Consider the following 72,089-nt stretch of genomic DNA (forward strand, 5'->3'; position numbering starts at 1 on the left):
CTACCTCAGAGAGCCGCGCTCTCTGCATCCTAATCTGAGACTCTGTTCAGATAGCACTTGCTCAGATTGGTCTATTGCCTCCCACACCCCTATGGCTTGTTTTTCACAGCCATAATACCACACATCATACATCATGCCTTGTGATACCATGTCGTACTATATGATCACATGCATACCATGCCATGGGATCCCTTAAATGGCCCTTAGCTTAGGCTTCCTGTGCACTCATAGACAGAAGCCAAGCCCAGATACATTTTCAGTGTTCTGTGTATTTTGATTGAAAGTCAATATGATAGGGTGTGTGGAATCTTCCAAACTTAGTATCACAATGACACTTCATTTTTCTTTTCTTCCTTTCTTTTTTTTTTTTTTTTTCTTTTAGATTTTGGAATATATTGGAATCTGAGGTTAGGAATTCTTGACCTATCTGGATTTGGTCAGTCTTTTTCTCCTAAGAGGAATGTAAGTCCCAGAAGGCAGGCATAGGACATACTTCCCCAGTTTGGTCAATGGTATGATCAGGGGTTCAGAGGGGACCAAATGTCAATGAAAAATATGGCTGGGCTGAGCTGAAGACTACTTGAGAGTGATTAGGAATGCAGTTTCCAGTGGAGTCCGGTACATCCCAGACAGAAGCTGCCTTGACCCTCAGTGCCTCTGGAGTCGGATGGGGACCCCTCTGAGTAACAAAGAGGTCCTGAGTTCAAATCCAGCTCTTCCAGAGCCTATTCATCAGGGAGACCCTCATATGGTCTTGCAGTCTTGCAATTGCCATACACCCGTGAAGGAAGACCTTCACCTTGTTAAAGAACAACACAAAGAGGAAACTTCACCACCCCGCCCTATGCTGTTGGTGTGTTGTGTATGCAGGGTCCACTTCCTGCCAGGCTCTGTGCTTGATACTATGTGAACTTTATAGCATTTGTGTTCAGATATAAGAACTCATTTCTGGGCACAGCACGGCGGCACGTGCCTTTTAATCCTAGCCCTCAGGAGGCTCAGGCAAGTAGATCTTCGTGTATTCTAGGCCATCCGGGGTTACATAAAAAGACCCCCATCTCAAAACAAACAAATGAACAAAAACATAATGAAAGCTCAAACCAAATGAGACAACCAAACAACCAATCCCCCACTCCCCCTCCCCCGTTCCTATTTTGTAGATGAGGAAATGGAAACTTATGGGAACTACAAAACTTGCTTCAATTTAGACATTTAGAAAATAGAGAAATTGAGATTAGAAACAACCTCTAATTAATTCTAGCTTCTAGTACTCTTCAGTGGAGATTGCTCCTGCATTAGCCCCCAGAATGGCCTCTGAGCTTCTTTCTGCTGTGTGAACAGGTAGAGCGCAGCTAGAGTTGTTGAGGCAGGATACTGAGCCTAGCACACCATGACTATTCTAAGGGCTCTCTGAAATCTGGGGTAGCTGGTACCCAGGAGAAGGCATGAGACATGACGTCCCCTTGATCCTGGGAGGATGCTCAGCTGTGACTCAACTTTCAGCCTATAAGCCCAGCCTGAGCTAGACTCATGAGACTCACCCACAGAAAAGGTGGCCTTTGGCTGGATTAATGAAGTGAAACTCTTTCAAGTTTCTGTTTCTATGAACAGAAAGCCTTTACTTCACAACAATTCTCAGGAAACCTCTAATTATGAAGGCCCAATCACTAGTACATATCCTCCAGTGGGGCTCTTCTGGGCAGAAGAAACATCATGACCCAGGTCCCGAGCAAGTCCTTGCCCTGAGGCTGGCAGAGGAAATAACAAATGTCTGTGCCACACATCTAAGAAGGGGGTGAGTTCCCAGTGAACGGCAAGCTGCTGTCCCCCCTGTAGTTCTCAGTTCTGGATGGCATTCTTTACCAAAGATGGGGTGAGTAAAAGCCCTTATTATGTGTATTGGCTACTCTCACAGGGCTGCAACAAGAGCCACCATATAGAAACAACTTAGGTTCCTGGCTGAGTCCACCATGGTGGAAGAGGCATGGAATTCAAGGTAGTGAGTGGGACAGTGAGCCGGAAGTTCCCCACATCACTGCAGACAAGAAAGCAGAAATGGAGGCTGAGCTACCACCTCCAGAAGCCCATTCCCAGCGAGCCAGTTCTACCAGTGAGACCCCTCTCCCCGGATTCTGCAGACTCCCCAAGTGCACCACCACTGAATATAGTCTTTAGAACAGAAGCTATGGCGGACATTTAGGATTCCAACCACAGCACCTACAAAGACAGCACACCTCAAACAAACATCGGTTCCCATGATCCCTCACACTCTCTGACTACACTCTACCCAGGCCTTACCAGTAACCAAAGTCATCCTTCTCTCCAGAGTATCCTGAGAGAAAAAAGCTACTTTGCTGAAGATTGTTTCTTTGACATTCACACTCCAACAAGGATCGTCTCTTCTGGGCCTAATTTGACTTTTTTGTATGTGCCAAGAGGAAACTCTCTGTGTGAAGGGCAGGCACACAGATATCTGAAGAGGCCTTTGCGAGGCACTTTATAATTTCCTAGAATGTTTGCAGAATAATGTGTATTGATTAGCTGTCTCTTTCAAACTGCTTAAAGTTCTTCGAGCCTTTGATATATTTTTTTTTGAAAAGGGAATTAACAGTGAAGAAGAAAAAGATACATCAACTCAACCATGTTTTCTAACTTAAAGTGGAGAGGCCGAAGGGCCCTGGAAGTGGGAGTGGATCCACCTAAGGGCATGGATCATCAAATACATATTCCTGATGGCTCTGGAATTAGGACCACAAGATGAGAGGGGCACAGAGTCCTCTGGGAAATGTGTTACAATTTGACTATGATGCTAGTATGACTAGGCAGTAAGTGGCTTTGGGTGTTTACAGTTGCGACCAAGGAGTCATAACTTTCTGCTGCCCAGCACATAGGGAAATGGAGATCCGGGCAAACCACAGATTTAGTCTATGTCATTTAATATGCAAAGCATGTGGTACAGCTAGGCTCCTGGTCTACTAAAGCTACATTTATGTCCAACCAATGATGTGCCACCAATACAATACAAAAAAAAAAGAGATATACGTGACTGTGATCTCAATGTGACAGCAAGACAACTTCCTCTGAGCTGTTTCAATTTTCTTTTGTGTGAGAGCCCTGGCATGCAGAGCTCTCAACCACTCGCAGTCCCAGGCCTCATATGGTTACTCAAGGGATCAGTACTTGACACTAGACCTGCTGCTGGCACATCAGTAGAGCATGGCACACAGGTGTGAAGTGTTGCTGCGGAAAGGACATTGAATTTAGAAGGCAGAACATCTTGCCTGAATTAAAAAAACAATTGATCTTATTTTTAATTATTGTATGCATATGTATCTGTGAGTAGGTATGTGAGTGTGGTGGCCATGGACGCCAGAAGAGGGCATTGGATCCGCTAGAGGTATAGGTGGTTGTGAGGTATCCAAGATGGGTGCTTAGAACCAAACTTGGGTCTTCTTCAATAAAGGGCAGTGTGTGCTCTTAACTGCTGAGCCATTTCTCTAGGCCCTGAGTTGCATTCTTGATTGTTGTTACCAGCCATGTGACTTCACATAGACCTCATTTTAAAAATACTTTTCACAACTATGAGCATTTGCCTAGTGTGTGTGTGTGTGTGTGTGTGTGTGTGTGTGTGTGTGTGTGTGTGTACCACAGGCATATTTGGTGTCCATGGTAGCCAGAAGAGGGAACTGGAACTGGTGTTATAGATTGTTATGATCTATCACATGACTCTTGGGAACAGAGTCCACGTCTCCAGCAAGTGTTCTTAACCATTGGGCCATTTCATTCATCCCCGAATTTTCAGAGTTCGATTAGTACTGTATTCATTGCATTTCTTGCTGCTGTGATAAAATACCCCACAGAACTAACCCAAGAAGGCTCACAGTTTCAGAAGGATTGATGTTTATGGGGTAGGAAGTCATGGCAGAGTTCATGGTGATGGGAGTGTGGGGCTGGTCCCACTGCAAGGATAGAGTGGTCCAGAAGCAATGATGGGCTGTAATCCTTAGAGGTCCTCCTCCAAGTGATATACCGCTTCCATCCAGGACCAGCTACTAAAGGCTTCCCCAGCTCCGGCACCACTAGCTGGAGGACAAGGTGTGGTACCCATGGAGGCCACCTCAGATTCAAACCATCACAATGGATAAGATTTAAAAAAAAAAACTCTGGAAAAGTCAGAAGACTCGTAAGGTAGGCATTAGGACCACCACAGAGCACAACGAAAGCTGATCATGGAATTACCAGGGAAAAGAAGCAAGACCACAAAAGGATTTTGGATGATGCTATGCTGTGTCTCTCACACCACGGTTTCCTGAGATGGCTAACTCAGAAATGAAATTATTTCCAGGCCATATAGAGTAAGAGCAGCAGAGTGAATGTAAAGTAATATTTGTCCATCCCATCAGCCCAACCTTCTCATGTGCATAGCCTTTGGATACACCCTCACAGTGTCTAAGGGACCACTGCAAGCCTTGCAAGTAGAACCTAATTCCTAGCATCCATCCAAGTACTAGAGGATGCTAGCACCTAGGCCTTTACGACAAATACATACCTTTCCTGGTCAGAGCACGGTGGGTTGACAAATTCATTAGCTAATGCACAGAATACTAAACTTTCACATTAACTTCCTCCATCCAGCCCAGTTTTGAATGCAAGGAGGCAAAACAAAACAAAAACAGCTCCTGAAACCAATGTCTATTTTTTTTTCAAGGTGCCCTCTGAGGAAGTTAATGCTAAAGCAAAGGAAGTTAAACTGGTTCAGCCTTGTAGGCTTCTCCCTCCTTCCCTGAAACCCAGGGGCGGTCCATTCTCATCAGTAATCCCAGACCTTGGCCTCTGCCAGCTCTCCTCTGTAGCCACACCTCCTCCAGGAAGGCATGCCAGTGTCAGAAAGCCAAGCCACACTTCCTGTCTTGGGCATCTGGAGCCTACCATCTTTCTGCTGCCCATCATGGTCTTGAGCTTGCTCAAGTGTCATTAGTGGCTCCCGTGCCTGGTTTCTCAGGAGGCTGCCTCCTCAAGGACAGTGGCTGTGGCAGGTTCACACTGAGCCCACAGAACCTAGGTCGCTGCTCAGCACATAGTGTCGATGCTAGGTAAATTCCAGACAAGGTGAATCATGGCCAGTTCCTTAGTTTCTCCTTTCCTCACTACGAGGTCTGAATCACTAGCCTAAGGAGCCAGTCATAAAACACTCAGGGTAGGGTGATGTGGAACCCAAGGGCACATGTCTTCATGCTTGCAGTGAGCTGCCCTGAGGACCAAACGTGAAACAACACCACACCCACAGACAGGAGACTACGGCAGGGAATACTGCTTCAAACCTCAGTTAGCATCACAAGCATACATATTGCTGTGTGCCCACAAGCCCTTGGGAAGTCACGTCTGAGAAAGGCTGACTGGCAACCAGGAGCAGGCCTAGCTGAGACGTGAATGTGCTAAGAACTTCAATTCTCTCACTTTCTCTTACCCCCTATTCCTTGCCTCAGTTGCCTCCCCGATGAGAACTGGTTCTGTTCCTCACTTTCCTCACACCATTGATACAAAGATCGTAGACTCTTCCCCTAAGCTATGCTCTAGGGCTTGTAAAGCCTCCTCTATACGTTTTCTGGAGCCAAGCACTGGCAGGGTGGCTTAAAATGTAGAAGCAGCTTATTTTCCACAGTTCTGGAGGGCAGAAAGGGGAAAGATCTCCCTCCCCAAAGGTGGTGAAGGAGATGCTTCCTTTCTCTCCCTACTTCTGGTGGTTGGTAGTAGTCTTTGGTAGCCTTGGCCAATGGACCCGTCTCTCTATCATCACATGGTCTTCTGTGTGGCTGTGATGTCATCCTCTTCTTAGATTAGGGTCCACCATTATTTGAGGAGATGTTATTAAGCCCCGGAGGCCAGTGGGTTAGGTCTGTTATAAGAACTAGATGACAGCAGCCGAGGGCCAAACCCAATGCTTCTATGGGGAGTGCGGGCTGAGTGTCACTGTTTCCGCAGATGCTGTGGCATTCTTTGGTTTTCCTTCTCCATGTCCTTCCTATTCTGCCCCTACCTCCAAATCTACAGACTTGAACTTAGCCTTCTGGACCTGTCTCTCTCCAGACAAGACATGAACAGGTGATAATGCATCTAAAATCCTCTTTTCTAGAAGAAAGGGCCACATTTTCCTCAGAGTAAGAAAGTACTTAGGAAAAAAATTACTCTCACTAACGTGATTGATAAAAGGAAAACTGAAGAAATATTATTTTATGAGTGGGTGTGAGGGTGCGCATGTGTGTATGTGTGTGTGTGTGTGTGTGTGTGTGTGTGTGTGTGTGTGTAAAGATGAGAAGTGCCTCTTGGATGTCACTCCTGATACAAGAGCTCTCGGCTTGGAGCTCATCACTTAGGCTAGACTGGCTGGTCAGTGAATCCCACTAATCAGCCTGTCTCTGCCTCCTCAGTGCCTGGATTACAAGTGTATGGTACCACAGCTAGCCTGATGCTTTTCATATGGGTTCTGGACATTAAACTCAGCTCAGGTCCTTCTGACAGCATTTCACTGAGGTCTCTCAGGCCTGAGAAAACATTATTTTAAAGGAGTAGGTGGCGTGTTAAAATATGTCTGGACCCTCAACAACTTCATGTGCAGTTTAATTCATGTTTTAGAAATACCTGAGATGGTGGCTGCTTGAATCTGCAGTCTGTGTGGTAAGCTCAGGAGATGGCTTCAATGGGGACCAGAGGAACTATTAAAAATATGGAATGTTAACTCAAGGAGACAGTGGAGCGAGGCCATGGGAGATGGATTTATGAAAATGCTACTAAAATACCCACATCCTAAGTTTGCCTTTGACTTCACCCCATCCGGTCTCAGTTTCCCCATATGTGAAATGAGAGCCTAGGACTTTGAGAACTCTTAGATCAGAGACCTGTGAGGGACTTAGCAAACTGGCAGGCTGAAGAAAAGTTGTCTGTCTTTAATGTAAACAAAAAAATTACAATTCTAGGGATTGGAGAGATGGTTCAGCAGTTAAAGGTATTTGCTGTTCTTGCAGAGGACCTAGATTTGGTTCCAAGTACCTACGTGGTATCTCACAACCATCTGAATCTCCAGTTCCCAGTTATCCAACATCCTCTTCCGGCCTCCATAGGCACCAGACATCCACACAGTGCACAGGTACATATAGATAAAACATGCATATACATAAAAAATAAAAATAAACATATAGTTTTAAAATTATAATTTTTTGTGTTTATTTGTGACAGGGTTTCTCTGTGGGATACTCCTGGCTGTCCTGGACTTGCTTTGTAGACCAGACTGGCCTCAAACTCAGAGATCCACTTGTCTCTGCTTCCCGAGTGCTGGAATTAAAGGCCTGTGCCATCACTGCCCAGCTTAAATTATACATTTTGTTTATGAGGAAATTCTGGAGATGAACAGTGTGAGGGGGCACAATAGCATGGATATACTTAATTACACTAAACCATACCTTAAAATAGTTAAAGTAATAAACTTTATTATGTAAAAAGTAAAAAACTTATGTATGTTTTGCCACAAAATATAACTAAGATCATAATTTTAGACATAATGCTTCACATATCATTTATTGTTTTGTTTTTTTTTTCTTGTTTTGTTTCCTGCTCTAGTCAGAGAAAGGAAAAGGGAATCTCTGCGTTACAGAAGTGGACAGACCTCAAAAGACCATGATCCCTCAGCGCATCCCACAGCTGAGCTAGGCCTACTCCTGGATGCTAGTTAGTCAGATCTAACTTTCTAAGGTCTTATGGGAGGTGAAAGCGAGTGCAGGAAATTCTGGGATCATTGGTAAGCTAGAAAAACAGTCTTACTCTAATAACAAAATAGGTCTACATTTGAAAAGGTGGTGAGCAGTCATCTTGTAATTGACCTTGAATGTCATTTCAATTAAAAGGAGACTTGAAAACCAAAAATCCAATTCCCTGGAAAGTTAGATGAAATTCAAAAGAGGGGCTGGAGAGATGGCTCAGCAGGTAAAAGTACCTGCTGCCCAAGCATGGAGACCTGAGTTCAGATCTCACCTCTGTAAAAACAGCTAGGTGTGGCCATATGTGCCCATAATCCCAAAACTGTGAGGAGATGGGCACAAACATCTTGCTGACTGCCAGCACCTCGTCCCAGGTTCAGTCAGAGGCCCTGTCTCAGATGAATAGCATGGACCGTGATGGGATGGGACCCTCTAAGAGCTCCTCCTCTGGCTTCCGTGCACACAGGTGTATGTGCTTGGCACACACATGTGTATCACAAACACATACACATTCACTCATTCAGAGTTTTTAAAAATTCAAATATGAATGATTTTTAAAGTGAAATCAAACAGTTGTTTTAGTTGTCATGAGCATGGGCCTATGCCTTGAGAGCCAGTCTGAAGAGTTCCAACTATTCTAGAAGTGGCTGGAGACCACTAGAAGCTTGTGGATCAGGGGTAATGGCCACTGTAGAAAGGCTAATTTGGAATTACGTGTAGACACTATGTGAACACTTAAGATGTCTGGAGCAAGATCCAAAGGAGAGAACCGAGGCCACGCTAGGGGGAAGGAGGGGCCAAATGGAGGGATGAAGAAAGACACACTTCAGAGGCACAAAGGTATATGGTCCCAGTTCACCGGAGTTGCCCACAATCAAGAAGGGAGAAAGCCTGAGTTTTAATAATAGAGGTGAAATGAAGACAAAGAGCAAAGGTCACCAGGAGGATGAGCTTTGGACACAAGTTTAAGATCATAAGATGTGCCTTAGCCACTCCTGTCTGCTCACTTCTGGCCTTCCGGTCAGATACTCACTGATATCTGGTTTTTCTGCACTTTATACTCAAATGCAAAACTAACCAGTATCAGTATTGCAGCTACCTACTTTCCATTCAGTAAGCATCTTCATAGAGGTATCGTTATCCTTAAATGCCCCACAGATCTGAAAACGGCCCCTTCTCCCTCTCAGAGCTCCTATATTCAGTGCTCCTCCAAAGCTGCCATCTCCCTCCAGACTAAGTTTCAGGCTCGCCTAGTTTAGGCTAGGCATCTTTGGTGATGCTCTGGGGAAACCATTCACCCAAAACAGCCCCTCCCTCCTTCCATCAATACAAACACTTCCCTGCTGTGCACTGTTCTGTGGAGATCCATGAATCCCTCCCCAGCAGTTCCAGATGTCCCATCTGTTTCCAAGACCTTCCCCCCAAATATGGCTCAGGTGTATCTGATGTTATCTGCCAGCTTTCCCGCTCCCCCCACGAGATTTGGAGTTCTACTCAAACCACCCTCTTCCACTGAATTCCCAGCTCTACAGTGTACCCAATTTCTTCTTTCTTCACAGGAAAACCTAGCTCTTCTCACCCCTGTGCCATACACTTTCAGCCATCTCTATCTTTTAAATACTTCAGCAAATTCACATGTCAAAGATTGTGTCAGGCAAGATGTAAGGCAAGGCAGAGACTGAGCAACCTTCCAGATGATGGACTACAAGGAATGTGAAAACAGAGCCCCGGTCAACGGACTCCTCAGCATCAACTATTTCCCACAGCTTTGAGCATGGTGGTCAATGTCAAACCTTCAGAGTCTTCCAATGGTAGAAAAAAGTAAGACAAAATGAAAGTGAAATTACTAAAAATTTGTCACAGTGTTCAACACTGTACAAAGAGAGTTCTTCATGCAGGTTTATGCTTGGCATTCTAGACACTAAGTCATGAAAGACATGTTCATATCCTCAAGAAACTCAGAATATACTAGAAGACAGCAGTGGCTGGTGGGCTATAGCATCACTATTCATTAATTACTTGACAAATAATTATCAAGAGCCCACTGTGCTCTCGGCACAGATTTACATTGAGAGAACCCACTGTAATGGGCTTTCATTGTCAATTTGACTAGATTTCAGAATCACCTGGGAGATACACCTCTCCCAGGGATTCCCAGAGAAGTTGAACTGAGGAAGGAATTCGTTCTAAATGTGGGATGGGTTTACAGACTAAATAAAATGAGAAAAAAGGCAAGAATTCCAGGCGAGCAGCGTTCATCTCTCTGCATTCTGACTTCAGATGCAATGTGGCCAGCCACTTCACAGTATCCCCCACAGTGGTGGACTGTACTCCCTCAGACTGTGAGTCCAAATTGACCATTTTCTTTAGAAGTTTCCTTTGTCATATATTTTGTTTCTGCAACAGAAAAATAATAAAGAGGTCCATATACAGTGATGCTAAACCCTGACCTCAGCCTGAGTTTGTACCCTATCTTTGCTGATGACTATGCCACTTTGGGCAGATAAGCTGGTCTCTGTATGGCTCAGTTTCTCCCTTTACAAAATGGAGAAAACAATAGCATCTCCTTCACAAGGTTTTGTGATTATTAAAAGAATTAGTGATATATGCAAAAGATTATTTTTTTGTGACATAAAAAGCCTAGTGTGTTTTTTTTCCTGAATGAATTTAAGCTTCAACGAGGGCAAAAGTTTGGGGGCTTATGGTGGCAAGAGCCCCTAAGCATCACCAAAGGCGTACTAAATGCATAAGAGCATTTTTATGGGAGAAAGCCAGAAATGTGGCAGACTGAGTTGGAATTAACTGATTTTTTCCTCACTGCTTCCAATGCACATGTTAGACCATATAGAAATAAACATTTTAAAAATATGCATCTGGGCTCCAAAGAGAGTTAAATCCAAAGGTATTATAAAAAAGAAAGAAAAATTTGCAGGCAAAGGTCTGAGTAGAATTAGATACATTAGAAGTATAGCAATTGCTAATTCTAGTAATGTTGGCAGTGATGATCATGGTGATACTGGGGGGTAAAATGATGATGGTGGTGGTGGTGATGATATTAGTGGTGGTGGTGGTGGTGGTGGTGATAGTGGTGGTGGTGGTGGTGGTGGTGGTGGTGGTGGTGATGGTGGTGGTGGTGGTGGTGGTGGTGGTGGTGGTGATGGTAGTAGTGGTTGTGGAGATGGTTTGACAAAGAGAAGCCTCAAGAAGAATTAAACAGTACTTAGAATGTGACCAATATCTCTAGAGTGACTGCTTGAAAGGTCATTCCACCCATTGGTTGTGCCACATATTTACCAATTAGACTGTGACCTCCCTGGAGACAGAGACACCTTGGTTAACCCTTCATCTAAACTATGCTGATTTATGACATGATCACAGCACTCAGAGAAACTGAACTAGACTTGGGAAGTGCTGAGACTCTTGTCCAGTTGTCTGTTTATTCACAAGGCCATACACTCACAAATTCCCATGTTTAAGGGAGACATAAGATGTCAACGGGCTTGTGCTTGCCTCAACACCTCTTTTTGTTACTCGTGTTAGCCAACTTTCTGTGTCTATCAAAGAACACTACAACTGAGTAATTCATAAAAAGCACAAGATTTTTTTGGTTATGGCTCTACAGGCTAAGTTGTCTAAGAACAGCATGCTGGCATTCACTCAATATCTGTTAGGGGCATAATTGGTGCATTAAAACATGGTAGAGGGCATCAGCTGGAAAAATAGTGTAAGTGTGCATCACAGACTGCCTTTTCTGTCTTTATAAAATCACAAATGACACTGTAAGGTCCTAACTCTCAATGGCTTCTTCTAATCCTAGTTACCACTTAATGGTATCAGTCACAAATACCATCATTCCATGAATTAGGGTGCTCAGTTCCCAACACATTTGTGTTTTGGGGGAATGACATGACACATGTAAACCATAGCATTACATCCATAAAAATTGCCCAGTTTACTAAGAAACATTTCTAAGGATAGGAACAAGATTTCACAGGTCTGTTAGAAGATGTTAACATTCAGGCTCATTGTAACTTGCTGTGACCTATTCTATCTTTAGCTGTTTGGTGTATCTGTCCATAAGGGATTAAAGGACAATAGTGGAATGAACAAGAATATGGCCCCAGCCAACTCAGGCTTCCACTCAACCCCTTTAAATATTTAGCAACATATAATTTGGACTCTTTGAAAACAACATAGGAAGTATGCTGGGGTATAAATTATAACAATATTCTTAGCTGGTATTAACCAACTCAAGGAGGTATTGTATAGTTTTGCTTACATGATTAAAGTCAATATAGTACAGCTAATGAATATACCAACTCCAGGACAGACAATATTCTGAAATGAAAAACTACATAGTATAGTCCTGTGCCCTGGAAGGGATTCACCTAATTATCTAACTTAAAAACTTTTCAACATACTGCCCCAAAGCTATCTAATTCTGAAAAAGAAATCTTAGAAAATGCCTAAGTTAAAGTGTTATGATGCATTGAGTAGACATAGCATATCTTTTATTTTTGACACAGAGAGACACAACACATACTCTCTCTTTTTTAAGCATTGGAAGATTAGTTTTATTTTATTTTTTATTTATTCCTTTTACATCCCAATCCCAGGCACCTCCCTCCTCTCCACCTGGTCTCACCTTTCCACTCTCTTCCCCCATCCCCCGCTCCCCTTCTCCTCAGAAAAGGGGAGTTTCCCCGATACAAACCCACCTGAGTTGCATCAGAACTAAGCATATCCTTTTCCATTGAGGCCAGACAAGGTAGCTTGGTTAGGAGAAAGGATCTAAAAGCAGGCAACAGAGTCCATGTCAGAGACAACCCCTGCTCCAATTGCTAGGGCACCCACATGAAGACCAAGCTGCCCATCAGTTACATTGGTTAGTGCTTCAGTCTTTGTAAGCCCTTCTGGGCCTAGGTTAGTCAACTCTGTTGGTCTTTTGAGGAGTTCTTGTCCCCTCTGGAACCTTCTATCATCCACCGCTGCAGATACTTACACAAGACTCCCTGACCTCCACTTTGTAGTTGGCTGTGGGTCTCAGCATCTGTTTTGATCTGCGGCTGGGTGGAGTTATGCTAGGTTCCTGTCTGCAAGCATAACAGGGTATCATTAATAGTGTCAAGGATTGACTCTATGCTATGGGTTGGGCTATCAAGTTGGACCAGTCATTGATTGGTTATTCCCTCAATCTCTCTCCGCTCCATCTTTATCCCTACACATCTTGTAGGCAGGATAAATTTTGAGTTGAAGATTTTGTGGATGGGTTGGTGTCCCCTCTCCCTACTGGAAGTCCTGCCCGGCTAGGAGGTAGCTTCTTCAGTCTCCATGTTCCCAGCACAGCTAGGAGTCTTAGGTAGAGTCACCCCATATCCTTCTAGAAGCCTACCCAGCCACAGATCTCTAGCTTGTGTAGCTGTCCCCACCTTGGTTTCCCTTCTCCCTCCCAGCCTTCTTCCCTCCCAACCCCACTCTGCCCACATCTGATCTCCACCCTCACTCCCCTCCCCACACCCTCTCCCTAAAGTTCCCTCTCTTCATCTGCTTCTGGTGTCTATTCTATTTCCCTATCTAAGTAAGATTCAAGTATCCTCCCTTGGGCCTTCCTTGTTACTTATCTTCTTTGGGTCTGTGGATTGTAGCATGGTTATCCTGTACTATATAGATAGTATACACTTATAAGTGAGCACATACCGGGCATGTCTTTTTGTGACTAGATTACCTCACTCAGGATGATCTTCTAGTTCCATCCATTTGCCTGAAAATTTCATGATTTCTTTGTTTTTAACAGCCAAGTAGCATTCCATTGTGTACATATACCACATTTTCTTTATCCATTCTTCAGTTGAGGGATATCTGGGTTGTCTCCAGTTTCTGGCTATTATGAATAAAGTTGAAACGATAACAGTTAAACAAGTGTCCTTGTTTTATAGTAGAGTATCTTTGAGTATCTGCCCAGAAGTGGTATACCTGGGTCTGGAGGTAGATCTATTCCCAATTTTCTGAGAAAGCACCAGACTGATTTTGAAAGTGGTTGTATAAGTTTGCATTCCCACCAGCAGTGGAGGAGTCTTCCTCTTGTTCCCCATCCTCATCAGCATGTGCTGTCACTTGAGTTTTTTTTTTTTATCTTAGTCATTCTGACAGGCATAAGATGGAATCTCAGAGTTGTTTTGATTTGCATTTCTCTGATGACTTAGGATGTTGAGCATTTCTTTAAGTGCTCCTTGGCCATTAGAGATTCCTTTGTTGAGAATTCTTGGTTTAGTTATGTAGCCCATTTTAAAATTGTATTATGTAGTTTGTTGGTGTTTAATTTTTTGAGTTCTTTATATATTTTGTATATACATCTATGGGATGTAGGATTGGTTAAGATCTTTTCCCAATTTGTAGGTTGCTGTTTTGTTCTCTTGACAGTGTCCTTTGCCTTGAAGAATCTTTTTAGTTTCATGAATCCCAGTTTATTAATTGTTGATTTTAGGAGACACAACATTTTCATTACTAGAAAAGCAGTTACCTCGGAATTCACTTAATATATAAGTATTTAGAGATTCTCCTTTGTAAAGTGTCTTTCATTTTTCTGTCTAGCTCCGTGCTGTCTACATAGAAATTGCCTCTAAGATGTAACATTCTGTCTTGAAATGCTCATTCAGATATAGAATGATCTAAAGGAATGTGAAACATTACATCCTTAAGGGAACCTCATTAAAATTCAGTAAGTAAGCAATTCTATATCTTCAGGAAGTACCTGAAACTGACTAGATTCACTAGGCCCCTCCTAGTGCAAAGGTGCTCTCAAATCAGTTGAGCTGCCTGGAAGAGACACTCTCTAATGTGCCTAGCTGTGTACAAGTTGTGCAGTGAGTGCCAGCTTCCAGCTTTCATGAGCTGTCCCCCATGTTGAAGTAGGCTTTTGGTAATGCCAGTATCTTTGAGTCACTTGTGCTCCTGCAAATAATCCCATTAAGATTCAACCACTAAGTTCAACTTTGGTAGCATCTTTATTTTTGTCATTGTAAACCCCTTATGTGGGGTAAATAAACAGTACTTCACATCTCCTCAGGAAGAGTGTCACACAACATCTGGGTCTGCCTTTCTATCCCCAGCTCTGGTTCCCTAAGCACCTTGTGTCATGCTCCTGAAAGGTAACTTCCATGTGGACAAATAGTATTCCTGGAGGGAAGGTGTCTATTGGGAGATTTGGGTTCTTTTCTCACAGTAGCCTGAGAAGGTTCCTGGAGCCAGGCTCCTAGGATTTGTTTCCCTACTCTGAAAACACCCACACAACCGTTCACCAACGGCAGTACCCCTGGGCAGTGACTCAGTTTGTCTGAGTCTGTTACCTGAAAGGCAAGGATGACAGCAATAGCGCCATATTCTAAAGAGAGCATAAAACATGGGCAGTATGTAGAGCTTCTTGGTGCATAGAGAGCACCAGGCATGTATGTTAGCTCTGGTTGTTCCAGCTGTTGTACCCTGTACCCTCAGATGAGGTTCTGGGTAGGTTTTGTCTTCTTGCCACCCCTGGCTCACTTTGGTGACACACAACATGCACATTTCTGATGTGATGTGGGGCTGAGACTATAAGGATTGTGTGGTAGGTACAGGGAAAGAGTTCAGGAAGAGATGCCATTCAAGCCGAACAGTAGAATTCCTAATTGAGAGCTTATGGAAGGCTGGCTGGGAGAACTGAAGGCTCCCTTCAGCTTCCCCTATGCGATTGGGCTGGTATATTTTGAGCTTTCCCCTTTTTTACATGTCACATCTTCCTAACTATGGCACTTTATAGAATTCGGAGGTTTTCCCTCACTTTTTCTTTTCTAAACTTTCTGAACCCAAAGGCATGCTGTGTGCCAGCTGCAGCAACACCAGGGCTTAGCAGAGCAGGGTAACACATCCAAATTCTCCTTGAGCTTGCTATTCCTAAAAATATAATTAACTTTAGAGAACCCACACATGAGACTTCAGCTAAGCAAAAATAAAAAACGAAATGGTTTGTGGGACCCACATTGCTTTATCTCTGTGCCATTCCTGTCAGCATCACACTTTAATTTTAATTATACTAAGGGAAGAATTATAGGTTAACCGTCAGGATCTGAGGAAAATTGGCAGGCCTGCTGCAGGCCATGAGTACTGTTCCTTTGACAAAGGAAGTCAGCTGAGTGGCGAGCAGGGCCTGAAACCCAACCCCCCCCCCAATTCACAAAGCATTTATTCTCCAGCTCTCACCCAGTGACTCCACAGGGAGCAGCAGTGGTCACTTACAGGGAGATTGAGTAAATCAGCGAATATAGAGAAGGTAATCAGGCCAGATTTTATAGTTCCAATTATGGAAATGTGTTGGGTTGGAACGGGGTGTGCTAGTATGAACTCAGATAGGCAGATATAGATTGAGTGGATGTGCGGATGTGTATGTGGATATATTTCCTAGCTCTTCTTGCCGAAGGGAGGTAGAGTCTCTGATACATGGGTGGAAATGTATCCAGTGGTTGGATCTTGGTTTCTAAAATACTATTCTCCACTAAAAGGAACTAGATCCCATTAGAAAAATGGAAGAGTGTAGGCCTCAGCAATGGAAGTCCAAGACAAGCCAGAGTGTCCTGTGAACAACAACAACAACAAGTGCTCAAACCTCTTTAGCATGTATTAGAGTACATAAGACGAACCTGAAGACCTTCCTGCTACCCTCCAGTAGTCTCCAACACCCCATGTTCAAACCTGGCCAATCAGGGCATCAAAAACAAATAGGTACAATTGTAGACTATAAGTCCTTGAATAGAATTTGAACCAGTGAAGGCATAGTGATGAAAAGTTGGCTCATAAAAATAGGATACCAACTAGTAAATAATAAATAGTGAACTTAGAAAAGTATTGTTTGGTAACTATCATAGTAGAAATCGAGTCAAGTAAAAAAAGTCAATTAATGGGTGAAGTTAATGAGAGAACGTTTGTTAGGAAACAGTATATGTGCATCATCTCAAAGCTTTCCCTATAAATATTTATTAATTGTAAATATTGTTATGCATCACTAATTACTAATTGTTAATAATTAACAGTATAGGTAAACTCTGCAGGCACCATTTGACCAGGTGACAGAACCTGACACCCCAGAGATGGATTAAATTAACATTTTCTGATTCCTGATCTGAGACACTGAGAACACATAACCATTTCTGTGCTTTTCTCAAAGAATACGCAGAAGCACTAACCTAAACTGGGAGCTTTCTATAAAGTCATGGGACTGCATTTCCCCCCAAATAGTACTATAATGAAAAAGAAGAAAGAGTATCTCCCAGGAGAGGCAAATTGAGCTGCACTGTGTGAGCTGTTAGAGGTACTTTTGGGCAGATTTCTAATGTAGAATTTGAATTTTTATAGATACACTATGGGCTTCTAGGAGGGCGTTTTTGTTTCTAGAAAACGTACTTTGAAGTATTCAGGAGTAAGGTGGCATCATGTCATATCTTACTCTCAAATCATTTAAAAATAATACACACAAATAGAAACACAGAAAATGTGATAAAACAGTAGCATCTGGGTAAATCTAAGTGAGAAGATGGGACTTCTTGTATTATTACTTTAAGGATTTATTTTATTTTTAATTCTTTGTGTATATGCCTGTCTGTGTGGTTTTGTGTAGCTATGTGCATGTAAGTGCAGGCACTCTCAAAGGCCAGAAGAGGGCATCAGAACCCCTGCAACCAGGATTACAGCAGCTGTAGGCTAACTGATGTAGGCGCTGGGAACTGGGAATACAGCAGCTGTAGGCTAACTGATGTAGGTGCTGGGAACTGGGGAATACAGCAGCTGTAGGCTAACTGATGTAGGCGCTGGGAACTGGGATACAGCAGCTGTAGGCTAACTGATGTAGGCGCTGGGAACTGGGATTACAGCAGCTGTAGGCTAACTGATGTAGGCGCTGGGAACTGGGATTACAGCAGCTGTAGGCTAACTGATGTAGGCGCTGGGAACTGGGAATACAGCAGCTGTAGGCTAACTGATGTAGGCGCTGGGAACTGGGGAATACAGCAGCTGTAGGCTAACTGATGTAGGCGCTGGGAACTGGGAATACAGCAGCTGTAGGCTAACTGATGTAGGCGCTGGGAACTGCGAATACAGCAGCTGTAGGCTAACTGATGTAGGCGCTGGGAACTGGGATTACAGCAGCTGTAGGCTAACTGATGTAGGCGCTGGGAACTGGGATTACAGCAGCTGTAGGCTAACTGATGTAGGCGCTGGGAACTGCGAATACAGCAGCTGTAGGCTAACTGATGTAGGCGCTGGGAACTGGGGAATACAGCAGCTGTAGGCTAACTGATGTAGGCGCTGGGAACTGGGGAATACAGCAGCTGTAGGCTAACTGATGTAGGCGCTGGGAACTGGGAATACAGCAGCTGTAGGCTGACTGATGTAGGCGCTGGGAACTGGGATTACAGCAGCTGTAGGCTAACTGATGTAGGCGCTGGGAACTGCGAATACAGCAGCTGTAGGCTAACTGATGTAGGCGCTGGGAACTGGGATTACAGCAGCTGTAGGCTAACTGATGTAGGCGCTGGGAACTGGGATTACAGCAGCTGTAGGCTAACTGATGTAGGCGCTGGGAACTGGGGATACAGCAGCTGTAGGCTAACTGATGTAGGCGCTGGGAACTGGGAATACAGCAGCTGTAGGCTAACTGATGTAGGCGCTGGGAACTGGGATTACAGCAGCTGTAGGCTAACTGATGTAGGCGCTGGGAACTGGGAATACAGCAGCTGTAGGCTGACTGATGTAGGCGCTGGGAACTGGGAATACAGCAGCTGTAGGCTAACTGATGTAGGCGCTGGGAACTGGGAATACAGCAGCTGTAGGCTGACTGATGTAGGCGCTGGGAACTGGGGATACAGCAGCTGTAGGCTAACTGATGTAGGCGCTGGGAACTGGGAATACAGCAGCTGTAGGCTAACTGATGTAGGCGCTGGGAACTGGGGATACAGCAGCTGTAGGCTAACTGATGTAGGCGCTGGGAACTGGGGATGCAGCAGCTGTAGGCTAACTGATGTAGGCGCTGGGAACTGAATCCAAGTCATCTTAGCTGTTGCAACTCCAGTTGCTCTATTGCTTAATTCTTTCACAAGTTTGAATTTAAATTGAAGTTTTAAGTTTTATTTACTAAAATATAAAAGCAGAGTAAAAATACTTTAGATATCAAAGATCCTAAGAGAATCACCAGCAAATCTGCACAGAAAGGAAGTTGCTCAAAATAATAATTTGATTAAATGTAATTGTTAAATAATTAGATATGATGATAATAATTATTATTATTTCTGCAGTCACTGAACCACAAAAACAAAGACCAATGAAAAGAATGCCTAAGAGTAAAAGCACATGCATTTCTGGTGTAGTGATGATCCTAGGCTTATGAATTCTAAAGATATGTAGATGAACACAACATACAGGAGTGGACAAATGAAAGGAGTCAACTGGAAGCCCCTAACCTTGTCACTGAAGCAAGGATAGTATTAAGTTTGTGTGTTCTAATCGTTAAGCTAGCCATCAAAGGCTAAGAGAAAAAATTAAGTAGTGAAGAAACCTGAATAATAATACTGCATCAATCCAAAAGAGTGGAAGCAAAAGGAAAAGAAACAGAACACACAAAGCAAATAGAAGACAAATTATCACACCAAGGTATAAATTCAAGAGTGTATGTCACTTATAAAATTATGAGTATTGAATACTACTAAATCTGAATTAAAATATAAAATCAACTCATGGCTGCTTTTGAAAGTCATATCCTTAAGACAGAGATGTAGAAATATGAATAGTAAAAGGTTATAAGAGACATGCAAACAATAATCAAAAGCTGATGGAGCTATACAAATATTAGTCTGGGTGAATTTTAAGATTGTTGTGTCAATAATAAAAAAATTATTTTTACCAACAAGATATGACAATTTCTAAATTTGTATGTATTCAGCAGGTTTTGAAATACATAACGCAAAAATTTATGAAAGTAAAAAGATAATCAACACCAATATGGAAAGCATTAACATAATTCACATAATAATTGGTTGTATATACAGGGAAAAATCACTAAGAATAAAAGATACCTAAACAATGTAATTAACACTTCCAGTCTGACATTTGAAGAATACCATTAGATGCAACATAGCTCTTTTCACAGGCAAAGAGAAGTAACTAAGATTAATGCACCCTATGCTGTAGGAAAATCTTAAAATATATAAAAAAAATTGACTTAAAGCAGCAGTTCTCAAACTGTGGGTTAAAACCCCTTAGAGAGATAAATGGCCATTTCACAAGGGTCACCTAAAACATTAGAAAACACAGATATTTAAATTATGATTCATAACAGTAGAAATATTAGTTATGAAGAAGCAACAAAAATAATTTTTATGGGGGCTGGAGAGATGGCTCAGAGGTTAAGGGCACTGGCTGTTCTTCCAGAGGTCCTGAGTTCAAGTCCCAGCAACCACATGGTGGCTCACAACCATCTATAATGTGATCTGATGCCTTCTGGCCTTCAGGTGTACATGCAGGCAAAAGACTATACATAATGAATAAATAAATAAACTTTTTAAAAAATTTATGGTTGGTGGAGTCACCACAACATGAGGAACTGTATTAAAGGGTTGCAGCATTAGGAAGATTGGGAATCACTTGACTTAAAGGAAATTTTTGCCTGCGGCCAAATGAACATATATAACTCTGTGATTTTTGCAGATTAAATAATATCCATCAATACCACATCTAGGTCAAAAAGTAGTAGTGACCACACATATTAAAATATATGCTGAATTGAATGGTAATAATTACATGTGGTTTATGAAAATTGGATAAAGTGCACTGAAAGGAAGATGGATCTGAAAGCTTATATTAGAGTAAAAGATAAACTAAAAATAAATGACCTCTATCTATACAAAATAAGATTTGAAGAGGAGAAATTAATGAAACAGAAAACAAACATACAATAGAGAATTAATCAGACCATAGGCTGATTCCTTGAAAAGATGAATAAGATCATAAGCACTATGCATGACTGAGGCAGAAGAAGAGAGATGAAAAAAGTGGAGCCCTCAGAACAAAGAAAATGGCACCACTATAGGTCCTACAGAAACCAGTTAGAAAAATGATGTCATGGAGAAAAACTGCACCAATTAACTGGCAATTTAGATAAAATAGATAAATCTTTAGATAACAACGTTCTAAAGCTGATACAAAAGAATTTAAAACATGAGCAGTTTTATATGTTTTAAGTAAATTAAATTTTATTTTTAGAAGAGCCCATAGATATTTGAGTATCTACGTTATTGTTATAACACTGTTCCCAACGGCCGTTATAGAACTGACCTAGGAATACAAAACCAGAGGAATAGATACAGAAAACGTACAATGTACACCCAATGAAGTTTCCTGCCCTAAAGAAAAATGAAGATATGTTGTCTGCAGGAAGAAGAAAAAAAAAAGGATGCAACTGAAGATAACATATTAAGAAAGTTAAGCCAATTTCAGAAAGACAAACATCATATCTTTTTCTCAGTTGTGCTTCCTGGATTATATATAGTTACACAAAGTCCTGTACGCATGCGTGGGTGAAAGGAGAAATGAAACTGGCTACAGGGAACAAAGGGACAAATGCGAGAAAGGAGGGCAAGCAGAGGGAAGCCAGGGCCTGGGGGTGTACAGCGGAGGCCTGAGAGACTTTTTTTTAAAATTCAAAAGTAAAAGTAAGAATCTTACTCTATGCCATATAGCTTCAGAGGGAAGTCATCCCAAATGTGTGAGCAGAGACTCTCGGTTCCTAGGATGGAAACGGAGCTAACACTTTATAATTCTCACTGAGTTGTAACCCTGATACCACACTGCCTATGAAATAACTTAGATGAGTTAATTACTTGCTGAGGATTCTTTACAACCAGGAACTATTCAATTTCACTTCAAGGATCCTCTACCATCTGCTGTATTATATCACAAACATTAGGATGTTTTTTATTAATAATCAAAATCTTCCTTCTGGTAGCTTCCATAATTCCCATTTCCTCTTCATCATATTTGTTCGAAGCTGTTTAAATTTGGTAGTCTTTTATATAGTTTGTTAAAAAGAAAAGTTTTCTAAAGCCTTTTTCAAGGCCAAGTAGATGAATAGCAGACATGTTTACTCTACCTTCAAACTTTATATCACCTCCATCTTCCACACCTACAACCTAGAAGAAAGAGGAGCCAGTGTGTTCATTTTGTACACTATCTGAGAAAGAGGAAGTAGGGCTGAGTGTGAGTTTCTCAAGTAATGGTAGCAGCGCTTGGCTAAGTAGTGCTCAATACAATGCTTTCTCGTGCTCTGTGCACTACTTACTGGGCTGTGATGAGGAAAGCAGGCTATTTACTCTTTCCATCTTATGTGGAAAAAAACTGAACTAAGATGGGTCACATTGCAGCTCAGACCCATACAGATAACGAGTGATCATGTCGTGAGTCTAGAGACTTCCTACTCTTAATTTTATGCATCTTATTCTATGCCATGCAACCTTTAAATGCTTACATAATGCAATGGGCACACATGGGACCACTTCATCCAGGGATGCTCAGCCTAGAAAGATAAAGGCTAAAGAAGAACAATAGTTGGGAGAATGTTAGGAAAAATCATCATCTCTCCTTAACAATATAGTTTGTAGCCACCTCAGTTTGAGAAGAACCAGTTACCAGATTCATCATAGAAGCAGGCATGAAGGACCCTCGCCTCCTAGGTACCATTCCCATCAGTGTGAAATTGGCTTGCTTAGGGCACTGTGCACCCTTTAGGAAATTTCCACAGTTCTGTCCTATGGGACCACAATCAACCCACAGAAAGTAAACAAACCACTTTTTCTCATCCCCCTACCCCTAACATTAAAGAAATTGTTGATTCTCCTTAGTTCATTCATTAACTCATTCATTCATTCATTCATTCATTCATTCATTCATTCAAGAAAAGTTAGCCATAGGCCAAGCTCACCTGGAAGGCCCCTTGACATATTGCTCCCCACGGTCATCTACGTTTCACCTGGCAATCTCCAAGTAGACTTAGAGAAACACCTGGCCTGACTCAAATCTTGAACATCGTTGTATTCTACGAGTTTAGCGTATCTTACAGCAAATAACAAGCCTTTGGTAAACAATTGAAAGAAAGGAGGAAGAGTTCCTGGGCCTTTTCTTTGCAGGACCTGCTCACTCCATCCAGGCCCTCTCTTCCCCGTGTCTACGTGGTCCCTGCTCTAGGAGGATGACTGCAAAACACTGCTCGCAAGGGTTTCCTGCCTCTACTGAAAACATCTAAATTTCTCTTGGTCCCAGCCCAGTCCTATCCACCTCGGGGCAGGGACTCTCTTTGGTCACCTCTAGAAGCAGGTCTGGGCTAGTCCCACTGCCTAGGCCTTTGTATGCTGGACCTCCAGCTGGAGCACCGAGTCTGGCTCTGCCTTCATATCCTGGCTTCCGGGAGCTGAGATCCTCCAAGGCCCAGCTGTAAAGCAGGTGGAAGCATATGATCAGGCATGCCTAGAATGAATTCATGTCAAAGAAACAGCCTACTGTTCACATGCTTGTGATGAGTGTCATTCAGTGGTTGGTAACACAGTAGAGATTTGGGAACCGCTCAATCACCAGCTATTTCATTTTTTAGCTGACTCTCCTTTTTGACACCAAGAACAGCAAGGAAGCTTTTGAACAATACTCATTTTAAGTTCAAAATGTGAATGAGTTTCTGCCTGGAAGAAACAATGAATTCTCTCCCCTCTCCTCCCCCAAAAAAAACCCAGCGCTAATTATTAGCAATTTCTGAAGGTGAACTAGCGAGGATCCATTCCCACTCTCCTTCCTCAGCTGTCGGATGGAGATGGAAGGTTTATATAGGCTTGGCTAGTCCCCATGGCAACAGCCTTTCTCTTGGGTTACCATAGGAATGGGGAAGGCCTTTATAAGCCTCCATTAGCAGAGACTGGGCAGGCAGCAGTCGGCAATGTCTGTTAGGGAAGACAGTAAAGTGTCAGTGCGGGAGAATTAATTTTATCCTGGAGTAGCAGCGCAGGTCTGCTTAGCACCCGCCTTGACAGCTTCCAACATGAGATAACGCTGGTATCAGTTAGGTGTCTTGACCACTTCACTTGAAGGGTTTTCCCAACTTGAGCTACATTCATATAGGAGCAGATTTTAAAAGATTCTGAGACGGAAGGACTCTCCTCTGACAAAACCTTACCCTGGAGACAGGTAAATCAAGTGTCTAGCCCCCAGGACAGTGCATAGAAACCGTATTAATAATTGATGTGGTGATGGTGGTGGGCCTGGTTGCCGCTCTGGCTAAATGCCTTTTTCCCAAATATCATAGGTGGAAACTTAGTTGCCAGTGTGATAGTATTAAGAGACCGGGAGTGGCCAGGTGCTGTGGCTCACACCTGTAATCCCAGCACTAGGGGAGGCAGAGGCAGGTGAATCTTTGTGAGTTTGAGACCAGCCTGGTCTACAAAGCGAGTTCCAGGACAGAGAGAAACCTTGTCTCGAAAAAACCAAAAACCAAAAACAAAACAAAACAAAAGACAGAAGTGAGTGGCAGGCCTGCCAAGTGGGCTGCCACTGCAAGGAAATGGGGTGACAGAAAGACCGGGGTGATGGAGGAGAGGAGCAGTGAACGTGCTGTGGGGAGAGACAGAATTGGTTACATGACAACAGTGACATGTGAGAGGGAGGGCTGAGGTCAAGGCTGGGTCACGACGTCATTGCCCAGTGGCATCAATGGGATGGTGTGCAGTAGCCCGGAGCTTGGGCAGACTTGGCTCTCAAACAAGCTGCCTGGGTGCAGGATCACCCAAGATGGAGGCCTGAGACGAGGGACAGTCCACTTTCTGGATTAGACCTCCTTGAAGAACTACCATGTCCCATGATACTGCCGAGGGCCGTGTGTAGGTCAGTGGCTGTGATGTGGCCGAGGTCTGGGTTGATGTTTGAGAGCTGTGTTGTCATCTGATGACACTGAGATGTTCGTGGCCTTTGCTGTGACCTGAGTCCACGTTCATATCCATGGCCCTTGCTGCCCCCGGGGACTATACTGACGTGAGTGGCCTATGCTGCCATCTGAGATCATAGTGGTGACCAGGTCTGGGCTGCAACCCAGGGCCATGTCTGGGTTCATGGCTTTAATGAGGCTGGGTCTGTGATGGTGACCATGACCTTAACTATCACTTGAAAGCCATATGGATGTCCACGGTCTGTGCTACAGCCTAAAGCAATGTTGATGTCCGAGGGTGGAGGAAGATGAGGGGGAGGGTGGGGGGAGTATGGTGGGCACGTCAATGTGAGTGACCTGCACTGCCAACTGAATCCATGGTGATGCCCAGCCTATGCTGCCACAGTGGGCCATGTTTGGCTCTGTGGTCTTACTGCTGCTGTATCCGTGTTGATGTCTGTGGTTCGAGCTACCACCAAAGGCCATATAGGTGTCGGTGGTCTGTGCTGGATCCTGGATCCTGGAGCAACGAGGCTCCAAGAGAAGTTACAAGTCACGGTTACATCCAACAACATGTGATGGTAAAAGACAGAGAGAGACTGGATGTGAGGTCCTCATAAGAAGAAGAAGAAGAAGAAAGCAAAGGCTCATTCCTGAAAGGAAGATCAGCACCTGGCGTTGTTTCTTCTAGCTGAGGATGAGATGGGCAAGCTCAATAAAGACTAACCTGGATGGACCGAACAGAGTTGTCACGGCAACAGGCTCCCTGGGGTTTCCTTAGGCTGTCTTCTGTAGCATTTGAGGAGCCTGGAAGCTCAGTAAGGTCATTGTTTTGAAAATTGTTAAAACACACCCACACACAGAAAAGAAAAAAAAAACCCTAAAACGTCATCTTGAGCATTTTAAAGCACACAATTTAGTAGCCTGTTGTTTGTTCGTGCTGTGAACCAGACCTCCCCAGAACCTCTTCATCTTGCAAAGCTGCAACTGCACATAGCTGACCATTCTCCAAGTACTTTAATTTTACTTTTTAAAATCAAAGTTTACCAAAGCAGCTGAACAGAAACACTAACAGCTCATGGGGAGAATGCCCTGTAACAGCAAAGCTGGAAATGAAAAGTAGATGCGATCTGCTATGTTTTTGTTACTCATTAACCAGCACCTCTTGTCCGTGTATGTCTCTGGAGAAAGGAGAGACGTCTTTGTGCCATTTGCACACTTGAGCGTGGACAGCTTCAGGGGCAGCACCCAGACTTGAGACCGTGTAGGAGGACCCCAGTCAGTGTCGCTCACAGCTGTACCTGGCACATGAATGAAACTCAGAGAATGTGCTTTCTCTGGTGGTATGTGCAATGGGCTTGCTTTGAAAATAACCAATGTGTACTGCTGTCTTGTTCTTCCAATACATGAAAACACAGAGGGCTTTTACCTCCCTTCTCCCTACCCCTTTTTTATTTCCATGCCGCTTGACCAAACACCCAAGGGGAGCCCCTATGTGATTGTTACCACACGTATTCTCCGTTTTACAGAGTGGGACTAGATTGTTTCTTCACCCTGATGAAAGAGGGCTCTCCAGTACCTGAACATTACCAACAAATTTGTAAGTTTATTTACTAAACAATATTCTCCACATGCAAGTCTCTCATAAGTTTTGTGGCAAACATGCACGTGTGTGTGTATGTGTGTGTGCAAATATTTCAGGATAAATATGTGCACAAGCCAGCCTGTTTGCATGGAAATATCTGTCCATCTCCTAATAATATAATATTATGTTTAAAAGAATTCGAAGGTCAGAGTTTAAGTGAATTATTCCTGTGCACAGAATGGTCCCTTGTGCAGAAAAAGAAAGAAAAAAAAAGTTAAACAACAAATATTTAAGCAGACTTCAAAAGCTTATATATGTGTGTGTGTGTGTGTGTGTGTGTGTGTGTGTATGTGTGTGTATATATATATACACACATATATATAATCAGTCCAACAGACTCTCAGACAGTATGAGACTTCTGAAGAGCTTACTATAGAGGCTGGCTGACAATTTATGCTCAGTAATAGTCATGCCATAATTACAATGACAATAAATTTTAAAACTTACCATAGAATGAACACATTTTGTTTAAAGTTTTGTTGAAGGGTACAGTTGGTGATTTTAAAGACACTCATACTGCTGTGCAACTGTCTTAGTCCATTCAAGTGTTATGACAAAATACTTCAATCTGAACATTTTATAAATTACAGAAATGTATTTCTCACAGCCCTCGAGGTTGAGAAGTTCAGGGTCAGAGCAGTTGTGAATTCTGTATCTTGTGAAGAATTGTCTATTTCCTAATGTTGCCTCTTGCTGCATACATAGTAGAAGAGCGCACAGCTCCCTCACATTTATTTTTGATGCACACTAATCCCATCTGCAATGGCTCTACCTTAGGCATTTAATCGCCTTCCTACCAAGCGCTGTCTCGCGTGCTCTCCCTCCCTCCCTCCCTCCCTGCCCCCCTCTCCCTCCTTTCTCAAACAATGTGATCCATTTATTATTCTGAATCAAATTTTTCCAACATAACATTTTTATTGATTCTTTGGAGATTTCACATCACACTCCACATCACATTTGCTTCCCAGTCCTCCCCTGTCCTCCGCCTCCCCTTGCTACCCATCCCCCAGCCAAAAATAGAAAGTCCAGTTTGCGTTATCCATATATTCACTAGGGTGTGGTCAAATTCTCAGTGGCTGTCCTCTAAAGGGATCTGAGCCCTTCCCCTCCTCATCCCTGCTGGAAGCCCTCTACCGTGGAGGGCGACACCCCAGCATCCTATCACGGTTTTTAAGAGTTCTCTCAATGGCTTCCTGTCTCGGTTGTTACTATGGGTAGGGCGGATGTTGGGGTAGAGGTAGGGGTTGCCACAGAAGTCTTCCATGTCCCTCTTCCTCAATCATTGCAAAAACCAGCCCATTTGCTCCTTAAGGACTGTGGGAGCGTGGACCATGCACAGGCTTCATCTTGTTTTCTGGCATCAGCACAGAACACAACAGGACTCCCGGTTGCAGTAGGGCCATGGACCTGGATAAGGCCCTCCAAAGCAGCTGGGCTCATGGACATCAACATGGATTCTGGCCGTAGAACGAACTGTTGGCGTCCACGAGGCCTTCAGTAGTACGACAGACATGGACATCAACACAGCAGAGAGCCAGAGGTGGCCGGCAGCTGCAACTTGACTTTGATCTGATACTTCTGATCGTCTGAGCTCCGATCTCTACATCCTACCCCACCGTGGGAGCTTCATGTCGGCCTGCATCAGAAATGGACCAGGTTAGCCAGACCGTGGTGGTACGAGGTTTGTAATCCCAGCACTTGGGAGGCAGAGGCAGGTGGATCTTTGAGTTTGAGGCCAGTTTGGTCTACAGAGTGAGTTCCAGGATAGCCAGGGCTGCATAGAGAAACCCTGTCTTGAAAAATGAGTATGGGGGCGGCAGGCAGAAGAGGAGAGGAGGGGGGAAGGGAAAGGAAGGGGAGTGGAGGGGAGGGAGAAGAGAGAGAGAGAGAGAGAGAGAGAGAGAGAGAGAGAGAGAGAGAGAGAGAGAGAGACACAAGAAGGAATGGGTTAGACAAACAAGGTGGCAAAGTATTATTGACACCCTGGACAAAAGGAAAAAGGTGTAAATCTTGTAAATCTTGGGACCAGAGATATGGCTCAGCAGTTAAGAGTGTGTACTGACTTTCCAGAGGATTTGCACTCAGTTCCCAGCACCCATGTCAGGCAGATCACGGCTGCCTGTAACTCCAGTTCTCAAGAATCCCAACATCCTCCAAAGGCACACACATACACCTCTCTCCTCTCTCTCCCTCCCTCCCTCCCTCCCTCTCTCTCTCTCTCTCTCTCTCTCACGCGCACACACACACACACACACACACACACACACACACACTATAATATAAATAAATCCTAAAAGATCATAGAATGGCAAGCTAAACTCTCAGTGAATGGTACCCTAAATTAGTCATTCCCATCTAAGATGTAAGAAGTTACATCTTGACAGAAGACTGTACTGTATGATGTAGACTTTGGGGTTTTTTTTAACTTATCTTTACAAACCCAGCATGTGATATAATAACATGACTAATGTGATTGTCTGGTTAGCCACAGCAGACAATCAGAAAACTTTCCTGTGCTAGATTAGATAGAAAATAGTTCAGACAGGCCATAAACCTGGGTTGCAAAATTCCACTCTCCTGATGTCTATCAGAGGCAACCAGAAGAAACATTAAAAAAAGAAAAGGAAAAAAAAATGACTAGCATGGCATGGCTGTGTGAAACATACACTGCACACCCTGGTGGCAGGCAGATTTCATCCTGGGGTAGTTTGCCAACTCCCAGTTCCATCAGCCTAAACAGAGCTGAGGCAAACGGCAGGGTTGCTCTCAGTGGACTAGGCAGTGTCTAGCCATAGTTGATGCCACGGTTCATTTCTGGGCACCTTAAGTGGCCAGAGGCCTTATTCATGTCTTTCATTGGTTAATTAATTTGTAAGTCTAGGGTAAAGTTGGTTGGGGTGCTCTTGTTGTGGGTTTGTTTGTTTAGTCAGCTAAGATTCTTTCTAGAAGTATTGGCCATATTAACTGTCTATTTCAATTCACTGCCTGGTCAGAGAAGGCCATCCTTGACTCTCTGTAAGCATTATGTCTAAATTTGCTCTAGGTTACCTACCTTTCCTCTGTTGGAAAATCAGACTTATTCATTGCTAGCTCATGGAAGTCATCCAGCACCTTAGCCATTTCTCCGTTCTTCTAAGATAAACAAAGTGATCCAGTAATCTCAGCTGCAAGAGCCTGCAGTTCTCTGCAGTGCTCCAGGCTTGGACACAGGACGCCTTTTGCATGCACGGTCGTTAACTGGAGTGTCCTTCCATGACTGTTTTTAACTTTCCTTTTCCTATGTTCTCCCCGGCTACACTTATGAGGTCGTCCTCCCTGGCAAAGCAAATGGGAGGCCAAGAAGTTTGAATGGCTTTGAAAGCATTTACTCGAAGCCCTTGCTTTTCCTATTCTCTAGTTACTCTTGAACTTGCTCCAAACAGAATTTTGCGTCTTTTGATTCTGTCCTAAGCATTCTCTTTGATTTTCTGATGTCATTGCACAAGTATTTATCATCCTTTATACGTCTTCTTTGTTTCTGGTCTTTTTTTTTTTTTAAAGATCTGAGCTTACGTAACAGTCCTTGTGAAGTGAAAAAGTGACAGGAGCCAGTCTATTGGGATAACACTTTCTCTTCTTTGTCGTCAGGCCCTGTGCTATTTCATCAACAAAACACCCAACCCAGTGACCCTCTGAACTCTCACAAGGCATCTGATGCTTTAGAATTTTAAATCAGTGGCATTTTCTCTCTCAGTTTCTTCTCCCAGTCTCCTGGTGATTGCAGGCTCTTTCTTCCAGGGTTTCTCTCCTCTTGGATCATAATTACATGCAGAAGACCTTTCTCGTGTCACATCACAAGACAAGTAAGACTTTTCAGAAGTTGGTTGGAATCAAAGGTTTGTTTAGTCTGATACCTGCTGTTTTTTAGCTTTAGGTTTTTGGGGTTTTTTTTTTTGTTGTTTGTTTTTTGTTTGTTTGTTTGTTTACTATATGTCAATGAGGAACCTCCTGAGAGAATAACTCAGATACATGTGGCATATTGAGTGATGGTCAAGGTAGGGGCGTCCTATTACAAGAGGACTTAGGACATCTTTTGGAGCCGATTGGCTTCTCAAGAGGAGGGACTTCATATGGTGTCTGAGACAGCAACAAGCCTGAAGGTCCTAAAGGGGCTCTGAGGACAGAGATCCTGATTCAGATGGGGTGGGGAGATGTCTGTTTGAAACTGCTCTGATCCCTTCATCCAGGCAGACATGTGTATCCTGGAGAGAAGGGAGTGATAGGTCACCTTAGAGAGCGTTCCCACCAAAATCATTTGTGAGGTCCCAAAAGAAGCTGGACCAAAAGGGAGAAGGGAAGACCTGGTAGTCCAGACAGCGGGCATCAGATGACATCCCAGCCAGCTGTGCATGATCATGCCCCAAAGGCCCGCACTTGCTTCCTTAGCAGACCTGTGGCTGGACACAGTGTAGGATGCTACTGTGAATTTCAACAGTACCTTTTTTTTTTTAATACCCTTTTTTTTTAAAGTCTTAATTCACAACTCAATGCATTGCGCTCAAAGGTGTGTCTTACGCTACCATAGCACCTCTACACCTCTTTGGTGTAGGTGTAACGATCCTACTGTCAAGTCTATACATTGCTAAGCTACAGCTCTCTTATTTTAAGACATTGTGGCCATTCTCCTTCACACACTAAGAAGGAGTTGTGGGAGCCAGGGGGAGCAAAGACACCAGGAGAGCATGACCCGCGGAGGCTCATGGGGGCTCACGGAGATGGAAACAGCAGTTGTAAAGCCTGCACAGATCTGCACTAGGGCCTCTGCATATGTTATGGTTGTTGGCTTGGGGCTTGGGGGGACCCTGACAGTGGGACTGGTGGTGTCTCTGACTCTTCTGCCTGTTCTTAGGACCCTTTTATACTTACTGAGTTGTCTCTTCCAGTCTCAATGTGAGGGTTTATGCCTGGTCTGGTTGTGCCTTGCTCTGTTGATGTCCCTGGGAGGCTTGTTCTTTCCTGGGGTGGGGGTGGGTCTGGGGCAGAGCGAAGGTGACAGGAGCTGAGAGGAGTGGAGAGTGGAGAGAGGGGAAGCTGCAGAGGGGATGTATGGTAAAAAGAGAATAAATTAAAATGAAAAAAGAAGCCCCTCTAACCCCTTGCTGTTAGTTAGCATTTATTTCTCTAGCTGCTTCTGCTCACTCTTATTCTTCTGGACAAGCAGTAACCAGCGTTACAATTTTACTCTAATAATTGCTTAGGACATCATGATCTTACCAGCACTTCTGTAAGTTAGTTATTAACAATAGTGATGCCATGAGCCAATTGCCAGATAACTGTCATATACTGCCTCTGTGTTGTCTCCTTATTTCCTCCCTCCTTACCTCTCTCCCTCCCTTCTTCCTTTTCTTCTCTTTTGTGTGTATAACCAGAGAGTAAACCAAGGACCTTGTATTTGCTAGGCAAATGCTATCTATACCTCTGAGCTACATTCCAAGGCTTTTTTTATTTTTATTTTGAGACAAGAGCTCACTCATGATTTAGCCCAGGGAGGCTAAAACTTGCAATTCTCCAGCCTCAGCCTCCTGAGGAGCTGGGATTACAGCACATGCCATTCCTGGCTCTCCCCACTCCTTTCCCTGCCCCCCCCCCCCCCCCCGCCAAGGGATAGCTCATCTCTACTTTACAGAAAAAATTACTGAGACTCAGTGGATTAAAAAACTTGCTAACATTTCCAAAGCCACCAAGTAAATGGGATGATCTAGTAGCCAAAGCTCAGATGACACCCTCAAAGGAAGTGTTGAAGGACTTTTAATGAACCTCAAGATGTGAGCAGAGTTATAAGGGTGATACAGTAACCTCTGGCCAGAGATAACAGAATGCTTTTTACCATTATCGGACACAAAGGAGGCAAGAGGGATGGCTAGTCACTGTCAGCTGGCAGGTAAGTTGTAAAAATAGAGTTGTTAGTCAGACACAACTTAGGATGCAGCAAGCTCACGGGGAGAGCACTCTGTAGTGAGGTGTGTTGGTGCACATCTGTAGTCCCAGAACGTGGGAGGCAGAGGCAGGAGTCCAAGGCCAGCCTGGATTACGCTGTAAGATCCGGTCTCAAAATTAAACAATAGAAATATCTATTAAATACGTGCTGCCCCAACCTCACTCCCCTTCTCTGGTTACTTGGCCAAACTTCTCACTGTTCAAATTCAACAAGAAACAAGAGAGCAACGCATTCCAGCTTTCAGCACACAAAACATGGTAGAAAAGGAAGGGAAGTGGGTCTGAAGGAAAGTAGCAAATGTCCCACAGGGTGTTTGAACCCCAACTTCAAAGCCTTCCCTCGTCCCAAAACTCCAAAATGCCATGACACACATCCTATACTAAGTACTCGCGTCTTCAGTGCCCAACATCTCGATCTTCAAATCCAATTTCCATTCTAGACATGTGTTCTGACACTGCTGCTCCATCGCAGACAACCATGCTTACTCCAAGCTGCTCTTCCAAGTGATTATGGTAAAGGAACAGAAAAAAAAAAGAGCCACCATTGTGTCCTGCTCAGCAGCGAAAAGTACCTGGAGACTTGGTGACAGCATCTGCCCACACACATGAGTCACTCAGGGTAGACTGTCCCTGCAGCTGTTGGCAGAGTCCAGACACATCTGGTTCAAGAAGTCAGTCCTCCCTGTGGCTAGGAAGTTGGTCCAGCCTGCAGTGCCTTCTGTTTCCTCTTTGGCCGCTATTAGTCTACCCTGTCTTCCTTTTGTTTTTAAAGCAGAGATACCAACAGTCATTTGTTAGCTCTTTTATATTCTCTTCAGTCATGGAAATCTGCCAAAGGTCCTGGTGGTGACTGGCCACAAACTTTACATGTAAACAGCATAGACCCCTCCACGAAGGGCGACTGTCACACTCCCAAAGACAAGGCACTAGCAGTTATTGTACTGGTCAATTCCCAAGGTAAAGCTTGCACCACCTTTGCAAACATACAATGTCAGTACTTTAAAATGCCACACGAATGGAAACAATTTTCTATGTAGCAAATCGTAAGGAATCTGAAGAGAGCACTTCTGGGTCCAATCAGTAAATCTGACAAAGTCACAGTCAGAAACTCACTACATGAAATCAGTTCTGTTTTCTATGCTGCTAATGGAGAAAGCAGAAAGTAAAATCAAGGGGGAAACACAAGCTACAATAACACTAAAATGTGAGGCAGTTGTAGATCAGCACAAGACTTGATCACAGAAGACTATAAGATGTTGCTGCCGTGAATTAAGAAACACCCAAACAGTGACATATACCACAAGCCCCAGTACTCGCAATATATCACTTTTCTCTAAGCTGATCTATAGACTCGGTGTTACCCTGTTCAACTCTTCAGCATTCATTTTTTAAACATCTACGAAGTGGCAGGTGATGATTATCCACAATAGTTTCAGAGAACAGCAGAGTCAGATGACTCACCTGATTTCAAGCCTCGCCTGAGAACTAGTAACGCAGGCTCTGGCTACGATGATGCACACCTGAAGTCCCAGTCCTTGGGAGGAAGAAGGGTCAGGGCTCAAGCCGGCCTGGATGACACAGGGAGCTACATGGCAGGCTAGGCTGTGTAATATGATCCTATCTGGACAAATAGATAACTGTGGTGACCTAAATAACAGCACTGATAAGGACAGACAAAGGTATTAATGTGACAAAAATAGATTTCATATTCAATCAACGTATTTCAACAATGGTACTGAGGAAATTCAGCAGAAGAAGGCTGACCTTCAGTAAACAGGAACAAGTAGGTACATGTGTAAGAAAAAACAACCCTTGGATTGTTTAGTTCACAGTGGAAAGAGTAAAATACAGAAGTGTTGAGACCTTGAAGTTGGCAAGACTCTTATCACCAGCTCTGGCTCTGGCTGTGTCACCCCGCTCACCTTTTCCTTCTGCTAACCTGTGGTATCATCTCAGCAAAAATCCTTGACTTCTGTGTAACTTGAGGAAAAAGTCTCAGCCTTGGACTGGCTTGGACCTCAACTTTATTTGACAACAGAGTGTGGATTTGCTTTCCCCGCCCCCACCCCGCCACTTTTCCTTTGCAAATGTGCATCTTCCTAAATACAAAGAGAAAACACCCAGACTGGCTGAGCCAGCACAGGGCTAATGTTTCTTCAGGTCCGGGGCCACAGACTGTTTAGAAGTTTGCCTGTGATTTGGTCACACGTTCTCTAGTTGTGTGTGTGTTTCTGACTCCTCCTAGAGAGGAAAGATCGTTACTCTCCACCTGCGAACGACCCACTAACTATAAAGAAACTAGAAGAAGTTCAAGTCTTTCTTAAGCTCAAATCTGTCTGCTACAGGATTGGGATGAAGGTGATATGGAAATGACAGCTGCATACACAGTAAAGTCTGTGCACTTGACACACGGGGACGTTACACAAGATACGTCTTCCACTACAGGCTGCATTTGTGGATCCTGAGTATGAAAACTAAGTACAAAAAAAATGATGAATTTACCAATCAGGAGAATCTCTGATTGAATTCTAGATTTATATTAAGAACATAATTACATAACCAGTGTGCTGTCTTAAAACCTTACTCTGTCATCAAAGGTGGTATGTTAACTATTGCTTTTGTGTGTGTGTTCTGTTTCTACTTAAACATAGTAAACCTTGCCCTAGTTTGTCTCCATTGCTATGATAGGCACCATGACCCAAAGCAACATGAGGGAGGAAAGGGTTTATTTCAGAGAATGTCTACAGTCCATAGTAAAGGGAAGTCAGGCCTAAGAGCAGTGCTGCTTACTGGCTTGTCTTCATGGCTTGTATGTAGTTTCTGCATACATGTCAACCTTGCACACTGTAGTTTAGTCTTATTTGAAAATAAAAACTGTATGTCCCTTTCACCTGAAAAGGCCTCTAGCGTTGTCCAATTCAATATTTGGCAATATTTAAAGGAAATCGATTATAGCTGAAGTCTGTCTAAGAAAGATAGGTCCTTAAGCCTGGATACAGCTAGCAAGGACTGTATTCCCCACAGCTAGCGTTCGAATGGTTATGAAGTGTGAAATAGCCACAGGGACAGGGTGTGACAGAAGGCGCCACTGCCTAAAACAGGGAAATGGCTAAAGCCAGTCCAGTCTTTCTCAGAGGCACCTCTGGGGACTTGGGTGTTACAGACCATTAAGTTCCACCTCAGTATCTGTTGGGACAACAGAAGGAGAATATAAAAGGGACAAACTGGTACAACACAGATAAGGTGGATGCAGCGGTGGGTGTCATCCTGGCTTTCCCAGGGGAGCCTTGGCTTCTGTGGCCAGGCAGGCTCTCTGATAAGAAGAATGAATGATCAGATTGTTCCACATAGCTGGTTGTGAGCAGATGAGCTCCCCGCTTCAGCCAGTTCTCGTGGAACACAGGCACTCCGTGGCTAGATGCGTTTCAGGGGACTGTGCCCTTCAAGCACCTCAGCAGGAGACAGTGCTGTTACCTCTGAGCAGCAGAGCAGTGGGTCAGGGTAGCACAGCATGGGGCTGGGAATTTTGAAGGCATCACTAGAGTTTGCTATGCTAACTGTGGAGTTTCTCTTGGTGAAATGCCTACATACTTAGTGATTATGGTTTTGTTTTGTTTTGTTTTGTTTTGAATCAGTCAAGAGCTTCTGAAACAGGAACGAACGATTCATCAAGTATATCAAAATACTAATCATGTCAAATACTAGTTATTATGTTCAAATGCTTGCCAGATCTCTCTCCCTCAGGGGCTCACCAGCTTCTGAAGAACGTGGGTTCAGCACTCAATAACCTTCCTGAAGCTGAGTCCCTATGTTTTTCACTTCTAAAATAAAGGCACACTTCTCCTATGTGAGACAAGTATTCTTTCCCCAAAAGTTTAATTACTATTTATTTATTTAGTTAGTTGTATCTAGGTATGCATTTGTATATGTATATGTGTGGGTGCACATACCATGGCACAGGTGTGAGGGGGGGTGTCAAAGGACCGTTTGTGGAACTTGGTTCTCTTCTTCCACTCTGTGGGTCCCAGGGAGATCAAATTCAGGTTGTCAGGCTTGGTGGCTAGCACCTTTACCTACTGAGCCAGCTTGCTGGCCCCCTGGGCGCCATCTTTAACAGCTTACTCTTGCAGTCCGGTCCCTCCTCATTTTAGCTAGTGCCACCCTCGCTCTGCCTTCATCAGGACTCACGGAACCACAACAGCAGCTTTCAAATCTGTTCTTATGCCTTCTGCTTTCTCTCTTCAGGCTCATCCATGTCCTCCATTGCTTCCAAACCAGTCCTCAAAAAGCACAGCTACAAGTACAGGGCTGGGGGAGATAACTCAGAGCTAAGAACACTGAATTCGTCAGCATAAGGACCTGAGTTCGAACCCCCAGCATCCACATAAAGAGCCTAGCATGACCACACGTGCCGATAGTCCTGGCATTGTAGAGGCGGAGATCAGGGGGTTGTTGAAGCTTGCTGGTGGCTAGGCAGCTGAGAGACGTTGCATCAGAGAAATAAGGCAGAGGGTAATACAGCAAATACGCTTGGTGTCTTTCTCTGGCCTCCTTACATGTGCAGGTGAGCATGTGCACATAACACACACCACACACACACACACACACACACACACACACACACTGCATGCACGCCTACTCACATGCACATCTCTATACCCATCATGATCCTATTTGAAAGTTTTCAGGAGCTTCCCATTGCCAAAGTAAAACCTATTTCTGTAGCCTGAAAGTCACCAACTGCATAGCTGGATCCCAGCGTGCTGCAAAAACCTTCTCCATGTCGTTGTACTCTCATTATTCAACACCTTTAATTCAAATAATATCCGTGATTCGTTGCATATAGGCCTGGTGCGCACACTCTGTTTCCTGGTCTGTCTCCCTCTGCCTCTTGCTGTGTTACATAATGCGAAATGCTGTTTGATTCTGTGGATATAAAACAACTCCACGAGGTTTGTCTTATGATTGATCCCAAGTGGCATATTAGGAAACCGAGGCTCAAAGATATGAAACAGCCTTTCAAAGGCCGTCCAATCTGTAGGCACCAGGTTCTCTCTCTCTCCTCTCTCTCTCTCTCTCTCTCTCTCTCTCTCTCTCTCTCTCTCTCTTTCCTGCTGGGTACCCTCTTACCCTCTACCATACAGAGGGCCAATGATGAAGCTCCTCTTGCCTTAACACTAATAGAACCTTAATGTTTTCTCATTATACAACCTGGAGTGAGGGGTCTTTGAGCTCCAATTTACTATGGAGATGTGAGTCAACAGAACAGACCACTTCCAGCAATTGCTTGGTGATAATATTTTTAATTCCTGTTCATCTAAATTAGCTGTCCTGATCAAATGGAACCTTTCTTCTGCCTATCCAGTGGAAAAAACAACTGGATAAGTGGTATTTACTCACTTAGGGCAAAGTAGTATCTCAACCACCTTCTCTGAGGCCTGATTTTTCACATGGAATTAAGAAATGTTGTGAGCTGTGCCAGTTGGAAGGGCTGAGCGAAAAAGGCATGCTGCAGATCCTTTAAGCCTCTCTAGAGAAGTGTCTTGCTTTTGTTGATACTAAGTTGGTGTTCTTTTCAAAGCTCTGAAGTAATTTTAGTCAAGGCGTAGTACCTGTAGGCGCCTTAGCTGGGTTTTAACAGAGCGAACCCTCATACTGTGTGCTGCTGACCACAACCCTCTCCTGACCTGCTAGTGCTGCCTACCAAAGTGTCTTACGCTGCGTAGTGTTAACCAACACGCTTACCTCTAACCGTTCAAAGGATGAAAAGTCAAAGGTCATCGGGATCCAGTGTATGCGGAGAGCCCATTTCTTCCAGGTGGGTGCCCTGTCCTAGCAGAAGGGCAGACGAATCACAAAGACAAGGCAGCTCCCTCATGACTTGATCACTCTGAAGCTCTCATCGTGTCCCACCATTGTGTTGATGACCCAGCTTCAACACAACGTGAGGGACACAAGCATGCCAATCACGGCACACGCCAACATAAACATTCTTAGGCAGATTTTTCCAGTGGCTGTGAAGTCACTGTTAAATTTTGCGTGGGGTCTGCAATATTGGGACGCACCTTTTTAATCCTGTGGATATCAGCCAATTCTAATGGTTTCGGAGAACTTTGCAGGCCATAAGGAACATAAACATATTTTCTCATTTAATTTAATTTCTCCTTTAGCTACATTTCCCCTTGCAATGCAGGCAGAATAACTGTTGATAAAGAAGTGATGACCCAGGCAGGAAAGGAGACTTCTATGCATCTCTGGAATAATGCCTGGAAGAGACAAGCTTGAATTCTGGTTTCTCACACCTCAATCCCACAGCCAGAGTAGACAGGGAAGGCTTTGGAGATGAATCTTAAAAAAGGATTTGGATCCAGTCATAGAAAGAAAAAGTAGAAAATGATGAAGAATTCCAGGGAAAGGAAAGACATGAGCAAGAGCCTAGATCTTCCCAGTGCTCATCAAAACTCAGGGAAAGCAACATGCATCTGTAACAGTGGGGAAACAGGCACGTGTGAAGAGTGGGGAACAGCCCTCACTGGACAGCCAATCTAGTCAAAACAGTGAGCTCCAGGGTGATGGCGAGACCCAGGCTCAAATACTAAGGTGGAAACAGGTGATCATGCACACATACATACACAAAAGGTAAAAGTTGTTTGGAGGAAGAAAAATGACAATTTTAGTTTCAGAGAAGATTTTGTGAAATATTTTTAGTGTTAACGTGTGTGTGTGTGTGTGTGTGTGTGTGTGTGTGTGTGTGTGTGTTTGTGTTAAAAGAGAACATATCATTGAGTAACTAGGTTCTCTGAGTGAGGCTGGGCAAAGAAAAGATAATAAATGGTCAACTACTAAAAGTTGTGAAAAATGGTTCTAGTACAACAGTTCTTAACTTGTAGGTTTCAAACATTTTGGGGGGATCAAGTGACCCTTTCCTATGGGGTCATATATCAGCTATCCTACATATCAATTATGTACATTATGATTCATAATAGTAGCACAATTACAGTTATAAGATATCAATGAAAATAATTTTATGGTTGGGGGGTCACTACAACATGAGGAACTGTTTAAAGGGTCTCAAGCATTAGGAAGGTTGAGAACCACTGTTCTAGAGTGTTCCAGTTTCTCTGTGGGATAAGACATGTGGCATTCTGTTAAGACGGTGAGATGTGGGGAGTTATAAACGGAGTCAGAAGAGTGGTAAAAGCTCAGAGAGTTGCACAGAAGGAAGGGTGATTCATCACAGAGCCGAAAGGGGAGGGGAAGAAACAAAGGTCAGAAGGCCCATTGGTTAGGAGGAAACGGGCACATTGGCTAGGAGGAAGCTGGAGGAGAGATAGAGAGCTCAGACAATGTCTCAGCCCTCACCCTGCTGCTCTAACAGGTGAATTCACCAATGATGGAAATGGATTGTCTTGAGGTTCGGGAAACTGAGAACTCCAAGACCATCATATGTGATGGGAGCTGCCTCGCTCCACCATCCTGTGGCAGAAATGCAAAAAAGAGGTAAAGAAAGAGAAGGGGGCTAAAAGTCACTTTTATAAGGCACAACCCCTGCACCCATGAATCTGCTCACACAATGACAACACTAATCTATTTAGGTGGGTAGGACTGTTGTGGCCTAATCAGGCCTAGGCTCTCAATATTGTTACATTGAGGATTGAGTTTCCAATGGAGGCATTTTTTTTGAGAGACACGAACTATTGCAGTGGTAAACTCTTTCAGGAGACACCTTTTGAGGGTGTGATTGCAATGGCAGCATGACCATCTTTAGAAATAAGGGGCTCTAGGACCACGAAGTCAGGATGCTGGGCGCTTTTATTCTTGTCACTGAAACTTCCTCCTACAGGATGATGGGAAGTCAGATGAAAGATCATGGACCACGGCCTGAATCTATAGTCAGTGAGCACTAAAGACTAAGCAAAGAAGGCAACAGTGAGAGTAGAAACTGTGGACTATATAAATGTAACGTAGTTTCACCAGGTGACAGTTGTAGTTCCTGGAGCATAGGGTACAGGGTAACATTCCTCTTTCTCAGCCCCACTGTGTGTGGAAAGTAGGAGAGCAACCAGTCTGCTGGCTCAGGCTTCCAGAGCTCAACAGCTGAGGACACAGAATTGCTGGTCAAGAAGCAAGAGCCCAGGTATATAGTGGGAAGAAATAGAAAGGTTCCCTTGTGGGGTGCTCAGAGGAGTCAACCTGATGGCAGAAAGGAGATCGCTTGAGACCTTTGGTTTGGGGAGAAGTGTGCAGATGAGAGGGGTGGTCAGAAGGCATCTGTCATATCAAACATTCTAACTGTGGTCCATGTGCTTGTGATGTCAGGGCGGAAAAGTGTCTCCATGTCTGAATGGCCCAGAAAGACCATGGAGTTTTCTGGAGGCTTGCAAAGAGATCTTCAGAGCCCCTCTCTAGCCTTCTGATATTATAAAAAAAAGTATTCTTGGCTTATGCCACATTAAATTTTTTAATCCAAAATAAATCTTCCAATTTAAAAAAAAATCAAGTCTCAACCCTTTTAAATATGTTAAATTAAAAATGTGCAAAACAACCACATTTTTTCCTTTAAAGAGAAACAGAGAAAATTTTACATCTGCTTTTTCATATTTCATGGGAGGAAAAATGGAGCAAATGATGTGCTTGAAGCCAAGGTTGTCTTTACAGTGTGAAAGCATCTTTCCTTTTCCTTCCTGGGAGCTAAAGCCAACACCAAGACACAGAGGACATTTTAATTATACGATGGTGCTCTGGCTAGTCTTATGTCAATTTGACACACAAACTAGAGTTATCTGCGTGGAAGGATCTCGATTAAGAAGATGCCTCCATAAGATCCAGCTGTAGGACATTTTCTCAATTAGTGATTATGGGGGAGGACACAGGTCATTTTGGGTTGTGCCATTCCTGGGAAAGCAAATTTGGGTTCTATAAGGAAGCAGGCGGAGCAAGCCAGGGGAAGCCAGCTAGTAAGCAGCACCCTTCCACAGCCTCTGTATCAGCTCCTGCCTCTAGGTTCCTGCCATGTTTGAGTTCCTGTCCTGACTTCCTTTGTTGATGAACAACAATATAGAAGTGTAAGGCAAATAAGCCCTCCCCAGCACCAACTTGCATTTTGGTCATGGTGTTTCATCTCAGCAAAAGAAGCCCTAACTGAGGCAAAAGAGTTAAGACCTTACCTTTGGGTATGGCATCATACATCTCCAATGGAAGGCAATAGAGGACTCAAATGCCACTCCCTTTCATATTTTAGATAATCCCCATGCAGCTCACAAGCTGTCCTCCAGGAGGACCATGGTGGTGCCAAGAGCATGTGACAATGGAGTTCAGAGTCTGCTGGATCTGTCCTTGACCTCTGCCACCTGCTTACTGTGTGACTTTCACTCCGCTCTTCTGCTCTCCATTAAAAAGACAAAACAAAAACAAACATCCAAAGGACCCAGGCTATGGGGTATTGTGAGGATCAAGTGAGAACCACTGGGTGCTATGAACTCTAGAGTCAGGTGGAGTTGGTGTTTGTGAGCCTGCCATCTCAGTCTAGACCAAGCGAGTCACTGGAAAGCATGGAAGCTGGGAAGCAGAGGAAGGAGACTCTGGGTGAGGGGCCTCCTGAACATTTTTCAAATCACACCTGTAAGGAGTGACTCCTCAGGATGGCCGAATAGGAGACATCAGCTCCCGCTCCTCCTCATGCACCAAACAGGCACTTATACCCTGCCCACTTCCCTCTGAGAGATGGCAAGGTGCCAAGCACATGAGGAGAAGCCATGGAAGAGTAGATAGAAAATGTATGGCAAACTCAATCACCCCAAGCTCTGAACCTTAAAATCAGAAAGGAATCTCCAGGCCCGTGATGTTCCTTGGGGAAGGGAAATGTGTGGGTCATATATACAGCATCTTCAGTTTTGTAGTTCTCCTCTGAGGGACTGTACCCTCAATCACATCCCTTAAGGAACTCACCAGGCTCTGTGTGCACAGGCCTCCGTAGATCTCGGACAACAAAGATGTGGTTTTGGATGAGTGTCTGAGCACTTGTAGTGTCTATAGTTTGTGGGCCCTAGGCTAGCAAGCCTCAGTCTGGGAGCTGATGACAACAAAACGAAAGAAAACAAAATAAAACACAAAAACAAACAAGCACAAACAACCACTCTCTGAGGGCCTTAACCTTCTTCTAGAGTTCACTCTAGAGACAACAATTCTGTAGATTTTTACATAGAACGGGTTTGTGCACGCATCAAGGCTAGCATTTCTCCTTTGAGGACTGGGCCTTAATCATTTAGTTCTAAGAAGGAATGGGATTTGTGTTTGTGAATTCCTTAGCCCACAAAGTAAGGAGGCGGGTTTTCAATAAGCATTCTCCGGTAGCTCTAGCCCCAGGTTCAGACTGAGTGATATGAATAAGAATGCAAATATTGCATGAAATTCTCAAAGAATAACTTTTAAAATAGAATGCAAATATTTGTCACAGATCCATCCTCCTCCCAGCTCAGTGCAGAGTGGAGGAGAGGAAATAAACTCAGAGAGCTTCTCTCTGAGGGAACAGAGAATTAGAGTGCACACTTAACACCTCAGCCCTTCCCGCTGCACCTCAAACAACTGGCAGCTAAACCCCCTGAACGTGGCACCCCACAGTACCCCCGAGGTCATTGAGGAAAAAGACAGTGGTTTGAAACCCTTGTGGGCAAATCACGTGTCCCTCCTTCTGAATGGCTGGTTTCTGGAGGCACCTTGGTCTTTTATTGCGTCTCCCTGTCTCCAGACTCTCTGTGACTGTGTTTCCGTGCACTGCGTGCCACAAGTGACTCTTCCAGCCCTGTGAAACTGCCTCTACCTCGAAGCTAGAGCTCCCCAGTCAGCCCAGCCAGAGACTCCAGGTGACTCTAAAATCTTTAAGTTTGTCCAAATCATTGTCTTTCCACTGTAAGTGAAAACAAGTCTAGGTAAGGAATCGAAATTCAAATCCAGGAAGACAACTAGACATCAAATAAAATAACTCCAAGGACACTCATCATAATCAAATGTGTTAAAAGTTAAAGACAAAATGGAAATTCGAAAGCGGCAAGACAAAAGCTACATAACATACAAAGGAATGCTTGTAAGTCTATCCAAAGATTTTTTTCCATCAGAGACCTTATAGACCAGAGGGGTGGATGGTGTATTCAATGTTCTGAAAGAAAATTAAATGGCCAACCAAAAAATCCTATATCTAGAAATGTCTGTGCTACAAAATGAGAGATAAACATCTCAGGCAAAGGAAAGCTTGGGGCTGTGTTGCCATGAGAACTGCCTTATAAATATACAATAGTTGAAATGAAATAATATTAAATAGCAATATAAGATGCAAGTAAATGTAAGACTTACTGGAAAAGATAAAAACATAAACACAAAAAGAGTATTTCAAGTATAAAATGCTACTCTATTACAATAATAAGCAAAATGATTACAATGCTACCTGCCATAAGATGTAAAAGACCAAAAGTACTAAAAGCAGCTAAGCTATCTTATCTTAATTAATACATACTAGAAATATTGTGAAACATGACATCAGAACCATACAATATGAGAAGAAGAAAAGTAAAAAACAAAAAATTCTTTAATTCAATGAAGATAAGTGTGGTGGCTTGTGTGAGAATGGCCATATATTTGAATTTTGGTCCCCAGTTAGCAGAACTGTTTGGAAGGGATTAGGAGGAGTAAACTTAAGGGAGGACTGCATCTCTGGGTGTGAACTTTGAGATTTCAAACACCCACAGGAGGCCCAGTGTTTCTTCTTCTGCCTGCTGCCTGCAGATTATGATACAAAGCTCTCAGCTACTGCTCCGGCAACAAACCTGTCTGCTTCCTGACATGGTAATCATGGGGTAACCTCTAAAACTGTAAGCAAGCCCCCACTTAAATGCTTTCTTTTATGGGTTGCTTTGGTCCTGGTGTCTCTTCACAGCAATAGCACAGAAGCTAAGACGATAATTTATTATCAGCTTAGTGTGGGCTTCTAATACTGTGAGTTTTTTTTAAATCTTAATGTAAATTCTATAGGGGTCACAAAGAAACTACTGTTCTGAGTTACACCAAAGAGCACAAGAAAGGGTGACTAACAAATGCCAGAAGACGAACAGAAAAACATTAACAAAATGACAACAGTAACTCTCTCTTCTTTAGTAATAGTCACTATAAATTTAAATGGGACAATTTCTCCAAAGATACATCATAGGGAGATAGATGCTTTTAAAGATCAAAATATATTCTGTTTAAAAACAAACACACTATAGGTTTAAGAACACACTTAGGGAAAGTGAAAAGATCCAACATTGGAATACATAGGTTTCCAAATAAATGTTAAAGGACCTTACAGGAGAAATCAGCAGCAATGCAATAACTTAGGTGGAAACTTCAAACCCTATTTCATATGACAGGAATAACAGTCCAGACAGCAAATCAATAAAGCAGCAGCAGCACAGCTGAACAAATCTGTAGACCAATCAGACTTAACAGAGGGCCATCCATGTGTCACGCCATAGAGGAAGAATACATATGGAACATTCTCCAGAATTGGTCACATGTAAGCTGGACACTCTGGAGGCCGAGGCTGGAGAAATGACGCACGTAGAAGTCCAGCTTGTGCAAAAGCATGAGACCTAAATTAACTCTTAACAAATTTAAGATCAAAACCATAGCAAGCCCGGACTGGGGAGACAACAGAGCTGGTAAAGTGCTGGCCATATACACATGAAGACTTCAGTTTAATTTCTAAGATTTGAGTAAAAACCAAGGCTCAGTGGTTCCCACCTGTTATCCAAGGCATGGCAGAAAGATGGGGACAGGCTCTCTAGTGTTTGATGGCTGGCCAGCCCAGCTGAATCAGGGAGTGCCAGCTTCCACGGCAGGCTCTGTTTCAAAAATAGCATCAAGGATGTCTGAGGAGGGAACCCAGGTTTGGCATCTAGCTTCTTCATGCCTGTGCACATACATGTGAATGCATGCACACAAACAGCCACCACCGCACCAAGTATTTTTTCCAACCACAATGGGATGAAATTAGAAATCAAAGCAATAGAGAACAAAAATGTGCTGAATAATTGATGTGATTCACCCCTTAAAAAACAACAACATGGGAAAATTCACAGATACATAGAAAATATGCAATAAATATTTAACCAACTAGTGGCCTAGATGGGATGGCAATAGGAACATTTTAAAATACCTTGAAATAAATGAAAATGATAACACAATTTACCAAAACAGCCAAAGAATGGAGGAAAAGCAACATCAGGAGTAAAGCCATAAACTCCTCCGGTTCAAAAGAAAGAAGCCAAGTGTGATTGCACAGTCCTGAGTCCCAGCTCGTGGGAGGCTGGGGCAGGAGGATTTCATGTCCAAGACAAAGAACAGAAAGGGGAGAAGTGGGCATGGATGTGGAGGAGGAAAGAGGAAAGGAAGGTGATATGGAAGGATGGAGACGTTCTTTGGCACCAAGTTGCTTCCTGGTATAATTCTACAAAACATCAAATATTAATTAATACCATGTCTCCATAAACTCTTCCAAAAAAAAAAACAGAAGTAGAAGGAATACTTCCAAAGTAATTTTATGAGAAAAATATTACTGTAGTGCCAAAGCCAAAGATACCACATGCAAAGAAAACTATAGGTCTGTATCTCTGATGACTTTATATTCAACATCATCAAAAAGCTAGCAAACTGAGGGCTGAAGAAGATGGCCAGTGGGTAAAGTGCTTTCCCCACAAGCCTGGCACCTGATTTTGGATCCTGGACCAAACATAAAAGCTGGTTTGCACAGTTCTGAATACATTCCTTTTCAAGAACAGTGGAGAGGTGAAGATCTGACCGCCACACACACAGCATGACATGTGCATGTTCATAAACACACACACACACACACACACACACACACACACACACACACACACACACACATGCACTACTATCAACTGAACCCAACAATGTAACAAAAGATTACTTGCCATACTGAATGATATTTATCCTTAGGATATTGTTGACTTAACATATGGAAATCAACCAGTGTGATATTTCACATTAAAAGAATCAAAGATAAAGTACAAAGTATCCACAGAGAAGTATTTGACAAAGTTCACCATCTTTTTATGATTAGAAACTCTCAGGGCTGAGAGATGACTCAGTGGTTAAGAGCACTGGTCCTTCTTGCAGAGGACCTGGATTCAACTCTCAGCACCCACATGGCTCTCAAGCACCTCTCCAGTTACAGGTGATCCAGTGCCTTCTCTGGCCTTCAAGGTCACCAGGCATGCATGTGACATGACACATACATTATGCATAGGCATACATGCAGGTGAACACTCATACACATAAAGTAATATAATAAATTAAAATAAAAAGTTAATTCCTAACAAAATAGGCACAGAAAAAAATATTCTCACATAACAGTAGCTATTTTCAAGCAGCCCACAGCTGACATGGCCTGTGGGTAAAATGTAAAGCTTTTCCTCTGAGTTCTGGTAATGGAAGCCCTAGAAAGAGTATTCAGAATGGAAAACAACAACAAATGCATCCATATCAAAAAGAAAAAATAAAATATCCATTTTAGAAGACATGGCACTACAGGTAGAAAACAAAAAAGACCATGTAACACACACACACACACACACACACACACACACAGAGAGAGAGAGAGAGAGAGAGAGAGAGAGAGAGAGAGAGAGAGAGAAACAGACAGACAGACAGACAGACAGAGGAGAACTAGTAACTCAATAAAGTAGCATAAATTTAAAAAAACAACAACATATATAATCAATTGTACTTCTCTACACCAGTAATAATCTATCTGAAAAATAAATCAAGAAAGCCATCTCAACTTAAAATATCAAAATACTAAAATTATTAAGAATAAATCTAACCAAGGTGGGAAAAGATTTAAAGGTAAAGACTATAAAACATTAGTGAAAGAATTTGAAGAGGTCACAAATAAATGGGGGAAAAGTCATATGGGTGTGGACTGTAGTAACTATCAATGTTAACACACCCATCCTATCCAAAGCAGTGTTTAGACCCAATTCAACCTTTATCAAAATCCCAATGCCATTTTTAATAGAAATAGAAAAAAATTCTAAATGTTTATGGAACTGAATAAGCTGAAGCAATCATAGTTTCCAAGAAAAAAAACTATCCTAAAGCTGCAATACTCAGTCAACACACAATATGAGCCTGGCATAAAAGCAGGCACAAAACCCAATGGTACAGACAGCCTAGACATGAAATCTATTATATATAGTCAAGTGACTTTAGACAAGGTCTCCAAGAAGACACAATAGTAAAAGATAGTCTACAATAAATGGTGTTGGAAAACTATATCTTTGTGCAAAATAAATAAATAAATAAATAAATAATCTAGGCCCTTATACAAAAATCAACTCAAAATTGATTAAAGACTAACCTAAGATATGGAGCTGTCAAACACCTAGAAGAAAGCTCATTGGTACTGGCCTTGCCAGTCTTTATTTAGTATCCCACCAACACTCAGAAAAGCAAAAGTGAAAATAAGTACATAGGACCACAGAGAGCTAAAAAGGAAGTGATTATTAAAACACAAAAGCATATGCCAATTATGAGACAATATTTGAGAACCATTAAGTCTGAAGAGGGCTTATTACGCAAAGAGCCCCAAAAGAGCTCATATAACTCAATAGTAAGAGAATAAAATACCCAATTACAAGAATAGATCAATTAGTCTGAGGTAATAACTCAGTTGGCAACACACCTGCCAGACAAGCATAAAGATCTAAAATCCCATACTCAGTGCTGGAGAGGCAGAGACAGGCAGATAGACCCCCAGTGTTTCCTCATAGGCCAACCAATCCAGTTGATTTGTTGATTGAGGAAGTGATTGAGGAAGATACCCAATATTGATCGCTGGTCTCCCTATGATCTGACCACATGTGCATGTGATACATACATATGAATATGCACACATGGGTGCGAGTCACATGGGTGCGAGCTCACATGGGTGCGAGAGCGCACGTGCGCATACACACACACACACACACACACACACACATACACACACACACACATCACATGTGACAATAATATTTATTTATTTTACATCCCAACCATAGTTTCCCCTCCCTCCTCTCCTTGAAGAAGTCTCTTCCTCCTACCTGCCCTCCCCCTATCCATTCCTCTTCCTTTTCAGTAAAGGGCAGGTCTCTGATGGATAGCAACCAGGCATGGCATATCAAGTTGCAGTGAGACTAGGCACCTCCTCTTCTATTAAGGCTGGAGGAGGCAACTCAGTAGGAGGCAAGCATCCCAAAAGCAGGCAACAGAGTCAGAGACGGATCCTGCTGCCACTGTTAGGTGTCCCACAAGAAAAGCAAGCTACGCCACTGTAACGTATGTGTGGAGGGTCTAGGTCAGACCAATGCAGGCACCCTGGTTGGTCATTCTGTCTCAGTGAGCCCCTATGGGTGCAGGTCAGTTGACTCTGTGGGTATTCTTGTGGTGTCTTTGACCCTTCCGGCTCCTACAATCCTTCCTACCCTTCTTCTCAGGATTCCCCAAGCTCTACCAAATGTGTGGTTGCAGGTCTATGCATCTGTTTCCATCAGTTGCTGGGTGACGTTTCTCTGATGACAATCAGGCTGAGCATTGATATACGAGCATAGCAGAATATCATTAGGGGTCATTTCATTGACTGTTTTGCCAGTTGTGTTTGGTTTTATCTTGGGTCTCTGGGCTATCCAGCCTCTGGGTTCTGGACCTCTTTGCAATGTCAGGAGTGGGCACCCTCTCATGGCATGGGTCTTAAGATAGACCAGTCATTGTTTGGCCACTCTCGTAATTTTTCTACCACCTTTACCCCAAGAACAACTTGTAGGCATAAAAATGACCAGTGGGGACTTGGGAAAGCACTCCATAGCACTAACCATTAGAGTAACATAAAGCAAAACTTCAGAGAGGGAGCGCCCCACACTTGCTCTAAATAGCATTAACAAAAGCCTAGAGAAAACTTTGGGCAAAGGTGTGGAACAAAGCATGCCCCAACACCTGTCAGTGTGGTGTAAACTAGCACAACTGTTGTGTAAAAGAGGATGAAGATTGCTTGAAGATGTAGAAATTGGTCTGCTTTATGACTTAGCAACTGAAAGGAAATGAAATCCTCATAGGGACAGCAACACTGCAGTGTTGTCTGCAGCATTATTCATAGTAGTCAAGACATGGAAATAACCTAAATCCCCTTGCTGGATGAAGTAATGAAGAGACTGTGTGTACAGTACACACACACACACACACACACACACACACACACACACACACACATACACACACACACATACAGGAGAGATAGGAGAGACTGACAGAGAGACAGAGACAGATAGACAGAGACAGAGAGTATGTTTTATATATTATTCAGCCTTAGAGGAAATTTTTTTCATTCACAATAATTTTTATAAGCCTGAAAGTTAGTGAAGTAAGCCAAACAAATAAGCAAAAAGCACATGATTTCTCTTATACGTGATCTAAAACACAAGAACACAATTCCTGATATATCTCTCCATCTGAATGTCCACTACTTCCTTAGTCCCAAAGCCCGGAGTGAAGAAAGAAGTTTCGTGGTTAGGATTCCTCAGAGCACTGGCTTGGCTAACAATGCTGGGGTTACTGATGCTGCTGCAGTCCATTAGCAGAGCTGCTGGGAGCTAGTCTCTCCCAATTGGAGAGCTTTCCTTCCCTCTCTGGGGCCTCTCTCTGTGTCTTGGGCTTTCCAGAAACATGGTGGTGTTCTCATGACCCTACTGCAAAAGGAAAGGGCACAGGTGTGAAAAGGCTCCGCTCACAACTTAGAGAATAAGACAGGAAAGCATGCAGCAGCCATCTTCACCTGATTTCAATTTCCTCTTTCCTTCTTTCCTTCCAACCCTCCCTCCCTCTCATTCGCTCCCTCCCTCCCTCCCTCCCTCCCTCTCTCCCTCCCTCCCTCCCCTATTTTCCTTCCTTCCTTCCTTCCTTCCTTCCTTCCTTCCTTCCTTCCTTCCTTCTCCTTCAATTTCATGCAGTTGCTGAGCACCTGCTGTGAGTCAGGCCCCATTTTAGGTGCCAGAGAAAGACAAGGCTCCTACCAGGTGGAACCACACTCTCCTAGGAATAAACACATGGATGAATGAGCTTGTTCCAACTAGGACCCACATATGCAGACAGGACGTGGGCAGGAAACAGGTGCGAGACAGGAAGGAAATACATTAGAATGGATGGTCCAAGAAGCTTCTTGCAAGAGGTGACATTTGAGCCAAAACTGGGCACAGAGATCAGGGTGCTAAGGCTGATGCAACTCAAAGTATGCTGCGGCAGAGTAAGGAGGAGGGATGGGAGTGCTCAGGCTTTGTTGACCCACTACACAGTGTGAATCAAGTTTTCTAGATGGAAATATTAATGCTGGTTTCCAACTCCCAGTCTTGTGCCTAGATTCCCTGGGACCCAGGGCCAGTTGCTTCTTATGAAACATCTCCTGTCACTCTCTTTCCTTTTATGCCAGCTGCCACTCATCTTTGACTCTCTCTCCTAGGACCAGGATTTGTTCTTTTGATTGACTCTGCCTTTTTGCTTACATCTTAATTTAGTGTCCCCTAACTTCCCAAATGAATTCTTGAAGACACAACTTAGACACAGCTTAAAAACCAGTCGCCTTCCTGTTGCTATTGGATGCAATCTACCCTCTTCCCTTTGGAAGCCTGATTAATCTGCTGTAAAAGGACCCTGTTTTTTTGTTTGTTTTTTTGTTTGTTTGTTTGTTTGTTTTTACATCAATCTATTGCTTGTCTCCAAACACATAAGTTCAGTGACGGTCAACACCACTATCTACATTTACCATCCGGCATGCACTGGTGAAGCATCTCCTTGAAACCAAGCCACCGAAGATGGCAGAAAATTAGATCAGAAAAAGAAAATAAAGTGAAGACAGAATGGCAGAAATCAGATCAGAGACAAGCGCAAGGGGGCAAGCTCACATCTGGGTGTGAAGAGAGACTCTTTAGGGGATGAGCCCAGTGGCAGAAAACTTGGGGAAACACAAAGGTCAAGAGTGACTGGCTGAGTGTAAGATGGTAATCCAAAAATAACCCACAGACTAGCAGGGCTCAAAAGGACACTGGAGGCCACACAGCAGAGTGGCTAACAGGAGATCTAGGCTGTCTATCAGGCTCCCTGACTCTTCAGCCGTGGTGCCTTGTGTTGCCTCCCACTAGTGCATCCTCCTGCCTGCTCTAAGAAAGATGATCTTATGGAGGCAGACACACAGCTCAACACTGGCTGAGAATGAGGGTTTTCTCCAGGCTGGAAGGACTATATTTTCCCTTAGCACTCAAAATGAGGCCCCAGAGGCTGAAGGGTCTGGGTTAGACACACACACTCCTTATCTTGGGCTGTGCTAATGTGACACACAGAGATGCTGACAGGAAAACAAGCAAGTCCATTTTTTTGACTGCCGTGATAAGCGACTTGGATCAACTCTGCAGCTGGACCGAGGAATCGCTTGGAAAGATGTTATTAGGGTGGCCAAGAGAAAGGAATCCATGCCTGGCAGCCAACTTAGTGGCCTCCTCCAGCTAAAAATAGTTCTTGCATCACAGTCTTTTAAAAGAAGCTTCACATCCATTACGTGAAGTGGTCCGTCCAAATAGTGAAGCGAGAACTCTTTTCACTATTTAAGGGTGAGGAAATGAAAGTTAGAGGACACACCCAAGGTTACATGAGCTCATAAGGGCCAATGGTGGAGTTTGGACCCAGGTGGCTTCGTGATGCACCCGGCTCATGAATCTCAGGCAGCCTGAGGAGAGATGAGATGCGGGCACAGGTTGCCACCTGGAAGGACTGAGGATGTCAGCTCGGTGAAAGGAGAATGACCCAGAAGCCCCGAGACTCCACTGGCATGTGATATCCAGAGTTGTCAAGTTGGGAGACTCAAAGAATTGTCATGGCCAGGGGCTGAAGGGAGGGAAGGGAAAGGCACTCCGTGGGGGGGGGGGGGAAGGGTGCTTACTGTCTGATGTGTTCAGAATTAAAGTACAGATGATGGAAATGACTGGTACAGCAATGTGAGAGCGCCTATAAAGTTCCCAAAGTGTATACTTCAAATGGCTAATTGATCATCTTGATACGTCTTCTTTAGCACCGTGAAAAATAAGACTAAGAACAATTTAAGCACAAATGACTAATGATGCTTATTTTGTAACCGTTCAGTTTCCGAATCATAGAGAGCATTCAAAATGAAAGGAGCCCTTGGTCTACAGCAGAGAAATGAAGCCAGAGAGAGAGAGACATGGCTGATGTGGGGTAGAGTAAGGCCAGCAAAGCACACATTCCACCTTCCTGCCTGAGCCCCTCTGCCCTCGGGAAACCATCCTGGCTAACAGTCCTGTTCTCATAGCAACTTCCTCTTCATCTTTCTAGCTGTTTGACGAAGTACCCCAGGGCTCTCACTCTTGGCTCTCTGCTTTGCCTGTATTCACTCCCTGAAGTGAGTCACTCCCAAAGACTTCTCCATGGTGAAGTTGCCTCCCCAGCTCTCATTTCTCCTCTGACCTCAACATCTCCTCACTGAGAGATGCTGAAGCATTTCAGATTCTATCAATAGCAATAGCAAACTACATTTGACATCTCCCCCTCAAACTTGCTCTTAATCCAGTAAGTCTTCTCTAGGTCAGTAGATGACACAGTTGTATGGAGTCAGCCTCGAATCTTATGGTTCCAGACCAACATTTCTATCAAATCCACTTGAAACATCACCTTGTGAGCTCTCCTTTAAAAATATACCCCGTTCTGGTCATTTTTACATCATCTCTCTTTCAATAATCTAAGAGCAATTTACTGTTGCCTCTTGGCCAGGCTACTGTAATAGCCTCCTGTGGCTGATGTGCTAATCAGAGGCCCCTTCAGGGTCCAGCTATTCATTTCCCTAAGTGCTGGGAGTTTGGGATGCTGAAGGCTCAAAGTCACAGCCTTCCTCCGTGGGATCGGCCCTTGGAAAGAAGATGCCTCACTCAAGGTTGCGCTTCCTCCCAAATATCCACAGAAGTCAAGTCTTGACTTCACTCAGGTTTCCATTCAAATGTCATCTCATTACAAGGCAGTCCGTAACACTTCTGTGGAAAGTAACAATCTCTTTATTCTAGCTCCTTACCTTGTTTTTTTTCCCTTCACATGTATTTTCCTCTAACATGTATTTACTCCTGTCCTTATATATGATTCTGGAAATAATCATAAGCAAATAAGTGAGATGTGCGTCCTCTCCCTCCCCTTCTCCCTTCCCCTCCCCCTCCCTCTCTCTCCCCCTCTCTTTCCTCCTCTCTTTTCCCTCTCTCCCCTTCCCCCTCTCCATCCCCGTCCCCTTCCCCCTCGGCACTGGAAGCTCCTTAGCTCTGACACTCAGAATAGTCTGAGGCACACAGTACACACTTGTCTTCATTTCCCATTGCTGCTCTAATAAAACGTGGGAGTCCTAGCGGTTTAAGCAAGACAAATTTGTCATCATGTGCTACAGATGTGAAAAGGTCAAGAAAAGCCTCGTGTAGCTAAGATCAGGGTATGCCTGGGGCCCTTTCCATATATGCTCTAGGGAAAACATTACCTGACTCATTCCAGCTTCAGTCATGTTTGGCTCATGGCCCCATTTGGAGAGATGACTCAGCAGTTAAAAACATAGACTACACTTCCAGGGGCGACCAAGATTCGATTCCCAGCACCTGCATGGCAGCTCACACTTCTCTGTAACTCTGGTTCCAGGGCTCTAACATTCTCACACAGCCATACATGTAGGGAAAATACCAAAGAACATAAAATAAAAATAAATTATATCTTTTAAAGATCTATTACACAGAATCTTTAACTCTCTCTTTGACTCTGAGCAATCTCTTTTTTTTAAAATTTAATTAATTTATTCATATTACATCTCAATTGTTATCCCATCCCTTGTATCCTCCCATTCCTCCCTCCCACTTTCACGCTATTCCCCTCCCCCATGTCTGTGATGGGGGGGACCTCCTCCTCCTCTATATGATCATAGGCTATCAAGTCTCATCTTGGTAGCCTGCTGAGCAATCTCTTGATGTCCTCCTCTGCGTCTAAGGGTTTCTGAACTTCACTGGCCCCGCCCATACAATGGAAGACAGTCTCCCTACAAAGGCAGGTTATCAGCTAGCAACTTTACCTCTTAGTTTTCCTTTGTGACATCACTTAGCTCATGCATCCGAGGGATTAGAACATGGACATCTCTAGGGTATTATTATTCTGCCAGCCATAGTGTCCAATAAATATTTGATAAATGTATGCGTTATCTAAATTGACTCACTTGGAAATACCTTAAAAGAATACTGTGTTATACGCCTGTTTTAAAGATAAAAGAAGGGTGGGAGATGGATCAGTCAGCAAAGTGCTTGTTGTGCAGCTATGAAGACCTTATTTTGATCCCCAGCACCCATGCCAAAACAGAAACACACCAAGCCCCATGTGGTAGCATGGGCCTGTAGTCCCCTTCAGACATGGTAGATACAGGAGTATCCCTGAAGATTGCTAGCCAGCCAGTCCAGTCAAATTGGTGAGATCTTGATTCAATGAAAGACATTGTATAAAATAAACATGCAAACGAGTAAGGAAGGTGAAGAACATTCAAAGACACCCAATCTCACACATGCACACACACACACATGAACACTTACACGCAAAATAAATAAACAAACAAATGTAAGGGAAGGGAATTTTAAAAGCTAAGCCACCGTCAAATTCACCTAGGCAATAAAAGAGTAATGAAACTTAAATAAGACGTGCTGGCCTGAGTCAGTGCCTGGCCACACTCATGCGCTTTATTTTCCTGTAAGGCTGCCTGCCTTCTTTGTGAGTTTCAGCGTTCCAGAGGACAGAAGCCACAGTTTTACTGTACAGCCCCAAAGCCTAGTTTAGGACACAGCAAATAGAAAAATGACAACAATAATTGTGAAAATTTGCTGAGTACTTCGCTTGAGCCACCTGTTGTTAAAAGCACTTCTGTCACTCAAAACCCCGAGTTATGTAAACCTCGGTGGCTACGGTGTTAACCCTCTCTAATAGTCAAGTTCTGTACTAAAACGTTCAGCGTGAGTCACTCTAAATTGGAGATTGTCTAACACAGCATCAGAGTGGATTTATTTCTGTCTTCTGGTTTGAATCCAGAATCCCAAGTCATTATCAATCATCCTGTCTAATGAATGAACACTCACTGTGAATAGATTGATCTATTCTCGATTAAGACTTCAACCTGACAAACTAGAAAATTGTGACTTACAAATGCAGAGACCTTTGTTTTTCAAGACATTTTCACATATACATTTAATTCTCAGAACAGAATCGAATGTAGGGAAGAACATGTTATTTCTCCCACGTTATGACAGGAAATGCTAGACTCAGCAAACATGAACAGCTTGCCTAAGGTCACCCAGGGAGGTCCGCAGTCCAGATTTCCTGACTTCTGCTTGCACACTTTTCAACTATGCTGTGATGCCAAGTAGAACAGTCTATGCTTTTTAAAGGGGGTGGTCCATGTAGTACACACACACACACACACACACACACACACACACACACACACACACGCGCACACACACATACACATACAAATGCACACACACAGGCACACACACACACAAGCACACACACACATGCACACATACACACAGACACACACAGGGGAGAGAGAGAGAGAAAGAGAGAGAGGGAAGGAGACACCCCCACGGGGACACGGCCAAATTTTCCAGTCTGCTTTGCCTCTTCTTTCAGGTCACCCAGATCTCCCAATTATGAGGTTTACAGTTTCTCAGTAAACACAATGAAAAAAAGCTCTAGGATTCAAGTCACTGCATGAAGTTAAAAAGGGGGAAGAGGCGAAGTATAGGAAGGGGAAGAGGGACACAAGCTAATTGGCATTAGAGTAGCTTTTTTTTTTATTTACCATGAAAAAAAAATTTTCCCTGACTATAAAGTCTGAATCACGTGGGATTCAGAACAGTAATTAGCAGGTTCGGGGGAGTTCTGTTCTCTTTTTAGCAGCTTTTCTAAGTAACTTTCCTATTTCCACTGTGCTTAGAAAAAGTCGGATGAGAACTTGGGCTCTCGGGTAAGGAGAGAAAGAAGAGTCCTCGAGTTACAGAGCTGGACTAACCTCCTTTCTCTGAAGAGCTGTGTGCTTCTTTGTACAACGATGAAGAGATGCAAGGAAAAGAATCGACTCCACATTATCCACCACTGGGCCAAAGGCCCCTGGCTTGGGGGTTGGGGGAGGCAGAGCACACACTGCCAGAAGCTCATCCTCTCATTTCTTCCCTGCCACGTGGTGCTCTTAGAAAATGACTTTGGGCCCATGCACCCAATAGGTGTCCCTGATTTGAAGGACAGGAACCACTCAAGGAAAAGCATCTAATTCTGCTTGCACATACTCCTGTGGCCAGCAACTCAAACACAGAAATCTCTCTGGGCCACATTTTGCTACCCAGCTTGAAGGCAACTGCACAGGAAAAGAAGCCCACCTGTTGGAATCCACGATGGCTCTTCTGAGTCATTGCTCGGCTGCACTTACCATGAATTCTGTGCCTTACCAGATGCCCTCCAAGCTTTGGTATCTAAGAGACTGCAGTGTGTGCATCCCATCCATACAACATCTCCAGCCAGGGAGAACTTTCCAAATCACAAATTCCTTCCCTTCACGTCTACTTTCCAAATTGCCACCAAAGCAACTTCTCTAAAATATACATTCATATGCTTGGCTCATATAGATTTGGTAGCTGCGAGGTGCTGCCAGGCTCTTGCCTATGGGTGGCAAATGTCCAGAGATCAAGGCAGGAAGCACCTGTCTTTGTTTAGACAGGGATGTTGTAACAAAGCAACAGATAGTGTTCCTCACATGCAAGTCATCCTACTAAAAGCGAACCTAAAGCAGGTGGGAGTGATAATGGGCAGAAAGTGGCATGGGTGTGGTGATCTGTAGGGGACATGCCACAATGGAACCAGACCTTTAGGGACAAGAAGGACATTGACCAGGATAAGATCATCCCAGTCAAATGAAAGAAGAGGCTTGGCAGGTAAAACTGGCTTGGATGCTAGAAAAACATGAAGAGATCCAGGAGGCTGATGCAGTGAGAAGAGGTAAGGAAATAGTTCTGTGGGTAAAGTGCTGCCACGTAAGCATGGAGACCAAAGTGTGGAGCCCCAGCACCCATGTGCAAATCTGGATGTTTCCTGAAATGTGTCTACACACACACACACACACACACACACACACACACACACACACACACACAAAACAAACACACACATATAGTCAAAATGGAGTTATCCTATACCATCACACACACACACACACACACACACACACACACACACACACACAATCAATCAAAATGGAGTTATCCTATACAATCATACACACACACACACACACATACACACACACACACACACACACACACACACACAGAGAGAGAGAGAGAGAGAGAGAGAGAGAGAGAGAGAGAGAGAGAGAGGGAGAGAGAATGGAACTATCCTATATCATGACAGTATGGCCCCTGATAGACACCAGAGGCTAACAAATAAAAAGCCCTGTCCCAGGAGTAGGTCACTTCTGTTGGAGTTGTTGGCTAGTGGGGCTCCAAAGACTAAACACTAAAGGCTGTTGCCATTGTTATTGGTTACCCAGCAGAACTTGGCAGTAAGATCATATTAACTGATGACACCACCACACACTTGAGTCACAGGACACTGAGAAGTCAAGCCAGTACTGACCTGGAAACTTCATCCCCACCACCTCACTTTCATAGTGCTGAAAGAGCCAGTCGTGTTCCTGGATGGGAAAAGTAATAATCAGTCTCACTCACGTGTGAACTCTGTGAGCCAAAATAACATCCAACCTGACCAGGCATACACACTGGTGCAACAGAGGCACAAGTGTCATGGGAGTAACCAACCACCACGTTCTGACTGACGAAGTCCATATGTGACACTGCTACTGGGCCAAGAGCCAATGGCTAGACAGGTCACAGTCTCTAGGCGATAAGCTACTACCATCACTTCACTGAATGGATATCTTCTAATAACCTACCGAGTATACTCACAGATCAGATATCTCTACTCCTCATCAGAGAAGCTGTGGATGGTGATTAACAGAGCAGCTCTGCCAGGGGAAACTGACAACTACTCCATGGGACAGTGGCAGCATAACTGGACATAGAAAGTCTACTGTGGTCATCCTTGAGAAGAGAATGTCTCCACCACTACCTCCATCAGACCAGCTGATCTGGCCACACAAGATGACATTTAAAAAAAATAACAACTTCTTCCTCTCATGCACAGATCCCTGGCTATATGTAGAATCACCACTTCAATAGAGGTTTTGGAATAAATATCTACCCCATCTCTCAGTATATGTCTCCTTCTTCCTCAGGTGACTACTTTGACTGTTTTTAACTTAGAAGCCCTCTGGTTTTAGAGGAAAGTGATTCCCATTTCAGCATGAGGAAGGGTTTTGTGATTTGACCTAAAGACAGTGGGTAGAGCTGGTTACAGTTTCTGAAATAAGCATGCAGTGTAAGTCACTTGGTGACATGAGAGAAGATAGTTCCTGCAAAGAGGCCAACTTCAGGAGAGTTTCCAGAATCACTTTTCTCTCTCTCCTTCTTCACTGAAGTCTTGTCCTCGGGGAAGATCATAACCCCAGCAGGAGTTAGTTTCGGCCATCCTTTGGCTGAGGCATCATCCTAGAATCATATTAGCACTGGAGAAGATGGAAGAGGAAGACAGAAGATAGACCTCAAGAATAGTGTAGACACAGAAATATGTCAGTAATGAGACCTTCACAACTCTGGACCTTCCTGTCCTCTCGCTCAGGATTTAAGGTTTAAGCAGATTCGAGCCATATTCAGCTATTAATAATGAAGTGCACTATAAATGACCAAGACTTCAACCACCTCTCTCAGGACTCATCTCCCAGAATCACCTGTAGCCAGGCACACCAAGGCTTTCACCTTAAGTCTCCAAGTGCTCAGTGTAGACTGTTCCCTATGCCTAAATGCCTTTCCTTCCATTTCCCTTCCCTCTTTCCTTCCTTCCCTTCCTTCCTCCTTCCTTCCCTTCCTTCCTCCTTCCTTCCCTTCTTTGCTACTTGCCTGCTTTCTACTGACTTGTATGACACACCTAGACCTCCCTCTCCCTGAAGCCCTCCTGGACCCATCTGAGCTTGCTCTATTACAGCACGCATCATTGTCTGACCCGTGCTACACTAACTCTAGAAGGCGAGTGTCCCTTACAGCACACCCAGAGTCCATTTAGAGCCGAGATGTTCTTGGTCCTAAATGCTTTTCACAGGCTTGTGTCCCTGTTATATTCAAGTTTGTTAATTCTCTTGTAAGTCCCCAAAATGTGTTGCCTGTAGCAATTGCCACCATTGTGCTCTTGTCCTTTCATGTGCCAAGACTGTGTTATCCAAACAGTCAACCACTGAAGAGCAAAGTGGTCCTTGATAACAGCTTCTCCTAAAATCACCCAGTTCTTACAGCTCGTGCTATGAAGGAGAAGATGGAAGACTTCAGAGAGGAAGCTGTGGTGAATCAGGATGGAGCATCTTCTTGGGGCTCCGGTGACTTTATTCTTGAGTGGGCCTTCCTCAGTGAGAGTTGAGCATAATCAGGGCAGCCATTGGCCTTGCTGTTGTTTGTCCCTTTCTCTTTGTTACGCCATCTGTAGTATGCCTCTCTCTAGTCATCTAGAAAAGGCACTGATGGAAATCTCACACACACAGGTCATCACACTGCAGCCTTGCCTTTGGCAGGAAGGAAAAGACTTTCTTCTCATGAAGTGGTCTGTTTGCATTAAAAGGAAGGGAGAGGGTTTTTCTCATTGCTCTAAACTTTACCCTCCTTATCCATCTCTGGGACATTGGAGCCAGATATTTGACATTTGAAATGAGCCACTGGGTGGGTTTAGAAAGGTTGGGTGGAGGCCATCTGTGGATTCTTTACCCTCTTCCCCTGCCTAGTACTATGGACTCAGCTGGCTCCTTAGTTCCTCCCCCAAACTCTCTCTGGCAGTTGCCTCCAAGGCAAGTGAGTAGCTGCTTGGGTCTTGGAGAGGGAGCAAGTGATGATGGGCTCTTCAGAGGGGAAAGGATTTTCATCCAAGCGATGCTGGAACCTATTCTTTAAGGATGAATTGAGTTTGCAGAGTTATGGAAACATCAGGATGGTCAATAGGAGAGGGAAACGGGGTGCTAAAGACAGAAGAAAATCATCCTCCAAGGACGCATGACTCAGACTTGCCATGTCTTCATACAGGGAGTTCAATAAAGAAGGGTTTGCTGCATATGTCAGGTAAGAAACCCCTGCAACTGTTCCCAAACCAGTGTGCCACCCCTCTGGCCCCTAGCCATTGACAGAACTCCATGGTGTGGCTCCATGTCTTCCCACATTAGCGTTTTCAGCGTGGCATCCATTCCTGTGTCCTCAGTCATCACGCATCTCCAACCTCTGTTGAGTCTACTATCTTATTTGGAAAACCTACCACCATTTCCTACTGTCTTCCAGATCCTTCTAAGTCGACAGCATTTTGTAAGAGTCTTCTAGGTTTTAACAGTTGGTTGGATGGGCTCTGCATAGCCAGGTTGACAGCACAGTGGATATAAAACTCGCAGAGGGATTATTTTGTGCCTCATTCGTACTACTCCCCCTCCAAATACTTGTCCTAACATCTAGAATTTAGAATGTGGCCTTCACAAGTAGAACTGGTTAAGTAACAGTGATGGTTCACCCAAGATTATCCAGGTGACCCTAAGTGCATGGCAGGTACCCCCATAGTAGGAAGAGGAAGAACTGCGCAGAAGGCAATGCAGTAACTCAGAAGGATAAGCCTTGTGACGTCAGAAACAGAGAGGGGAGGAATATGCTGCCACAGCCAAGGACTGCCTAGGGTCAGCATGTGAGAGCCAGACAAAAGCCATCTTGTGTTAAGCCTCTGTCTTGTCCCCAGAGAGAGCTCCCCTTCCTTCCCTGACACCTGGAGGCCAACTCAGGAGGTGAAGAATCCACAGTGTTACAACAGATGAGAAAAAAACAAGTCCCCCTGCAGCTTGGCTCAAGGCCTCCCTGCTCTGCCCTCTCCCTGCTCTGCACCTTATATAAACCCTGTACCTTAAGGAGGGGGATGGGTGCCACCTTCCTCGGTTTCTAGGTAATATACAGTTCTTGCTCTGGAGCTTGCTCAATAAAAAAGACTCTCTGGTGGGCTACTGGTGGCGGGGTGGGAGGTGTCACACGACTTGGGCATAACAAGCACAGACAGAAAGAGACCAGAAAGGAGTCCCCTCCAGAGCCTTCTGTGGGAGCACTGCTGTGAGGCCTTTGTCTTGCCTACTGTTTAAGCCACTGCATTTGTGGGGACTTGTGGCAGGGCCCCCAGGAAACACTCAATTGACCAGAGGTTCCTATGGTGGCACAGGGCACATGGCTGGAGAGTCCCACTCCTTTCTGTTATCCATAGGTCACTTCCTGGCCTCCTCTTTTGACAAGAAAAGCCAGGTGTTCTCAGCAATCAGGACTGCATGAGGTTTCTGGAGGAGGCAAGGCTGATGGGAAGAAAAATACTTTCCTCAAGAGGACTGGGGATGGGACGGACCCCTTTAAAACCAGACGACATGTGGTGGCACATGCTTTTAATATTAACACTGGGAGACTGTGGCAGGTGGATCTCTGTAAGTTTAAAGTCAGCCTGGTCTATACTACAAGTTGCTGGTCAGCTAAGGCTACATTGTAAGACCCTATCTCAAGAAAGAAAAAGAAAAAAGAAAGAAAAGGAAGGAAGAAAGGAAAGAAAGAAGGAGAGAGAGAGAGACAGAGAGACAGAGACAGAGAGACAGAGAGAGACAGAGACAGAGACAGAGTGACAGAGACAGAGAGAGAGAGCCAAAACCCCTAACTTATACAGCCTACCTTGGGTCTGGAAAGCAGTTGAGGAAACTGAAGTAATCAGCCTCCCTGAAAGGAATGAGACCACACCAGCTGCCTCCCAGCCACACCCAGGAGCACGGGCCTGACCTCACCTCTCACTGGGACCCTGGGGCAAGGGTGTGAGATGAGGCCGCCACTCTGATGTGTCCCAGGAAGGGCCTGAGCAACAGAAAATCAGAAGTGTCCAAAGACTTTCCTCGTGTCACATATGTATTACAGTTTTTGCATGGCAACCAGTGTGGCCCTTCCTGAATCTGGCAAAGCATGTCCTGGTGTGACACCCGTCCGGCTGGTGTGATGGCTGAAGGCTGCTTGTAGCAGCAGGGGAAAGAGGAACACTGGGAGGGAACTGGCCTTGGTTCTCTTTGTTCTCTGAGACTAGAGAGGTGCTGTCCCCAGTGAGCAACTCTATGCAAGGGAAGTCTCGGTGGGTGGGTGGTGACAGCTGCGAAGACCCCACCCAAGCAAAGTGAAGCCAAGACCCTGTGGGCTTTGCAGCCTGGAAGGGCAGAATCACTCTGCTTTTTATAGTGCTTGCTCTGTGAGCAGTGTGGAAAGCTGAGTGGATGGAGAGAAGCTGGTAACAGAAGGATCGCATTCCAGAATGTTGAAATAACAGTCCAAGAGAAAGATGAAGAAGACCAGATGAAGGCAGAGGCAGTGTGGGCAGAAGTGCGGACTGGAGAGGGGGCTCCGACTTGGGACACTGAGCTCAGAGCTGTTCTGCTAAACCGAGAGCTGGCCCAAAATCAAGTGCTGGAATCCTCTACCAGCTTCCTGCTCCCAAGGAGCAGGGCGGCTACAGCACCAAGGTGTCTTAGACATTGGGGAAGTGTGGACACTTGCTTGTTGGAGGCTTTTTACTGTTGAAATAAAAATAAAAAAATTCAGGAGGGAAAGGGCCAGATAAACGGAGCTCTGTCTTAAATATTTTTTTAAAATCATAACTTTGACATCACAGTCACATGCAATGTCTGTTTACTCTTCAAGACAATCCAAGAACCTCCACTCTCCTTAAAAGTGAAATTGGGTATAGACATGAGATATAAGTGTGTATATTTGTGTTCATATGTGTGTACACAGGTACTTGTTTGTGTGTGTGTGTGTGTCTGTCTGTCTGTCTGTAGGCCAAAGGTTGATGCTCAGTGTGTCTCTCAACTGCTGTTTATCTTACACACCGTGTTAAAGCCTCTCACATGAACTCAGAGCTCACTAATTTGACTAATATAATAGTTAACTTGCTCCGTGAATGTCTTCTCTGCCTCCCAGGCCCTAGGCTGAAAAGTGCTCTGCGTGTTTGTGTGTGCATATGTGTGTCTGTGTGTGTGTGTCTATGTCTGTCTGTGTGTATCTGTGTGTGTGTCTGTGTATGTGTGTGTGCATGTGTGTCTTTGTGTGTGTGTATGCGTGTGTGTGTGTCTGTGTGTATCTGTGTGTGTGTGTGTGTCTGTGTATATGTAGTGGGGATCTGATCTCCAGTCCCTATACTTGCACAGTAAGTTCTTTGCCTGTTGTCATTCCCCAGTCTCTTTCTTTCGCTTTTTGGAAGTCTCAGTTCAGCACATACTTTTGGGGTTCTAGTCCCTGAAAGAGAAACACTTTTCAGTGGAGCAATGAGTTTTCACTGGGCTTAGCTGTGCCTTCCTGAGTTTGTGTGCAAAATCTCACTGGAGAAGAGTTTAGAATAAGAACTGGGGCAGGTCATTGGAGGCCTGAACAGCACGGGCACTATGGGAGGCCTGAGGGCACTCAAAGAAAGAATAAACAGGCTACCAAGATGAGACTTGATAATCTATGACCACATAGTGGAGGAGGAGGTCCCCCTTGGTCATAGACCTAGGGGAGGGCATAGGGTGAAAGCAGGAAGGAGGGAGGAACGAGAGGATACAAGTGATGGGACAACAATTGAGTTGTAATCTGAATAAATTAATAAAATTAAAATTAAAAAATAGATAGTGAGGCCTGGTTGCTGCTGTGTGCTGAGAAGTAAACCCAGAAACATCATCTAGAGGAGAGATCCAAGGGTCTGATGAAGAGATAAAAGCCAGAGACACAAGGCTGCAAGTGAAACTGAGAAGCAAAGGCCAAAAACCCCAAACTATTCCTAGGCCCACTACCTGCCGCCACAGAATGGAAGCATGTCCAGCAAACATGAGTTGACAGTATGCAGCTGAATGTGTCTACTCTTCCTTGCCAGCGTGCAAGGTGGCAGCACAGTCTAGAGGACTTGGAGCTTGAAGTCAGGTAGGAGTCCTCTGTCCTTTAGCTTGCATTTGAGCCTTGTGTCTATACCACCACTTTTGCTGATTAAGACTCAGACATATATTTTGGAGTCTCTTATTCTTCTTTGGCTTGTGTGGTGGGCAGGACCAGATGGTGAGAAGGCACTGACTATGAGGTCACACAACCCTGCCCTACCTCCTTGGGCACAGTAGTGCATTACTCTGAGCTCCACTTTCTCAAGTTGTAGACTGGGATTGATTTCTGCAGAGAATTAACAGACAAGAGCTGTGAATGTGACTTGAGATCTCATAGCATCACAGCACTACCTCAAAGCCAGATCCTCCTTGTCAGTGTGTGGGGAACTCCTTCTAACCCAAACCCAAGCCTGGGGACTGTAGCCATAGCATTATGACTTACAACACAAGGTCTTATGCCACCATCACTGTGGAACTGCCCCTCCTTGTGACCAAGCACTGTGGCATGTCTCGTACCGTACCCCAGTTTCTCTTTTTCTGCTGTCCATAACCACCTGCCTCCCTCCATGGCCTAATTTGGATCTGTTCCTACATATATTAAACACAATCCTAAGTCCAGACCCTCAGTGGTCTGGACACATGGGCTTTTCCTGACCACTAGCCAAGCCCAAGGTGCTGGCTACTGGGCACAGAATATGGAGAAGAAATACAATCACACCAATTCTTAAACAAGCATGCCTCCCTGACCCCGTATGCAAAGTTTTGATTTCTATTGAGTTGTCTTCAAAGCCCAGCAAAATGGAACCACCCCAGGAAGGCCTCGCCTTGTACCAGTGTTCTAAAATCTGCCTCTCTCACCTTTCGAATGCGTCTGAGATTTGGGCCTTGAAATTACAGTGATGTGATTCAGACAGTATTTCCCACAGTAAGCCATCAGCTCCTCAAATTATGTCTGAGCCCCTTATCATACCAGACACATACGTTCAGGAATATTTACTGCATCTGTCAGATATATCTCCCATCTTCCACCTCATCACCAACGATTCCATTGCTTGAGCGGTCAGAAAACTACACTCTACACCCAATTTTTGAAAATAAGGTTTTTTGCTAGCATTTATTTTAGGTATAGCTCTACATTCTACTGAGAAGATGTGGTAGAGACCTTACCTCTTGCAGTTCCTAGCCATCTCTTCCCCAGACTTTCAGCCAACCCTGGCAAGGGCGTCTAAATTTCTTCATCTGCCATAGAGAAATAATCACCAACATCACATTGTGAACGTAGCAAACGGTTTATGGATAGAAGTTGCTTTACGGAGAGTGACCACCACATGAAGTGTCAAGTGATGATGAAGAAGGGTGAGAGTTCATCCATACCTGGGGGTAGGAGTGACCTGTTCCAGCTAAGCTGGTACCTAGGAAAGAAGTATATAAATTCAGAGATCAAGAATCTGCCCTCATTGCACCAATACCTCCTGCCCTCTAAGACAGACATTCCCTCCCCCATAAGACAATCATTCGGATGGAGCTATGGCTGCTGGACAGAATAAAGCAGACCCTTCCAATGGTCCTATTCCTCGTTTATGATGGATACTCCAAGTCCCTTCATTAAGGCCATGAGCTAATTTGGCAACTTTTGAATAATTTGGGGTCCTGAGTCACATGAAGACCCAGGAGAAGTGTGTCTGAGGCAGGCAGGTTTGCCCAGAGTACTAGAAATAACATAGAAGGAAGCATTGAAACCGAGACACAACCTGGGAGGTCAAGAGGAGAGACTGGGGCTCAGGTTTGAAGGCCATGCTGCTTGGAGTGTTGGCTGCTCATGGTTGGATGGGCAGGACAGAAACCGTTAGAAGTCTTCTCACACCAGCAAGCTAAAACGGACACGAGGTCTAGCTGACTTTGTCAAGCTAGCTCATTCCTTCAGAGTAGTGAGGTAGGTTTCTTCTCAGCTCCAGGAACCCTGTGGAACCCCAAGCTCTCAGCCCAAGGCAGGAATGATAATGCCTCTTCCCAGAGCTCCTCACACCTATGTGACAGCCTCTCCACCTGCTCAAGCTGTAGGCACCTGGCTTTTGCCACTCAGCAGGCCTTCACTGGCACAGTACCCAGACTGTAGAGATGGCAGAGGGTTGCTAGTCTAGGTATTCCATACAGGAAATGGGCCTGGAGATGAAGTACTGTCTGTGGCCTCACACAGAGAAAGGAAACAATTCTGGACTCTGAAGCCCTTTCTCCACTACACTGCCTGTATCACCATAGCCTTCCAGGTCCCAGGACAGACTATAGGACTGTGGAGGTCCCTGTGATCCCCACCAGCCGTCCTAGGACCTGCCCCACATGTCACTGACACACAGGTCTTGCCATGGCTGGGACTAGGTACAAAATACCCTGCTTTAGGGTTGTGTGAGTGCAGTCCTGCTGTTCTGAGAATTAGAGGAAGTCTCTCATACTAGCACAACAGCGGTGAGTGCTATAAAACACTCAATGCTGAGATCTGTGACAGCCGGAATAGTATTGACAGGATCCCCGCTGCTGATTCTAAACAGAAATTGACTTTTAGTTTTGTGCTTAATTTGTCTCAGAAAGCATCAGATTCTTCGGAGGCCAACTGCTCCTGTAAGAGGGACAGTCAGACACAAGTGACAGTCTGTCCTAAGAAGTCCGGACTGCACTGGAGTTAAGAGAAGCCACCTTGGGGCATGAGTCATGGCATGAGCTTTAGGTCTGTGCTTTCTATAGGTCTCTCTGTCAATGCAGTCTAGGATCAGAGAGGGCCAGAAATGGAGGCCGGGGGACCAGAAAGAGTGGGTGCAGTCCTGACTGGAGACAGAGAGGTCTGAATTAGGACAGTATGGGTGGGGGTTGGGGGGAGGGAATAGGACCTAGCAGGAGAGTTTGAATGAGGAGGGGAAATCTGCTCTTCTCTCCTGGAAAAACAACTGTGAATCAGTGATACCATCTTTATCCCCAAAGGCAAACAGATCCTTCATTAGTGCTAGCAATTGAGAGCTGTGTGAGGTTTGGTACCCACTAGCTGCTAAACATGCATATAAAAGGAAGCACACCATATGCTCTGGTGAGTTCATGCCAATTGGCCCCACTCACATATATACTGCTTTAATTTTAACACTTCATTTGAACAAAAGTCTAGTTCTAATGAAGCTAAGGATTCCCAAAGAGATTATTTTCCTGCAGGCCAATGTGACTTTCCCCCAGCACCGAAGCGTCTGTCTCAACAACTAAGGCCGGCATTCAGATGTCCACTTAATAGGTAGGAAAAGATGCTTATGAGGTAATGAGTGTTCCATCCTCAGAGGCATTCAAGCCAAGCCTGGGCCAGCCACTTGATGGCATTGTTGCTGAGACAGTTCAGACATCAGAAGGCAAGTGGGATGGGGATGTTGGAATTGATGACTTTTAAGGTCTTTCAAAACCATGATATTCTAAGAGGTTGAATCATAAATGTAGTGTTGGCAGATCAGGGGAACCCCACTGCAATAGCAGGGTGAGAATGAGGATCTAAGATTTTTTTCACGTAAATCTAGAAGTTATAACCACGTCAGAGAAGAAATCTGAGTAGCTTGTCAACTGAGGTGGGCCAACGGTTCACGCAGCTTGGCTTCCAATACTATCGTTAGGAGGCAGCCCCACCCAGAAACTTCTGTTAGAGATACGAACTAGGAAGACTTTGCCTTTCTTTTCTATGTAACTGACCTCATGTCTCCTTTCACGTCAGATGTCAAGAGGCTCATAACCTAATTTGCATAGGGATACAGCAATCTTGGCACTTTTTGTCTGCTTTTCATCGATGCCTTTTCTCTTCCTACCGCGCCAATACCTAGCTTCTTGTATAAACCTTCTGTGGTCCCCACCCCCTTTCACTTAATCTATAGTATACCTTTCTATTGAATACTTCCTGCAAGCTACCTTAACTGCTCTGGGAAACAAAGGTATAAATAAATAAGGGAATAATAAAGCACTGCCTCTGAGGCTCATCCCTGCCTCAGGAAACAGCTGGGTGAGCGTTCGACTGAGTCCAGAGACTCCAGTAGAGGGAGCAGGGGGGACCCTTCCTCGCCTGGGCTCAGTTTCCCCTTCTGTAAGGTGACAAAGATGACAACCTGGGTTCTCCATGGGCCTCTCCAGATGCTGCCATGTCCAAGTGTCTTCTGCCGGTCAACACTATCCTAAACATCCTATGTCTTTGTATTAACAGTGCACACATGTAACGTCTGTTATGGTTTTTGTTAGGTTCTGGACGCACATGTGGTCACCAGGGCACATCTCATGTTGCTCTTAGGAGAGGGGTATTCTGACAGATAAGGAAAGCAGAGCGCTCGGCAATTAAGCCAATCGGTAGTGAGAGGAGAACTGGGTTCAAATGAAGTCAGCGTGGGGAAGAAGCTACAGTGGCAGAATCACCAGTATAGTTCCTATCCACCAAGCTGGAGAGGGAGACTGTCCCCACAAGGGCAGCAGGGGCAGCAGGGGCAGAGCCCAAAGGCAGGAAGGGCACAGCTACTGGGGTAGGATGGTGGGAACCACAGGATCTGGCTCCAGCTGCCTCTGGGGCCTGCTCTGTGCCACTCTTCCTGTTCAGCAGTGACCGTGCCTCTGCTCAGAGCCTTCTGTGGGTCAGGCCCAGTTCTAAACGAGGAGCCACTCACAGGTACCTTCATTTGCGACCTGGCCAACATACTAGAAAGAATACCATCAGCCTGGAAGAGAAGGGAGGCCGGCGGCACAGGGAGCCTCCCTTATCTTCAATTTCACTTCCCAGTTTCTGTTACCTGAAAGGAACTCCAGTCCAAAAATGTTACATGAAAAGTTCTGGAAACAAACTACCCACAGGTTATAAGCAGCTTTATTACAAGTTAGCAGCAGAATTCTATTTTCCTATTAGCTATTGATTTGGATCTCTTCACAAGCTGAATTTATAAATTAATCACATTTATGCATATGTAAGGGGGGAAATCACATTCTATTTAGAGCTTGGTACCATGTAAGGTCTCAAGTGTCCAATTGGGGGCCTTGAAAATACTCCCCATGAGAAAAGAGAGGGTGGGGGTCAGCCAGTAGAACAAGTCACTGTAGTACACAGAAAGGGCTTTCTTGGTAAGGTGAAATTTTAGTACCAAAACCAGAGTAGCAAGGCGGTGAGATATGCGGATATCTGGTATGGGGGTGTTGTAGGCAGGGAGAGAAAAAATGTAGGTGCCTGAAAAATAACTATGCTATTTCTGAGGAACTCAATATAACACGTGGGAGGAGCTAGGGGGAAGGGTGGTAGGTGGTAAGGGAAGAGCTAGGTGGTAAGGGACCGAGAGCCGAGCTGATGAGGGATACAAATACAGGGGGCTTTGTTGAAAGTAGTGAGGACTCGGAGTTTTCCTCCCAGCATGCCAGGAAGCCACTGGGAGGCTGGTGGTGAGCCAGGCCATTACAGCTATTTGAGTTCCTCTACGTCCAGGGAAAGCAGATTTCTGTTTACACGTGCTGTGCCCTCTTATAGGAACGGTTACCTTAACTCATTTTCTTTCCTTTTATTGAGACAAGGACTCAGTACACAACATTGGCTTGCCTAGAACTTGCTATAGCCCAGGTGGATCTGAAATTGGCTCCTGTCCTCCTGCCTCAGCCTCCTAGGTCCTGGGATTGCAGGCACGCCTCACCATGTCTCATCCCGAATCCCCTACGTGTGTGCTTACCCACGTTAGGGAAGCTGCTCTGGACTCCTAAATAAACTGGAATCCCCAACTGAACAACCTCACCATCCCATGATTCCCCTTTTTGTGGCGAGAACCAAAACTGCCATGACATAGTCATGTGAATAACTTCCATCTGTTACTATTTTCTTTCCATGAGGTGACACTGTAACTGTGGTCTGAGCCCTGGTTTCATCAGGACCTAAAGTCTGACCCTTAAGAGACTCATCAAATATTCAAGCGAGTGGGAGAATAATTGAAGTGAAAGATATGGATGCAAATCACATGGGGGAAGTGACTCCAGCCTGTAGACCATAGAAAGACCACAGGCAAAAACATATGACAAGTGTGGTTCAAGGTACGATCACACCAAATCCCTGATGACTGAGGGCAGGGATGGAGAGGAATTGAGACTGGAGGCAGAAAGGAGACAGAGCTATTTTTAAGCCTGTATGGTGGCCTTTCTGTCTTATATATGATTTTTATAGGGAGAGATTTCTGTTATAGAGACTTTTATGAACTCAAGGATCACAGCATCCTTCAGCTAGAGATGGTGACGTACGTAGTCAGTGGTTGTTAACAAGGTGTCCAGGAGATAAATCCTGTGTTGTGGCAACTATACTATATGGTTAGGAGACCTGTTATGTTAATTTACTTGCTTATTCTGTCATCGTTTTTACAATAAGTATTAGACTGTGACCCACACTAAGGACTAGACATTGTATTTAGGCTCGTTTATTGCCTATGTGTGCAAATTGGGACATAGCATTTATCTTTTCCGAACAATGAGGAAAAGAGGGAGTTCTTACCTTTAGAAAACAAAACAAAGTTTTCTTGTCCAAGAATCTTTAGAATAATAAAAACATCTTTAAATGACAAATTCTTTAGGTCTCTGAGGTTTTTGAAGACCTTATTTGACTATTTTACCTCATATATCTGTAGAATCATATCTTTCTATTAGACCTAGAATATATATTCTTGTGATAAAATTAGACTAGTTTTTGACATGAGCATGATTTGCTTCAATATACAAAATTCAATACTATTGAATTAAAAAATAAATTTATTTGTGAGTAACAATTAGGGTCTGAGATGTGGAGTAGATTCAGTAATCTACCTTTTGTTCTATCCTCCCTCTATATTTCTGTATTTCTCTTTCTTTTTCAGCTCCTATCTCCTTACCTACAAAAGAAAAACAAAGGAAAAGAGATATGTCCCTGAGTCAAAACTAGTTTCCTCTCTGCAAAAGAGCAATAATACTTATAATGAACTCCCAATGAAAATAAACATCTGTAGACCAAGAGAGTAAACAGAAAACTGTCCAATCCCTTTTAGAGGAAATGGGACGTCATGTAATAGATATGATTCTATAGATATATGAGGTAAAATAGTTAAATAAGGTCTTCAAAAGTCTCAGAGACCTACAGAATTTGTCATTTAAAGATGTTTTTATTATTCTAAAGATTCTTTGACAAGACAAGTTAAATCCTGGCAATACCCAGCCTGCCTCAAAAAAGAAGATGAGCATAAAAGAACCTCTTGATGGAGGTGGCTTGATATGTGGCAAACCAGCCACTGGGGAAAATGTCCTCATCTCTGCCACAGACAGAATTCTGCCTAAAAATAGGCAAGTTTAGATGCAGGCAGAGTTGACAACCGAACTCTGCTAAGACAGGGTAAGCAAGTTCTCAATAGTTCCTGCCTTGCAAATATGTCTGTCAGATATATTGGGCCAGAATGCTGAAGATGATGCTCCAAGATTATAGAGAGTGGTAGGTTCAGGCAGTAAATTGTCTCCGTCATTTTTTTTTTCATTTTGGAAGCTGCTAACCTGTATTTCTGGTTC

General features: G+C 44.1%; 1 long non-coding RNA gene across 3 annotated transcripts; it reads left to right on the top strand.

Annotated features, from left to right (window-relative positions):
* Positions 1–23,698: 23,698 nt before the first annotated feature.
* On the top strand, positions 23,699–35,055 carry LOC311593260. Of its 3 annotated transcripts, none has more exons than XR_014777639.1 (4): positions 23,699–23,993; positions 26,256–26,326; positions 27,684–28,027; positions 32,788–35,055. It is a non-coding gene; the product is annotated as an uncharacterized lncRNA (long non-coding RNA). The 3 variants fall into 3 exon arrangements; XR_014777640.1 differs by having other exon boundaries at positions 27,736–28,027; XR_014777641.1 differs by having other exon boundaries at positions 27,741–28,027.
* The last annotated feature ends 37,034 nt before the right edge of the window (positions 35,056–72,089 follow it).

The sequence above is a fragment of the Acomys minous genome, assembly GCF_964271855.1.
Source record: "Acomys minous genome assembly, chromosome: 1".
NCBI classification, from domain to species: domain Eukaryota; kingdom Metazoa; phylum Chordata; class Mammalia; order Rodentia; family Muridae; genus Acomys; species Acomys minous.